Source organism: Callithrix jacchus, chromosome 5 (assembly GCF_049354715.1).
Source record: "Callithrix jacchus isolate 240 chromosome 5, calJac240_pri, whole genome shotgun sequence".
Classification (NCBI taxonomy): Eukaryota; Metazoa; Chordata; class Mammalia; order Primates; family Cebidae; genus Callithrix; species Callithrix jacchus.
This window is the reverse complement of record NC_133506.1, coordinates 38,796,772-38,867,918: the sequence shown is the minus strand read 5'-3', so window position 1 is coordinate 38,867,918 and position 71,147 is coordinate 38,796,772. Positions and strand designations below refer to the sequence as shown.

Below are 71,147 nucleotides of genomic sequence, written 5' to 3'. Positions count from 1 at the left end.
TTAAGTTGTTAGCCAATTGGGTTTTAGTTTCAATTGTGAGATCTGGCTCCAGCCAATGGAGATCAGTCACAGGAATAAGGATGACCCCAAATGCATAAGGGATAAATTTGTGTGTCTTCCCTTGTTCATTGTACTCTCCTGGCAAGATGGCTAGTGAGAGCACCCTTCCTGCAGGCAAGGAGGTAAAAACTGTGTTGCTGAAAGATCCCTTGTCTCAGTACTAATTTTTCTTTGCGGCACTGAGCATCTATTTCCAACAAATTGGCGACCCAGATGGGTTCACATACTTTTATTTGTGGAGGGTTTTGCAGCCAACCTTATACATGGACAGTATTATGCCTTGATAGATGGAAGATAGTCATATTAATAATAGTAGACTCCCTGGCACACTGTATTCTCTCAAAAGTTTTAAATGTTTGCATGCAGCAAACACAGAATGTCAAATGGTCTCTCTTCAACTGGACCAACAAAATTTTTTTTCTTCCTAACCCCCTGACCAACAAAATTTTAAAAAACATAACCCTGAGACCCTGAGGACACTGTAACCTATAAATTTTTTTTTTTTTTTGAGACAGAGTCTTGCTTTGTCGCCAGGCACCAGTCTGGAGTGCAATGGCGCAATCTCGGCTTACTGCAATCTCCGCCTCCTGGGTTCAAGCAATTCTCCTGCCTCAGCCTCCCGAGTAGCTGGGACTACAGGCGCACACCACCATGCTCAGCTAATTTTTGTATTTTTTAGTAGAGACGGGGTTTCACCATGTTGGCCAGGATGGTCTTGATCTCTTGACCTCATGATCCACCTGCCTGAGGCGTGAGCCGCCGCACCCGGCCTAGTAACCTATAAGTTGTGTGTTGAAACTAGAAACCTAGATGATGGTAACTGAGATTGATGCTAAAGTCCTGAGTTTTGGTCACATTCTTACCAAAGTGAGAACTTAACGAAAAAGGGACTATTTTAAAACAAAATTACGGCAAGTTATAATTTTGGAGTGAGCTCATGTACGAGACCCCAACAGACCAGAACAGATTAAACCAAAATGAAATCATTCATGCTAAGTGCAAAATAATCAAACTAAAACTTCAAAGAAGCAGATAGATCCTAAAACAGACCAAGAGATTGTAGAATAGAATATAGGAGATTCTAGCACAAGGAGGTCCCCTCTACTCTAACCCTTAGAAAAAAGTAGTCTGGGGCCAGGCGCAGTGGCTCACGCCTGTAATCCCAGCACTTTGGGAGGCCGAGGCGGGTGGATCACGAGGCCAAGAGATCGAGACCATCCTGGTCAACATGGTGAAACCCTGTCTCTACTAAAAATACAAAAAATTAGCTGGGCATGGTGGTGCGTGCCTGTAATCCCAGCTACTAAGAGGCTGAGGCAGGAGAATTGCCTGAACCCAGGAGGCAGAGGTCGCGCCATTGCACTCCAGCCTCGCTAACAAGAGTGAGACTTCATCTCAAAAAAAAAAGAAAGAAAAGTTTTGAGAGGTTGACCAAAAGCAGGTAATTGTTAGATTAAGTTTAGCCTAAATCTGCCTCCTTATGTTCAGCCTAAAGATTTCGCTGTACACAGTGAAATATAGTCTAACTGACTGTGTAAACAGACTGTAACCTACTCTCATACCAATCACTGAGTTTCGGTCAATCAGAGGTAGCCAACTGTTCAAACTGTGTTCAAACAAGGTAAATGCCAAGCTGTAACACCTCCAGCTGCTTCTGTATCTCAGGTCTGCTTTTTGTTTGTCACTTTCCCATTTCTGTCCATGGGTCTTCTCTGACCTTGCTGCAGCGCTGGAGGTTTTCTGAACCTATTCTGGTTTAGGGGGCTGTCCAATTGACCAATTGTTCTTTGCTCAATTACTCTGTTACATTTCGTTTGTCTAAAGTTCTCTTTTAAAATAGCTAAGCAGGCTTGGTGTGGTGGTTCTTGCCTGTTATCCTGGCACTTTGGGAAGCCAGGGGGAGTGGATCATTGGAGCCCAGAAGTTTGAGACCAGCCTGGGCAACATGATAAAACCCTGTCTCTATAAAAAATACAAAAGATAATTAGCCGGGCATAGTGGTATGTGCCTGAGGATTGCTTCAGGCCAGGAGGCTGAGGTTGCAGTGAGCCAAGATCACATGGCTGAACTCCAGCCTGGGTGACAGAATGAGAACTTATCTGGGAAAAAAAAAAAAAGTTAAGCAGACTGGGTATGAAGAAGCAAGAGCGGACTCAAGCATCAGATAAGGGATAGAACAAGATGATGATGGAAGTTTATTCTAGCCCGGAGAATCTCAGGTGCTATTGCTGATAGCCTTGTCCTGATTTGGTATGTGGCAGGAGGTTACAAACTCCCATCGTACTCATCTTTGTGTGTGTGTGTGTTTTTAATTTTTTACTCTGTACTTCAATAGATGCAAAGATCTTGGTATTTCTCATAGTGAGGGGTAAGCACCTGGCACAAAAGAGGCTCTCAAAAGAAAAGTTCATTTCTTCTCTTCTTTGAATGTTAAAGCAACTTTCATCTAACTTTTGAACTTCTACTTTGCTCAGGAAAGACTGCAATGAAACATAAATGGATAAAAGAATATACCTTTGATAGGAAAAAATGGATTTCTAACCCTTCTCTCTTGCTTTGGATCTCCTTTGCACATGGAATACTAGTAACTATGAAGATACAGTCTGCTGGCCACTTGGTTAATTATAGCCAGTCCTCAAATAATATTGTTACATTCAACATCCTTTTGTTAACATTGTTGAGAAAACAAATTCATTCCCAGCCAGGGCTACTGTCTCTGTGGAGTTTGAATGTTCTCCCCATGTCTGCATGGGTTTTCTCCAGGTACCCTGGTTTCCTCCCACATCCCAAGAATGTGGGATTCCTGAGGTGAACTGGCGTGTCTAAATGGTTCCTGTCGTGTGCGTGTGTGTGTGTGTGTGTGCACGCACACACTTTGCGATGGGACAGCATCCTGTCTGGATGGACGCCCACCTAGCATCCTGAGCTGCTAGGACAGGCCGGCCACCTGAGATCCTGAATTCTAATAAGCAGCTTGGAAAATGAATTTCAGCTTGGAAAATGAGTAAATACAAATTATTATAAAATAAAAAATCCATACAGTATCCGATAATCATACAAATGCAAGAACAATAAAGGATGTGATCCAGAAGCGCTCAGGAGCTGCCAGATTGGTTCTTGTTTGCTTTTGAACTGTATAGTGGGAGGACATGCTCCTGACAATTTTTGCTTTACAAACATTTATTCCTTGATTTAACCCATTACCACAACACCCACCTTCATTCACGGATTAACCAAAATTTGGGTCAATTATTCTCTTGTTTCTATTAATCTTTGTAAAAGGCATGTGTAGCTCATATTTATTTCATTGTCTAATATGAGAAGTGTTTTGGTCTTGTTTAGAAGTTTGGTGATGTTTTGGTAACCAGGAATATGCTGAATATGCTGTAGGAACTTAACTCTTGTTTCTGTCAATTAGCCTATGGAGCTGCAGACACTTTTTTTTTTTTTTTAAAGAAACAAAGTCTTGCTCTGTCACCCGGACTGGGATGCAGTGGTGAGATCACATCTCACTGCAGCCTCAAACTCCTGGGTTCAAACAGTTCTCCCACCTCAGCTTTCTGAGTAGCTGGAATTACAAGTGCATGCTACAGTGCTCACTGATTTTATTATTTTTAATTTTTAAGCTAACTATGTGAGAATTTCTTTTTTTTTTCTTTCTTTTTTTTTTAGCTATGTGAGACTTTCATTCTGCTGCTGGTGTGTGCAAAAACATGGAAGAGCTAAAGGGCACTTCTTTTTTCTTTTTTTGAGATAGGGTCTCCCTCTGTTGCCCAGGATTGGAGTCCAGTGACCCAATCTCAGCGCACTGCAGCCTCTGCCTCCCAGGTTCAAGCCATCCTCCTGCCTCAGCCTCCTGAGTAGCTGGGATCACAGCCTTGTGCGATCACACCTGACTAATTTTTGTATCTTTAGTACAGACTTGTGGGGTGTACGCAATATGGCTTCAACACAGGCCCAATAAAATGGTGCAGACTGCTTGTGGGATACTGCTACTATTGATTTCACAGCAGTTGCCCTGAAAATTGGAGTGTGGTTCAACTTGATAACACAGTTTATGTAGTGTTCTAATAGTTTTTAACCTAAAGTGGTTAATGAAATAAATTGGACATACGAATTGATATCCAGTATCCTCAGGTTACTGATTATTATTATTATTCTTGAGACAGAGGCTCAGTCTGTCGCCCAGGCTGGAATTTAGTTGTGCGATCTCAGTTCCTTGCAACCTCCGCCTCCCAGGATCAAGTAATTCTTGTGACTCAGCCTCCCGAATAGCTGGGATTACAGACATGCATCACCACACCTGGCTAATTTTGGTATTTTTAATAGAGTTGCGGTTTCACCATGTTGGCCAGGCTGGTCTCAGACTCCTGACTTCAGGTGATCTGTCTGCCTTGGCCTCCCAAAGTGCTGGGATTACAGGTGTGAGCTACTGAGCCCAGCCCTGGTTTTTAAAATGTTGTATACCGTGAAGCACCACATTAAAGTACTCTAATCTTATTAATTTTTTTTTTTGAGACGGAGTTTCGCTGTTGTTACCCAGACTGGAGTGCAATGGCACAATCTCAGCTCACTGCAACCTCTACCTCCTGGGTTCAAGCAATTCTCCTGCCTCAGCCTCCCGAGTAGCTGGGATTATAGGCGTGCACCACCATGCCCAGCTAACTTTTGTATTTTTAGTAGAGACGGGGTTTCACCATGTTGACCAGGATGGTCTCAATCTCTTGACCTCGTGATCCACCCGCCTCGGCCTCCCAAAGTGCTGGGATTATAGGCGTGAGTCACTGCGCCTGGCAATTTTTACTGTTTTTTAATCCTCAGCCAGGTGCAGTGGCTTAGCCTGTAATCCCAGCACTTTGGGAGGCTGAGGCAGGCGAATTGCATGAGCTTAGAAGCTTGAGACCAGCTTGGGCAACATGGCAAAACCTCACCTGTATATTAAAAAAGAAAAAAAAGGAATTCTCCAGTTCTCAAGGCTCATACTCAAAGAGTGATTTAAAAGAAAAACAAACTGACAGGTTGAGCACAGTGGCTCACGCCTGTAATCCCAGCAGTTTGGGAGGCCAAGGCAGGCAGATCACAAGGTCAAGAGATCGAGACCATCCTGGCCAACATGGTGAAACCCTGTCTCTACTAAAAATACAAAAATTAGCTGGGCATGGTGACGCATACCTATAGTCCGAGCTACATGGGAGGCGGAGACAGGAGATTTGCTTGAACCCGGAAGGCGGAGGTTGCATTGACCCAAGATTGCACCATTGCACTCCAGCCTGGCGACAGAACAAGACTCCATAAAAAACGAAACAACAACAAAAAAACTGACAAAAGGCTCTCTCCTTGACCAAACTAGGCCTCCCTCTTGTCCTTGGCCTGCCTAGCCCAGTTTTAATAAGAATCCTGCTAAGTTATCCCCACTCTTGATATCTGATCAAGTTCCTGATCCCTAACCTCTGATATATAAGTCCTTGCTCTGCCTCTAACAAGAATCCCCCTACCGATGATGTCTGCTCTTAGTAATTTTTTAGCCATGATCCTCTCACTCTTCTTGATGGCTATAAATCCCCACTTGTCTTTGCTGTTTGGTGTTGGGCAGACCTCTCTCCCCTCTTGCACTATCCTGAATAAAATCGTCTTTACTGTTTTAAAAAGTGTCAGGATATATATATATGCTAAATATATATGTGCTAAAAAAACAAAAGCAACCTAGAGCCAGGAAAACATAAATGAAGAGTTTTTTCCTTCCTTTCTCTCTACTTCCTTTCTTCCTTTTTTCCGTCCTTCAGTCTCTTTTTTTTCCAAGAGATGAGGTCTCACTATGTTGCCAGGCTGGTCTCAAACTCTAGTTCCAGCAATCCTCCTGCCTCTGCCTCCTAAATTGCTGGGACTGCAGGCATGAGCCACATGTCTGGCCTCATTCCCTTCTTTCTCATGCTCCCTTTCCTTCTATCTCCTTCCTTTCCTTCCTTATGTTAAATACAATTTTTAGGAGTTCATGATTGGACTGGGCTCTTGCATTAGACCCAGTGAAACAAACCAATATGGAGTGCAAATGCTTAAGTTCCAGGCCACCAAACCGAAACCAAGATTTTTTTTTTTTTTTTTTTTGAGATGAAGTTTTGCTCTTATCACCCAGGCTGGGGTGCAAAGACGCGATCTTGGCTTACTTCAACCTCTGCTCCCCAGGTTCAAGCGATTCTCCTGCCCCAGCTTCTTGAGTAGCTGGGGATAACAGCTGCCCACCACTACCCCCAGCTAAATTTTGTATTTTCGACAGAGACAGGGTTTCGCCATGTTGGCCAGGCTGGTCTTGAACTCCTGACCTCAGGTGATTCTCAGGCCTTGGCCTTCCAAAGTGCTGGGATTTACAGGTGTGAGCCACCACACCCAACCTGAAACCAAGATTGTTATCAAACCTTCCAATAAATCAGGAAAGAGTGAACTAATAACGAAATCTCCAAACAAGCCAGTTTTAGACCCACAGGACTACGGGCACATACTACCACACCTGCCTAATTTTTCATTTTTTTTTTTTTTTTTGTAGAAACAGGGTCTTACTATGTTGCCCAGGCTGGTCTTGAACTCCTAGGCTCAAGTGATCCTCTTGCTTTAGCCTCTCAAAGTGTGTGATTACAGGTGTGAGCCACCATACCTAGTCCAGCCATTCTCTATTGATCATCTGTGCTCTCTTAATGTTTAACCATGACTTTTATTTAAATAACTCCAGGAACTGGGCCGGGCATGGTGGCTTATGCCTGTAATTCTAGTACTTAGGAGGCCAAGGCAGGCGGATCACCTGAGGTTGGGAGTTCGAGACTAGCCTGACCAACTAACATGGAGAAACACTGTCTCTACTAAAAATACAAAAAAACTAGCCAGGTGTGGCGGTACATGTCTGTAATCCCAGCTACGCGGGAGGCTGAGGCAGGAGAACTGCTTGACCGTGGGAGTCGGAGGTTTCGGTGAGCCTGAGCCGATACTGTGCCACTGTACTCCAGCTTGGGTAACAAGAGTGAAACTCCATCTCAAAAACAAACAAACAAACAAACAAACAAACAAACAAACAAACATTCCAAGAACTGGAGATCGAGAATATCAAACCAAGGTTGCAGAGTGTCCCATCTCAGGAAAGAATGCTGAGCCTTATTGATTTATAGCCTTGTTGCCTCCAGCCAGACCACCAGGTGGCCCATTACTCAGCAACTAGATAATGCTGAGCTGCATACCCCACCCTTCAGAGCTTTGCCCGGCCCTTCCTGCATACCTACCCCAATATTTATTAATTTTTATGTTTTAATTAAAATATGGAATGCTTCACAAATTTGTGTGCCATCCTTGCACGGGGTCATGCATTGTTCTACGTGCTGCCGAAGCAAGCACTAAGTGTGATGTTTTGTATTCTCCTGAAATGACAGATTTACTTTCTGCTTCACTTACTTGCTCTCATCTGTAGGGTCACGACAGGAAACAAAAGGCACACTCCAATTTGAAGAGAATGTGATAAATCATTCATTTATTTATAATGGTGTGAAGAGGGTATAGAAAAATTACAATGGTTAGCGTAAGACTGTGCGGCTAGGACAAGGGGAGGCAGTGGCTACCAGGACCTGGAACAATAGGGCCGTGTACACCAGACCCTACGGCCTTTGGTTTGAGGAAAGAAGCCCCTCTTGACTGTCTCTGGTCTCAAAGGAGGAGGAAGTAAAAGTTGAGACATAGCAGGTGTGAGGGCAGTGGCCTGGAGGTTAAAGATTAACACCCACCCCCCACCCCAGGCCTTAAGATCTCAGGCTTCAGTTGAGGGTCACTGCCAGCCTTATATAAGTCTGCAGGATGGTAGCTGTGGGAATAAAGACCCCCAACTTCCATCTCCCTCTCTTCACATCCCACTGCTGCTCCCTAATGGCAGATCCCAGAGGGCAGGGAAGTGTGTGGACGAAGTCACTAGGCTAGTTTCCTGAGGCTCAGACAGGTGAATGGAGACTCGGGAAGGAAAAATGGAAGATCTCTCGAATATTCATTTAGGCAAAATGAAACAACCAAACTTCAGAATGCTGTTATGCGTGTGACTTTGGGCATGTGAGTTTATCTGATGTTTCATCATCTGTAAAATGCTGGATAATAGTTTCTACCACGTGTAGTTATTGTAGAGACATATGTGGAGTTGCCTAGCACCCTGTATCAGTTAGCTATCATTGTCGCTAACCCCCAAAACTGAGTAGCACGCAACACTAAGTTTTTATTTTTCCCCATTTCTGCAGATTGACTAATCTGGTCTGGGATCTGCTTCAAGCTGGTGGCCAAGGGTAACAGCAGGGATGCAGGAGAGCATGCCCAGTTGTGCAAGTGTGTCTTAAGGCTTTAGCTGTGTTGTATTAATTTTCCTGGAGCTCCGGTAACAAATTCCCACAAACTTGGTGGCCTAAAATATTTTAAAAGTAATGGCAAAAGCCACCGTTACCTTTGCACCAACCTAGTAACACAGATTTGTTGTCTTATGGTTCTGGAGATCAAAAGTCAGAAATGGGTTTCACTGGGCCAATGAAGGAAGGAAGGGAAGCAGGGGCCCAGTCAGGGAGTCAGCAGGGCTGTGCTCACTTAGGGAGAATCTGTTTCCTTGTTTTGTGGCCCTGTCCATCTTCAGAGCTGACACAGAACATTTCCAATCTGCCACTGCTTCCATTTTTACATCAGCTTTTTCTGATTTTTGACTCTCTAGCCTCCCTATTTATAAGGACCTTTGTGATCACATTGGTCCTAGCCAGATAATTGCATCTCCAGAACATTATTAATGACATTTGCAAAGTCTCCTTTACCATGGAAAGTTACATGTTCTGGAGATTAGCTCGTGGACCTTTTGTCGGGGGAGAGACGGCATCATTCAACCTACCAAATAGATCATGCCTGCTAAAATCGAATGGCCAACATCAAGAGAGGGAAGTACTCATAAATGCAAAATGGGTAAATATTAAATATTTCTGACAGTAATGTAATGTACCACACATCTGGTAAGGATTTTGTTTTTGTTTTTTTTTTGTTTTTTGAGACAGAGTCTTGCTGTCTGTTCGTCCCCCAGATTGGAATGTAGTAGCAAGATCTTGGCTCACTGCAACCTCCGCCTCCTGGGCTCAAGTGATCCTCCTGCCTCAGCTTCTGGCATAGCTGGGATTATAGGAGCCTGCCACCACATCCAGCTAATTTTTGTATTTTTAGTAGAAATGGGTTTCACCATGTTGGCCAGGCTGGTCTTGAACTCCTGACCTCAAGTGATCTGCCTGCTTCGGCCTCTCAAAGTGCTGGGATTACAGGCGTGAGCCACTGTGCCCAGAAGAAGTTTTTAATAAACATTTGCTGAATATGAGTTTGGACTATGACTCATGGTGTTATAGTTTTCAAGGGCTTCCTGAAAACACCAATGAGCACTGATTATCTTATCACAATCACAGCCACACTGTTGTTGGGGCTTGAGTTACTGCTGGGTCTGCAGGCAATGGTCAAGGTGGATGAAAACTATAATTAAGGTCTTATTTACTCAATCCATTTATAGTGCTGTTGTGTACTTTAGAATCACATTGAAAGTTAGGCTCTGACTTTTCCTTCTTCCTCTACTCATTACTCAGAGCGAGATAACATATTATCTGCTTTAAACCCTCTGAAGGTGTGGGAAAAAATGCTGCAGGGTCTTAGAGAAAGTTTCCTTTTAATCCTCTTATCCCTCTGCCAAAAATGGCCCAGAAGTCAGCTGAGGGCATATATCAAGGCAGGAGAGCCATGTGCCGCTCTGCTTTGAGCAGGTTAGTGCAAACCTGGAGTGCTGACTACCAGCGGACACCACTCTGTAAGAGCGGCACTCACAATCAGAGTGCAAGAAGACAACATATGGTTAGGAGATTCAAAACTGAGGCACTGACCGAGACAGGGATGAGAGGGTTTCAGCTTGGAGAAGAGAGGACCTTCAGATGACCAGAAGAAAACACGATTTGTGCGACTAGAGGGGGGAGAATCAGACAATGTTTTCCTAGCTCTGTTGGCTGAAAAGGCCTATGAGCAAACAAGTGGCAATGAATTTGCTCACTGCCCAGGCTGGCTGCTGCATGTCTTTTCCAACTAAACCAGGGCTCCTCAGAGAAACGACTGATTTCAGATCTGGATTGAAAATGTACAACACAAGACTGGAAATCTTACTGTACCAGAAAGTGAGGAAACTGACAAGATTAGGACTGTTTCAAAAGGACTCAAGAGGCAAATTGAGTTGAGTCCCACTGACTGAAGACAGAATTAGGTAACATTGATTAGAAGGCCAGGCGCAGTGGCTCACATCTCTAATCCTAACACTTTGGGAGGCAGAGGCAGGTGGATTGCTTGAGCTCTGTAAGTCAAACCCAGCCTGGAAAACATGGTGAAACTCCGCCTCTGCAAAAAAATACAAAAATTAGCCAGGTGTGGTGGCGCATGCCTGTAGTTTTCCAGCTACTTGGGAGGCTAAGGTGGGAGGATGGCTTGAACCCAGGAGGTTGAGGCTGCAGTGAGCTATGATCATGCCACTGTACTCCAACCTAAGTGACAGAATGAGACCCTAACTCAAAAGAGAGAAAAAAAAAAGGTAGCATTGATAAGGAGAGCAGCAATGGATTGAAATAAATGTTTAAAGACACAAGTCCATGGTTTAAAGAATCTAGGCAAAGATAATCAATAGTTGCTATTATGACAAAAAAAGACCTCCAAGCAGATGGGGTCTTGGTAAGTTACCCAGGCTGGTCTTGAACTCCTGGCCCTCAACTCCTTTAACTCCTCCCACCTTGGCTTCCTATAGGTGTGGGCCATCGCCCCCACCCCCCCAGTTTCTTTTTTTTTTTTTGAGACAGGGTTTTGCTCTGTCACCCAGGCTGGAGTGCAGAAGCGCCATTTTGCCTCACTGCAGCCTCCATCTCCAGGGCCCAGGTGATCCGTCACTTCAGCCTCCCAAGTAGTTGGTACTACAGGCACCTGCCACCATGCCTGGCTAATTTTTCTATTTCTTGTAGAAGCAGGGTCTCCCTCTGTTGCCCAGGCTGGTCGTGAACTGTTGGGTTCAAGTCATTCATGTACCTCAGCCTCCTAAAGTGCTGGGATTACAGGCATGAGCCACCGTGCCCAGCTGCCAAGAAGTTTTGAAAAACGGTAAGGGGGTGATGGGGACACTAAAAGCCCAGACTCACCCGACACAACATGTGCCTGTAAGAAATCTGCACTTGCACATCCTATTCAAAATATTTTTTAAAAATTGGAATTTGATATAACTACTAAAATAGTGGGTCTTAAACTTTAATATGCGCCAGACCACCTAAGGGGCTTTTTAAAACACCTATGGCTGTGCTCTACCCAGAGTTTTGTTTTGTTTTTAATATTTATTTGAGACGGAGCATCACTCTGTCCTCACACTGAGGCGCGATCTTGGCTCACTGCCACCTCCACCTCCTGGGTTCAAGTAATTTCTCCTACCTCAGCCTCCTGAGTAGCTTTGGTGTATCCTGCGCTGGGCGAGGTGGCTCATGAGGTGGCTGAGGCAGGTGAATAACAAGGTCAGGAGTTCAAGAGCAGCCTGGCCAACATGGTGAAACCCCGTCTCTACTAAAAATACAAAAAATTAGCTGGCTGTGGTGGCTCATGCCTGTAATTCCAGCTACTTGGGAGGCTGAGGCAGGAGAATCACTTGAACCTGGGAGGCAGAGGTGGCAGTAAGCCAAGATCATGTCAGTGCACTCCAGCCTGGGCAACAGAGTGAGACTCTAAGAAAAAAAAGAAGTTATATTTCCCATTACTTCTTGGCTTTTTGGCTAAGATCAAATGTACAAGTTATACATCCTGTTTTTATTGTATCAGAGGTTACTTTAAATAGAAAAATATTGAAACAATTTTCTTATCAAATAGCAAGAATAAAAATAACTATAATACCACCTCTGTGGTTGACATCACTACTCATCTACTTCCACTCACTCCTGCAAATCTGGAGTCTTGATGCCTTTTCCTCCTTCCAGATGTCTAATCCATTATCAAGTCCTCCTGCCACTCTTGACTTTGAGTCTCACTCCATCACACAGTGTGGAGTGCAGTGGCAAGATCTTGGCTCACTGCAACCTCCACTTCCTGGGTCTAAGCAATTCTCCTGCTTCAGCCTCCTGAGCAGATAGGATTAGAGGCATGTGCCACCATGCCTGGCTAATTTTTTTATTTTTAGTAGAGATGGGGTTTCATCATGTTGGTCAGGCTGGTTTTGAACTCCTGACCTCGTGATCTGCTCCCCTGGGCCTCCCAAGGTGCGTGCTGAGATTACAGGTGAGCAACCACGCCTGACCTCCCCCCCTTTTTTTGAGAAGTCCCGTGCTCTGTTGCCCAGGCTGGAGTGCAATGCCATGGTCTTGGCTCATTGCAACCTCCCCTTCCTGGGTTCAAGAGATTCTCCTGCCTCAGCACTCTTGGCTAATTTTTTTGGTATTTTCAGTAGAGACAAGGTTTGATCATGTTGGCCAACCTGTTCTCAACTCCTGACCTCAGGTGATCTGCTTACCTCAGCTTCCCAAAGTGCTGGGATTACAGTTGCGAGCCACCACACCCAGCCCAGAGTTTTTACTTGTTTATTTAAAAAAAATGTTGTGAGTACATAGGAGATGTATATATTCATGGAGTAAATGTTTGATACAGGCATAATAGTCACATCGAAACTGGGGTATTCATCCCAAGCATTTTTTTTTTTGCATGACAGTCTTTACTTTTAAATGATTATTGATACACCAAGTAATAACATGAAACAAGTTCTTGAATTCTGTCATCTAGTAATTTTGAGTAAGAGTAACTAAAAGCAGCCCAATTACACTAGTATTCACTATTCTAATTCTAACCATTAGCAAGAATGAATGACTTTAAGGCTGGCTGCTGCTTCACATGGGTTACAAATAACTATTTACTACTTTTTCATAGATAAAGCCCCTAACCTTCAAGAAAGTATTAGGGGGAAAAATTATTTAATCACTTCCTTTCTTCAAATAATTGTTATGTGGCGTTTTTTTAAAACTAGATCTAAGAAAGAAAAAGTCAACACGGATATACATGTTGCTTGAGCCAAAAGGCATAGGAAAAAAAGACATGTGCCCATTAAATTCCTAAGAAATGTGAGGTAAAAAGATGAAACTTTTAGGTAATCTAAGTCTGTACAAAAAAGCTAGATTTACTATTCTCCAAAAAGTGGAAGGACCTACTATATAATATGGAAATAATTTAAATGCCATTTCATAAGAAGATAACTAGAGCTGTGCTAAAGCTTCATATTCCATGAGGGTATCTAAAATGCCAATCCACAGAACAGGTGCTTCTCTCTTCTTTATCCATTTATTCATAGATTTCTGGCCGAATGTCACAGACAAAAGCCAAGAGGTTATCCAAGACTTCATCCCTGTTCTGCCAAAAGTAGGTCTGGAGGATGGTCATCTTCTCCTGGGTCTCCTTCTCCATTTCAGTGCTGCAACTGCCATGGGATCCCAGGGCCGAAGCTTCCTCGGCCTTGAACGCTTTCTCCCTCCGCAGGCGACTGTTTAATTTCAGCCTGAGCTGCTGCTTTGGTCTGCTTCAGCCTCCGGTTCTTTCTTTTGCAGGCCTCAGACACCTTCTCGGCGGCCTGCAGCAGCTGCTGAATCCCTGCGACTGACTGGCCACGGCGGCAGCGATTCTGGGACCGAGGTAAGCACCCTAAAACACCTCAAAGGCCCCTTGGGTCAGATGACCCAGCCACCCACCCCAAGCATTTTAAAAAATTTTTATTTTTTCTTTTAAATTACCCACACTACACAGATGTTTATCTTTCATGTTACTATCTAGTTATACAATCTTTATTTTAAAATGTACACTTCCAGACTATAGTCATCTGTTGTGCTATCACATACTGTGTCTTGAATTTTTTTTTTTGGACTGATTAACCATCCCCATTTACCCCTCACTGCCTACTACCCCCTTCCCAGCCTCTTGTAACCATCCTTCTATTCTCTATTTCCATGAGTTCGAGTGTTTTGATTTTTAGCTCCCACAAATAAGTGAGAACATGAAAAGTTTGTCTTTCTGTGCTTGACTCTACCCAGAGTTTTTGATTCAGAGTCTGGGGTGAAGCCTGAAGTTGTATTTCTAACATCTAATATCTGAGATGATTCTGATGCTGCTGCTTTGGGAACCACTTTTTTTCTTTTTTGAGACAGGGTCTCGTTGTCACCAGGCTAGAGTGTAGTGGCATGCTCAGCTCCCTGCATGCAGCCTTAACCTCTTGAGCTTGTGATCCTCCCACCTGAGCATCCTGAGTAGCTGGGGCCACAAGTGGGCAGCACCATGTCTAATTTTTAATCACTATGGGAGGCCAAGGTGGGAGATTGTTTGAGACCAGCCTGGGCAACATGGTGAAACCCTGTCTCTACCCAAAATTCAAAAAATTAGCTGAGCATAGTGGCAGCTACTCAGGAGCCTGATGTGGGAGGATCACTTGAGCCCCCGAGGCAGAAGTTACAGTGAGCTGAGATTGTATCATTGCAACTCCAACCTGGGTGACAGAGTGAGACTCCTTCTCAAAAAAAAGAAAGTTTCTCTAGGTCTATTAATTCACAGGAAATGCAGCATACAGGAGAGTACACTTAATGATACCATGAGATTTCAATCAGCAAAATTGAGACTGGGAAACTATAGGACAATGACTTAGCTTCTCCAATAAACAGACTGCAAAGGGACAAAAAGAGGGACTCTAGATTTAGAGTTTAGATGTCTTTTAAGGCCTGGCGAGGTGGCTCAAGCCTATAATCCCAGCACTTTGGGAGGCTGAGGTGGCCGGATCACAAAGTTGAGATTGAGACCATAGTGACCAACATGGTGAATCCCCATCACTACTTAAAATAAAAAAATTAGCTTGGCACGATGGCATGTGCCTGCAGTCCCAGCTATTCAGAAGGCTGAGGCAGGAGAATCGCTTGAATCCGGAGGCGGAGGTTGCAGTGAGCCAAGATGGCGGCACTGCACTCCAGCCTGGCGACAGAGTGAGACACCGTCTCAAAAAATATAAAACAACAACAAAAAATAGTGAATCTACAGATAAACTGTCTAGGATTTCCTTCAAAATTACTTATTTGGGGGAGGAAGTAGACAGGTATGTATTGTTAAAGCTAGATGAATGCAAGGGGCCTTCATTCTGCCATTCTTGATGGTGGTTGAAATTTTGTATGACAAAAATAACAGTAATGTATTTAATACACTGAGGTTGTTCATGAAGGACCAAAAAGGAGGGATAGTAGATACTCTGACACTTGGGCACCACATTCCACATTTGGCATCTGTTTTGCCTTTTTCTCCAGTTGGTTAGAACAGTATTAACAGTTTAGCTTTTTTTTTTTCCTTTTTCTCCAGTTGGTTGGAACAGTATATTAAGAGTTTAGCTTTTTCTGAGTTTTGCTCTATCGCTCAGGCTGGAGTACAGTGGCACTGTCTCGGCTCACTGCATCGTCCACCTCCCAGGTTCAAGTGATTCTCTTCCCTTAGTCTCCAGGGTAGCAGGGATTACAGGCCTGCACCACTACGCCCAGCTAATTTTTGTATTATTAGTAGAGACAGGTTTTTACCGTGTTGGCCTCCAACTCCTGATCTCAAGTGATCCTCCCACCTTGGCCTCCTAAAGTGCTGGGATGAACAGGCATCAACCATTGCACTGGTGCGCTTAGTTCTATTTTAGAATGTTTTCATAAATGCAGTTACTATTTAATGAGTGACTCTGCCAAAGGCTTTGATAATAGTATTTACTTTTCACAGTATTAGCAGGTCTTGTTTTATAGATGAGGGTGTAACTTATTTGCCACCCAATCCCTTTGGCCCTGAGCCAGGGGACTTATTCTCCTGCTTTCGGCAGTAATGGGGGTTCAACCCAATACCATCAAAGCTACCCCTTCAGCAGGTCTTCATCTCCAAATTGGCTCCCTCCTAAAAACAAAAAACCCACCTTCTTTAAACCTTACCTTTACAACAGTCTGCTCCCTTAATTGGGTTTGCTGGTGCACAGCTGTGGTCTTAAGCAATTTGGGAGGGTGAGGTGGAAGCATCGCTTGGGCCCATGATTGCACCACTGCACTCTAGCCTGGGTAACAGAGTGAGACTCCATCTCTTAAAAAAACAAAAAAACACAAAGAAAATACATATAGTGCCCCCCGCCCTACCCCTCACCATGCCGAAAGCACTTCCTTTATGGTAGAATGCCAACAAATACACCCAGCCTCCAAGTTAGCCCCCTCTCCCTCACAAATTACTTAAAAAATAACTTTATAGTGATCCTGCTTATTAACATGGGCCACTGGACAAAATGCATTGAGGAGTCTCATTTTTGTGATATTCCTGCCAAAAATGCTGTCATGTAGAAACATGAGACAAACCCAAGATGAGGAAAAACTTAAAAAATAAACTGCTCTTTAAAAAATAAGATGAAGAAAAAGCCTGAGGACATACCATTAAGAATCAAGAGCTGTGACAACAAAATGCAACCAAAGAATCCTGTACCAAGAGATAAAATTATAACGAACATTATGGGATAACTGATGAAATTTCAATATGAACTGTGTATCAGAAAACAGTGTTATCAATGTTAATTTCCTGAGGTTGAGAATTCTGTAGTGATAGATGTCCCTGTTCCTAGAAAACACATTTAAAAAATTTTGTATTTTGGGCCGGGCGCGGTGGCTCACGCCTGTAATCCCAGCACTTTGGGAGGCCAAGGCGGGTGGATCACGAGGTCAAGAGATTGAGACCATCCTGGTCAACATGGTGAAACCCTGTTACTTTTAAAAATAGAAAAATTAGCTGGGCATGGTGGCACACGCCTGTAGTCCCAGCTACTCGGGAGGCTGAGGCGGGCAAACTGCCTGAACCCAGGAGGCGGAGGTTGTGGTGAGCCGAGATCACGCCATCGCACTCCAGCCTGGGTAACAACAGTGAAACGCCGTCTCAAAATGAGAAAAAAAAAAATTTATGTTGTTTTGAGACAGTCTCACTCTTGTCACCCAGGCTGGAGTGCCATGGTGTGATCTCAGATAACTGCAACCTCTGCTTCCCGGGTTCAAGTGATTCCCCTGTCTCAGCCTCCCAGTAGTGGTACTACAGGCATGTATCACCACGCCAGGCTAATTATTATTTTTGGTGGAGACAGGGTTTCACCTTGTTGGCCTGGCTGGTCTTGAACTTGAGTTCAGGTGATCCTCCTGTCTTGGTCTTCCAAAGTGTTGGGATTACAGGCATGAGCACCCAATCTTACAATTGTGAACCATGATTCCTTTCTATTCAAAAGGTATAAAAAGGCTGGGTGAGGTGGTTCACCCCTGCAATCCCAGCACTTTGAGAGGCTGAGGTGGGCAGATCACCTGAGGTCACAAGTTCCAGACCAGCCTGATTAAAACTGAGAAACCTTGTCTCTACTAAAAATATAAAATTAGCCGGACATGGTGGCACATACCTGTAATCCTAGCTATTAGGGAGGCTGAGGCAAGAGAAATGCTTGAACCCAGGAGGAAGAAGTTGTGGTGAGTTGAAATCCTGCCATTGTACTCCAGCCTGGGTAATGAGCAAAACTGTCTCAAAAAAAAAAAGCTAATGACAATTGTTAAGTACTATACTGGGAGCCTTCTGCAGGACTGCTCTAAGATAAACAGGCATATAGAAACAAGCTATTTATGATCTAGGAAGACCAACTGCACAACTGTACTGACTCATCCTTTCAGTAAATGGACGCATACATGTTTGGGATACAAATATGTTATTCAAGATGTGGTCACTGACTGACTAGCATATAAATTGGTAATGACTACACTAGGTGCTCTATTGCCAGAACTGTTTTGTCATATAATGCTGAATCTTGAAAGTAATTTTTAAATTTGTGTTGATACACAAGTCAACTTATTCAGTTACCAATTCTGAAAAAAAAATTTTCATTCATTCAATGGTATACCAGACCAGTCTGCCATTTAAAGCTGATCTCTATATTAGCATATATTAAAACAAGCTACATATTATTCATGGCATGATCACTGAAAACCTAAAAGGGCGAGGTCAAGAGATCGAGACCATCCTGGTCGACATGGTGAAACCCCGTCTACTAAAAATACAAAAAATTAGCTGGGCATGGTGGCGCACGCCTGTAATCCCAGCTACTCAGGAGGCTGAGGTGGGAGAATTCCTTGAACCCAGGAGGCGGAGGCTGCAGTGTGCCGAGATTGCGCCATTGCACTCCAGCCTGGGTAACAAGGACGAAACTGTCTCCAAAAAAAAAAAAAAAAAAAAAAAAAAAAATCCTGAAAGGGCATGTTTATATTATAGGAATTTCTGAGCAGGTACAAGTACTGTTAACAGTAGCTACATTTGTAAGTAGATTCCGAGGTGGAGTCTAAGCATGTGTTTTTGTGAATAAAACTATATTATGGTACTCTCCATATTCTTATCTTCACATCCATGCATGTTTTATCCATATTGTTTCATGGGTGACACTGAAGCACAGTGATTTGCCCAAGATACACCTTTTATTTAATCTCAAACTCACGTTTCTGGAGAAGTCAAAACAGGATCCTTTCTCATACCAACATAGAAATGGCTTGCCAATGCAAACTCCAATTCAAATAATCATTTGTCAAGAATCTGGTCCTAAGTGGGCATCCGCAATAAACTCAAAACAAGCCTTTCCCTCAGTAAGTATTTTATTGAGATTTAAAGCACAAAATAGGTTAACAAACTGGGAATAAGGTGGTAACACAGGAATGGGAACGTAAAAGTCAAAGTAGGCAGGACTCAAACTGGCCATAAAGGCACTACGGCATGTTCATAAACACCAAGTAAAAGAAAGGGGAACCAAGATGTTCTCACTTCTCTTCTGCTCCACTTTAATACTCCATCTAGCCACTGGTATGGAGCATGTTGCAACTCATTCTTCTCACAAGTTAGCAAGGGAACTAAACATTTTGTCAGTCAACTCTATGCTCATAATCAAGTGAGCCAGTGTTACACAGTGATTTTGTGCATCCAGTGACTCAGGTGTACAGGCATGGCTAGGCCTTGAGTTTTAACAAATTGGTCGTGGCTATTGCTAGAAAATTACGGGTACAGGCATTTACCTATACAATCACCCCGCTTACTGGGGCAGCTAACAATGTAGTCAAATCAGTCTGTTATCGTACGTCCTATTAACAATAGAGCCCAGTTGAAGGATGTTTCATAGTTTTAGAAAGCCGAATTTCTTTAATATCCTCTCACTTCAAGGCTGTGGTTCAAAAAGCTTTTATGCTATGTCCCTGAAAACAAGAGAACTTTGGTCAAAGCCAATTTTTAAGAGTCATCATTTCTGTCCTTTGAGGAGGCAAAAACAATTAACTACAGTAACAGACACCATTTTCTTCCCTTAAATTCTGAGGTTTACACTGTAAAAACAAACCCACTTCTTTAGAAACATCTAATTAAATAAAGTATTAAAGAAATAAGATAACAGAAGCATCCAACTTTTGGGGCACTATATTCCTAAGGCTGGGCTTTAACGTTTTCAATAGGAAACCCAGGAATTTCTTAAAAACAAGGCCTTTTCCACATTACCAACTACTCATAGCTACTCTGTGAATGCCCTAAATATGACTCAAGTTTTTCAATCTTATTAGGTATGCTTCTGGATTATTTGAACCTAACATCCAACCCTAGAGTATCATGCTTTCTAGTCACACCTGTGGCACCCATGCCCCGTCACAATCCAACCCTTGGTACCCTACAGTGACAGCTCTAGAAAGGTATTAAAGCTGAGCCAATTAATCTAGATCTTTATTTCAGTCTAAGATTAATAAATGCTTTCAAATAAGGTTACTTTATGCAAAAATATCTGAAAAAAGGGATGTAAGGTTAATTCCATTCTCAAACTGCAATTTCAACTTATCACACTTATGGATGTATGAACTGACTATTAACCTAGTAACACCTACAAATTTGCAGTATTCAAATTTGGTTTCCACAGTACTCATTACACTTCACTGGTAATTAAGTACAAAAAATTTTGGGTTTATCCATTTCAAGTTCTTCAACTAACCATACAAAGCATTAAAATTTACCAGTATGATCTGACCAATTATCACATAATCCCACTAACTACAAAGGAGACTGACTACTGGGTGGAAGTTAATTGGCAACGACTTTACTGAAATTAAGTGCCTGTTAAATATAATGCTCTTCGAGGTGAAAATGCAGTATGTGCTTTTACACTTCGAATAAACTAAATTTCAGATCAAAGAGGCTACTTCCATTTTCACATGACAAACAAGGACAACTGAACCATATACTTTAAGACTAATTATGCTGACAACTTCCAGAAAGTGGATTATCTAAACAAGATCTCAAGTATTAGGAACAATTTCTTAAATTTGCCTATGAAAAATGTTCCATTACTTACAAGTATTAATTTAAGCAAAATCTTGGAACAGATTGATTATAAAATACTTTTTATTTTTAACCCAACTTGTTAAAGGGGCAGATAAAGACTTTGGCAAATTTGATTAACAGCACAAAATAATATTATCCAAACTGAATAATTTATTGCTGGTCTGAGGCTTGCCTTGTTTTACACTTAAGTAGAATTTACACTGTTTCCACAAATGGCAGATATCAACATTTAAAGGAATTTAATAGTGACCTATTCAATAAGGCAATCATCTTGGTAGCAAACTTTTATTTAAATCTTACATAACTCAAGCTTCATAAAAAGCCAACATAATTGAAAATTGGGTTCTCCCTCTAAAGCCTTAAGTATTGGAAGCCTGAAACAGTTAATTAAAAATAAGCAAACAAATGAAACAAAAAACCCTGCCAGCAGATCCTGCTGAAATACTTAACAACAAAACACCTAAATGAGCTTAATCTTTACAAAAGTTATTGTAGCTCAAAAGCTATAAAATCAAAGTTATCTTAATTCTACAAAGAAGGGAGAGGGTCTTTGACTTCATGCCACCATTTCCTTAGAACCTCATCTTTTTCATCAAATTTGGCCACAAATCAAATTTCTGTGTGCCCCTGACTTCAGGAGAATTCCTCTTGCAGAAGAGGCCAGGTACAAACATGTAAGAGTAACTGCCTAAGCAAGAAGGAAAGTGTTCTGTAATCGTGTGCAAAGAAGAGAGAGGAGTTCTGAGTTAATCTCTGGAACTCGACCTGGACCTTGATCTTGACTTTGAGCGAGATCTAGAATGGGATCTTGAAGTAGCTCTTTTTGGTGGAGGGGACACAGAACGAGCCTTTGAGGGTGGAACAGGTTGTGGCGAATTGGAACGGGACTGGCTCCTTGACATGGATTTTGACTTTATATCACCCTTTCCATTTTCTTTGGGGGATCGGGACCGAGACCTGCTTCGAGATTTCTCATACTCATCCTTAGATCTGCTTCGAGAATGTGAATGGGAGCCCCGATCAGACTTGGGCTTAGATTTGCTCTTTGATCTAGATTTCCTGCCTTTTGATCGAGAACGTGACCGACCTTTGCTCCGCGACCTGGAACTGGACAAGAGAAGACCAATTTTCTCAAAACTCTGTAGGAACATACACGTAACTCCATAAACAAGTACAGTAATATTCAGAGACTCAACACATTATTTACCGGGAGCGACTTTTTGAGATACTTCGAGATCTACTGCGGCTGCTTCTGCGACTCCTACTTCGTGACCGTCTTCTAGATCGAGACCTATTATGAAAAACACAATGAACTCTTAATCCCAGTCCACCTTAAATAAATCTGTGCTATTTGGCAAAAATAGATAAGCCAAAGAATAATGTATTTCTTTACTACAAAATTAAATCTGTCAAAACAACTAGAAAAAAACCCAATTATAGCCAAGAGAAACTAAAAGCTGGCTTTAATTCAAGTAGGCAACAACTGAAATTACCCAATTACTTCCTTTTTGTTTTATTGGCAAATATTGTTTCCTCCCCACAAGTTACCTGGATCTGCTTCCAGAGTAAGATCGCCTATGGCTTGTGCGTGGCTTGTCTTCAATAAGCCTAATATTTCTGCCATTTATTTCTGTACCATCCAGTTTGTCCAAAGCACGCTTCATGTCAGAGTAGGAGCGAAACTCAATTACACCTTCATTTGTTCGTTCCTTGTGGGCATCTGCATAGGTTACTTCACCTGCTTGTCGCATAAAATCCTAAAATGGCAAGACTAGTCATACTCAGAAATCTTGAAAGATCTATATATTACAATAAATTCCCAGAAATAAGAATGTAAAAAAAGGCTACTTTAAAGCATTCACTCGTAGCCTGAATTATAGCACACACCTTTAAATCTTGCCAACTGCACCGACTAGAAAGATTTTCTACAATAAGCCTGTATTCTGTACGAACAGGTGGTCCATATTTGTCTCTGCCAGATGTTCTCCGACTGCTGTATCCACCTCCACCACCTTTATCACATGAAGGGAACAATTAGATGCCTTGTAATGATAGAAATGCATGTCTTTGAAAGTTAGTACAAACATATCAACTTTTATTTACTGGAGTAGGACTTTGCTATTATATTGCTAAACCTTTGACACATTTGCGATTTGCCATAAATTAAATTAAGGGCAAGTCCAATAGACTAAATCCAACTAAACCTCTCCTACAATCTGTTAGAGAGTGACTGCTCCTTTATTCAATTTACCTCGCTAAGTTTTATTTTACAGAACATTGTAAAATATAAAACTTAACTGATTACATGCATTTCTACATTTTACAAAAATGTTTACTAGTTTTACACTAAGTACTTACATCACAGTGTGAGGTTTTTGGTGGTGGTTTGGCCACAAAACACGCAAGGTAACAGTCACCTAGTTCAGATTAACCAGTTTTGTCTAACCCTTGGAATCCTCACCATCACCCTGCGTCTAATGGCAAAAGGCTGCTGTCGTCATGGCTTCCGGTAAGGTCAGCCAAAGGGTCATAGGGCAAGGGTCACACAATGTATGGAAAAGCCAAGGCCAATCAGGAAAGGCAGTCATCTTAGCCTCAGTGGACACAGCCTCAGCCCCATTGGTCACTTTCAAATTGAAACATCAAGGACTTGTTAAAAAGTTTGAATTCAACATGCAACAGTTTAAACATCAAACATTTAACATAACCAAAAATCCCCCCACCTCCTCCCAATAACATGCCCCAACTAGTTCAAATACAGCATAAAGCTTATTTAGATCTACTTTGTGGTACAACACCACATTACTTTGAAATAGTACTTTCTTTGGCCCCATCAATTTCCATAGCTTTAAAATCTGTACTTTAAGATCCTCCCTTCCCCGTCCCCCGTCCCCCCCGCCCCCCTCCACCCCAGCCTGCCTCTAATCCTCTAACTAATGCACTGACAGGTAAGTAAGGGGGATACAACAAATACAGCCACCCCTTACTTCCTCTGTGGGAAGAACCCGTGACAGTGCTGACAAGGGGCCAGAAGAAGCCACCCACCTCCCAACTTGGCAAATAACAAAACCAAACACCCCAATCCCCGCGCTCCGGCGTCCCATGCCTACCCCGGGCAGACGTGAAGGCGGCGGGACTCGGGGATTCCCGAGTCAAACGACCCCCGGTCCTCGCGCCTGCCCGGGCTGGGAGGCCCCACCCCACACACCCCCGCCCCCCAGGGTCCCCAAGGGCGCGGAGCGCGCGGGGGTGGGACTCACTGCGGCTTCCGTAGCTGTAGCCGTCGCGATCGCGACGCGGGCCGCGGGCGTGTTCTACGATCACGCGCTCGCCGCAGAGTTCCTTGCCGTTCAACTCGTAAACGGCGTCGTCGGCGTCGCGGGAGTCCTCGAACTCCACGAAGCCGTACCTGGGGGCGGTGCGAGGGCCGGATACCGACGGGGGCGTCGTTAGTCAGGGCACGCACGTGCGCGCGCCCGCAACCCGCCGCGCGCCCCCGCGGCGCCGCGCCGCCGCCATCTTGAAGGCCCTGCCACGCGGCGCCGCGGCCTTCGCCGCCTCTTTCCTAGGAGAGTTCCCGCCGCCACCAGGCCTGGGACGCTAGGCGCGGGCGCTCAGGCCCGACTCACCCATTTTTGAGGTCTACTTCGAGGAGGCGCCCATAACCACTGAAAAAGCGCTGGATGTCCTTCTCCCGGACGTTGTAGCTCAGGCGTCCTATGTAGACGCGCGGCATGTCCGTGGCGGGCAGGGGCCCAAGGGCTGGTTGTTGAACGGCGGACCGCAAGCCAGTAGCCGCGGTGCGGGTGCGGGGACGGCAAAAGCTCGAACACGCGCCTCACACCGCAGCGGCGGCCGAGTCCAGCCACACAATGGTGCGCGCGCGCGCCAGACTTACGCTATATGGGCGGCCGGTGGGGCGGGGCCTGGCACGTGACGTCAGCGCGCAGCGGCACGTCTCTCCCGTGTCGGCCCTGGGCTAGATTGTGAGTAGCTAGTCCGCTGCCTGCGACGTTCTGGGGTAGTGCGGTCTTGCTCGGTTCTAGAATTTACTCCAGTCCTCTCCACCGTCTTTGAAAACACAATGTCTCTAATCCAGCTGCAGAATAGTTGTTTTCTAATTTGTACCGTTTATAAAACTTTGAGCGATCTCTTGAAACTCAGGAGGCAGGCTAAGAGAATTCCCATTTTTCATTGGTTCTCGAGCGTGTCATAATAGGTCGTCGCGGTCTCGGATTGGTCGCTTAAAACGAGGCTGCGGATTTCCTCCAGCGATTGGTTGATGGTCACTTTAGAGGTGACCGCGCTCTTGGATCCAGTCGGTTGTCGGGTTTCGCGGAATCCGAGGATCGCGCACCAAGGTCCTCCTGCTGACCGGGTGGGGGGGTCCGGTTGCGAGCGCGCAGACCTGCCGACATCAGCCTCTGCGGGTCTCACTGGCAGCCTTCATCAGCCTCCGCCTCCCCGGACGTTCCCCTCTCCCTCCGTGGGTCTTTCTTGGAGCCCTGACTCACTTATGGATTGGGGGTCTGTGGGAATCCTACTCTCACTGTAGGCGCTCAAAAGGGAGCGCGGCCGAGATCCGGCAGCCCTCCCACAGCGATGAACGATTTTTTTTTTCCCCCGTATATGGAAAGTCCTTTGTTCTTCTGTCATTTCTTCCACTGACTTGAAAGTGCCTTATTTGTGAGCTTATCAATGGAGATGCTATTTAAAGTTGGAGAACTAGATGAAAACCTCAAAGAAATAAGTTTCAGTCGAGAGCGGAAGACCCTGGCCAACTCCTGGGGTACTGTGAAATTTAAGTACAGGAAAGGAGACTGACTGGAGAGTGGCTAGGGAGGTAGGAGAAGACCACGAGAGTAGGGTGTCACTGAAGTTAAAAGAGGTATCACTGAGATAACACCAGCTCTGATATTTTTGTATTCCCGCTCTGTTTTGAGTGGTGTGACCTCAATATCCTTCAACTTCTGGTTGAAAAAGGGTGGTTTTGCCCTCCTGGAGCTAAGGTAGTCTGGAGGAAAACGTCGTTGTTTGTCACGACTTGGGGAGGTACAGGCCGTGCTTAAAGTTAGATAAATTAAAAATATGAGTCTGTAATCCTTGCACCTTGGGACGCTGAGGCAGGCGGATCGCTTGAGCCCAGGAGTTCAAGGCTGCAGTGAGCTATGATCATGCCACTGCACTCCAGCCTGGTTGACAAAGCGAGACTCCGACTCAAAGAAAGAAAAAAAGGAGCAAGGCATGGTAGCTCACTCCTGTAATCACAGCACTTTGGGAGACCCAGGTGAGAGGATTGTTTGAGCCCAAGAGTTCGATATCAACCTGGGCAACATGGCGAGATCCTGTTTCTACAAAAAAAATTGTGAAAATTAGCTGGGCGTGGTGTCACATGCCTGTACTCCCAGTTACTAGGGAGGCTGAAGTGGGAGGATCACTTGAGTGCAGGTCTAGGCTGCAGTGAGCTGTGATTGCATCACTGCAGTCCAGCCTGAGCAACACTGAGATCCTGTCTCGGAAAAAAAAAAAAAAAAAAAAGACCAGGCGTGGTGGCTCACACTTGTAATCCTAGCACTTTGGGGGGGCCTAGGCAGGTGGATCACGAGGTCAGGAGTTTGAGACCAGCCTGGCTAACATAGTGAAACCCCGTCTTTAGTAAAAATACAAAAAAAAAAAAATTAGCCGGCATGGTGGCAGGCACCTGTAATAAATCCCAGCTACACGGGAGGCTGAGGCAGGAGAATCGCTTGAACCTGGGAGGCAGAGGTTGTGGTGAGCCAAGATCATGCCGTTGCGCTCCAGCCTGGGCAACAAGAGTGAAACTCCAACTTAAAAAATCAGTGATGTAGTACTTCTGAGAGTGCAGGGATGTGTGGTGCTGAGATAGGGCCTCCTTTGTGTTCTCCAGGTTCAAGGATTAACAGGAGTTTTCAGCCAGATGTTGAAGGACAATGAAGTTGCATAGCTCAAGGACAAGAATATACCAAACTATTTAAATACTTGATATTATCTGACTGATATACGGAGGAAATGTAACGACTAGGTTTTGTTTTTGTTTTTGTTTTTGAGACACAGTCTCGCTCTGTCACCCAGTCTGGATTGCAGTGGTGTGATCTTGGCTCACTGCAACTTCTGCCTCCCAGGTTCACTGCCTTAGCCTCCTAAGTAGCTGGGATTACAGGTGCGCCCCGCCCCCCATGCCCAGCTAATTTTTCGTATTTTTAGTAGAGACAGGGTTTCATCATGTTGACCAGGCTGGTGTCAAATTCCTGACCTCAAGTGATCTGCCTGCCTCGGCCTGCCAAAGTGCTAGGATCACAGGCGTGAGCCACTTGCCCAGCCAGAAATGTAATGGTTAGAATATGAGTAACTATGAACATACAATTTTTTTCCTACTCAGTAGGTGAATCGGGCCCAGAGTATCAAGGCATATGCCCAGAGTGAGACTCTGTCTCAAAAAAAAAAAAAGGAAAAGTAAAAGAAAAAAAGCAAACCTAGTCATTACTTTTTTTTTAACGCTTGCACTAAGAACCTGGGAACAAATTAAATCTAACTCCTGTGGCTGCTGCAGTGTATTGCCACCAACTTAATGGCTTAAAGCAACACACATTGATTACCTTACAGTTTTGAAGAGCCGAAGACTGCAGTGAACTGAGCTAAAATCAAGATGTTAGCAGGGTTGTGTTCTTTTTTTTCTTTTCTTTTCCTTTCTTTCTTTCTTTTTTTTTTTTTTTTTTGAGACTGTTGCCCATGCTGGAGTGCAATGGCAGTCTCAACTCACTGCAACCTCTGCCTCCCAGGTTTAAATAATTCTCCTGTCTCAGCCTCTTGAGTAGCTGGGTCTATAGGTGTGCCACCATGCCTGGCTAATTTTTGCATTTTAGTAGAGACAGAGTTTCACTGTGCTGGCCAGGCTGGTCTTGAACCCTTGACTTCAGGTGATCTACCCACACCTCAGCCTCCCAAAATGTTGGGATTACAGATGTGAGCTCCAGCGCCCGGCCTGGGCCGCATTGTTTCAGGAGGCTCTAGGGGAGAATCTGTTCCCTTGAGTCTTCCAGGCTGCTGGCACTCTTTGGCTTATGATTCCTTCCTCCATCTTCAAAGCCATTAACTTCAGTTGTGACCTTACAGTCAATCACTCTGACCCCAGTCCCATTCTCCTTTGTCACATCTGCTTCTCTGACTGTGGCTCTTCTGCCCCCCTCTTGTAAGCACCCTTATGATCACATTGGGCCCATCCCGATTAAGCTCTACTTAATCAGATCTGTAAAGTTCCTTTTGCCATATAAGGTAACGTCGTCACAGGATTCAGGGATTAGGATTAGGACATAGACATCTTTAGGGGGAACTCTTATTCTGCCTACCACAGGGACTCTGAAATTTTGGTAAATTTAGGAATGAAAGCTGGGTACAGGGACTTGTAATTTCAGTGCTTTGGGAGAATGAGGTGGGAGGATCACTGGAGGCCAGGAGTTCACGACCAGCCTGGACAATATAGTGAGTCTCTACAAAAAATGAAAAAAGGCTGGGTGCAGTGGCTAATGCCTGTAATCCCAACACTCTGGGAGGACGAGGCAGGTGGATCACTTGAGGTCAGGCGTTTGAGACCATCCTGGTCTACATGATGAAACCCCATCTCTACTAAAAATACAAAAATTAGATGAGTGTGGTGGTGCATGCCTGTAGTCCCAGCTACTCGGGAGGCTGAGGGATGAGAATCACTTGAATCCAGGAGGTTGAGGCTGCAGTGAGCAGATATTGCACTACTGCACTCCAGCTTAGATGACAGAACAAGACTATGTGTCCAAAAAAAAAAAAAAAAAAAAAGAAAAATGTTAGTAGGCATGCTGGCATTGGCATGCACCTGTAGTCCCAGCTTTTTAGGAGGGGAAGGCAGGTAGATCACTTGAGCACAGGAGTTTCAGGCTGCAGTGAGTCATGATTGCGCATCTGTTCTCCAGCCTGGGCCACAGAGTAAAAACCTGTCTCCCATCCCTTCCAAAAAATTTAGTAATGGCAACTGGGAAGTGGCTAAAAGGTAAGGAAAAAACCAGAGTGTGGTGTCACAGAAGCTAGGAATGGAAAGGGTTTCCAGGAGGTACTGGTCAAGTGACAAACAAAATTCATAAGCCCTTGACCCAGTAACCTTAATCCTAGAAATCTATTTGACAAGGAGCCAGTTTGTAAAACCACAGGTCCAGGGATGCTTATTCAAGCAGTGGAATATTCTTCCTCAATGAAAATAAGTAAGATTATTCTCATTTCAAATATTTACTGAATGCCTGCTGCATGCCAGCTACTGTTCTCAGTGCTGGGAAAACAACAGTAATGTGATGTGTCAGCTTTGCAAACCAGGGCCCCAGCCAGATCTGGCTTGCCACCTGTTTTGTAAATAAGGTTCTGCGGGAACATAGTCTCACCCATTCATTCACACATTGTCTATGACTTCTCTCAGGCTACAACAGCAGTCTTGAGTAGTTATTATATTGAGTGGTTGCAACAGAGACTTTGCAAAGCCTTTGTCCAGCTGCAAAACCTCTTCCTCGCTGGCTCTACACAGAAGAGGTTTGCTTACCTCAATCTGTGTGACTGACCACTAACGATGCTTATGGGATGTTGTTAAGAAGGCAAGTTTTTTTTTTTTTTTAGACAGAGTTTCGCTGTTGTTACCCAGACTGGAGGGCAATGGCACTATCTTGGCTCACCGCAACCTCCGCCTTCTGGGTTCAAGCAATTCTCCTGCCTCAGCCTCCCGAGTAGCTGGGACTACAGGCGTGCACCACCACGCCCAGCTAATTTTTGTATTTTTAGTAGAGACAGGGTTTCATCTTGTTGACCAGGATGGTCTCGATCTCTTGACCTCGTGATCCACCCACCTTGGCCCCCCAAAATGCTGGGATTATAGGCATGAGCCACCGCGCCCAGCCAGAAGCAAGTTTTAATATATGCATGATCCAGTTTTTTGTAAATAACACCACCCCAAGCCCCCCCACACCCCTTGTTTTTTGAGATAGAGTCTTACTTGGTCCCCCAGGCTGGAGTGCAGTGGTGCCATCTTGGCTCACTGCAATCTCCACCTTCCTGGCTCAGGAAATTTTCTCACCTCAGCCTCCTGAGTATCTGGGACTACTGGCATGGGCCACTACGTGCAGCTAATTTTTTGTAGAGATGGGTTTCACCATGTTTCCCAGGCTGGTCTTGAACTCCTGGACTCAACTGATCTGCCCACCTTGGCCATTCAAAGCACTGGGATTACAGACATGAGCCACTTTGCCTGGCCTAAAACCCCCAACTCTTGATATAACAACATATTATGTATTGAGTGGGCTTGTGGTTGCTTCTGAACATTGGGGGGATAGGTCCTATACAGTCACGTCCCTCTAACGATCCCTGCGTTCCCTACTCTTCCTTCTTCCACCAGCTCTTGAATGTGTCAAACATGCACTGACTGCAGGGCCTTGTCTCTGGACAGCTCCCTGCATCTGGAACTGTTTTTCTATGATTTACTCCCCTCATTTCCTTTTGGTTTCTGCTCCAGTTTATTGCTATGGCTTGAACACGTTCCCTGGCAGTTTCTGTGTTGGAGACTTTATCCCCAGTGTGCAACATTGGGATGTGGGGCCTAAGAGGCGATTGAGTCATGAATGAGTGGAGCCTTCCTGAATGAATGTGGTTATTGTGGAAGGAGTGGGTTGGTTACTGAGAGAATGGATTGTTATAAAGTGAGTCTGGCCCTGGTGCCTCTCTGTCTTGTGTAAGAAATAAATGTCTTTTCTGGCTGGTCTGAGTGTAGTGGTGTTTACGACTAATTGATCATAACCAGTTACAGATTTCTTTGTTGCTTCTCGACTTCTCATATGTCACGTGACTAGCCTTAAAAAAAGAGGGAGAGAAATACATTTCTTTCATTATAAATTACCTGGTTTGTGGTATTCTGTTATATCAGCAGAAAACAGACTGGCAGTTATCAGGGGGGCCTCGTCAACCACCTATTTAAAAATAGCATCTTTCTCCTGCACTCTGTGTCTCTTCTTCCCCTGTTCCAATTTTTTTTTCATAAAACTTTTTATCTGTCTTTGCAGTCCTGTGTCTTCTGCTACTATAGGTCCAGCCTCTGTGGCCTTGTGATGTGCTGGTACTGGAGATCCATAGCTGAGATGCTAGGACCCCCTGGAAGCCTAGAAATGGCTGGAGTGTAGCGGCACAATCTCGGCTCAATACAACCTACACTTCCTGAGTTCAAGTAGTTCTCTTGCCTCAGCCTCCTGAGTAGCTGGATTTCCAGTGTCAAGAAGAGGAGGCAAGAATGACCCCTGGACCCACTGAAGCCCACGTGCCTACGTCCCACCGCCATCGCCACGATGCCCAAGAAAAAGGCTGAAGGGGATGCTAAAGGAGATAAAGCCAAGGGGAAGGACGGGCCACAGAGAAGATCCGCGAGGTTATCTGCTAAATCTGCTCCTCCAAAGCCAGAGCCCAAGCCTAAAAAGACCCCTGCAAAGAAGGGAGAGAAGGGAGTGTTGAAATTTAGGGATGTGGCCATAGAATTCTCTTGGAAGGAGTGGCAATACCTGGACACTGCACAGCAGAATTTATATAGAAATGTGATGTTAGAGAATTACAGAAACCTGGTCTTCCTGGGTATTGCTGCCTCTAACTCAGACCTGATCACCTGTTTGGAGCAAGGAAAAGAACCTTGGAATGTGAAGAGACATGAGTTTGAAGCCAAACTCCCAGGCCGAAGTGGAATGGTACGATCTCAGCTCACCACAACCTCCACCTTCTGGATTCAAGCGATTCTGCTCCCTCAGGCTCCCAGATAGCTGGGATTACAGTTGCATCTTCTTATTTTGCCCAAGATCTTTGGCTAAAGCAGGGCATAAAAAAATCATTTCCAAAAAGTGATACTGAGAAGATATAAAAAATGTGGACACTTTACAAAAGAATACATACCTGAGGCCAACAAACATATGAAACAATGCTCTTCATCACTGGTCATTAGAGAGATGCAAATCAAAACCATATCGAGATACCATCTCACGCCAGTTAGAATGGCGATCATTAAAAAATCTGGAGACAACAGATGCTGGAGAGGATGTGGAGAAATAGGAACACTTTTACACTGTTGGTGGGAGTGTAAATTAGTTCAACCATTGTGGAAGACAGTGTGGCAATTCCTCAAGGCCTTAGAAATAGAAATTCCATTTGACCCAGCAATCCCATTACTGGGTATATATCCAAAGGACTATAAATCGTTCGACTATAAGGACACATGCACGCGAATGTTCATTGCAGCACTGTTTACAATAGCAAAGACCTGGAATCAACCCAAATGCCCATCGATGATAGACTGGATTGGGAAAATGTGGCACATATACACCATGGAATATTATGCAGCAATCAGAAATGATGAGTTTGTGTTGTTTGTAGGGACATGGATGAATCTGGAGAACATCATTCTCAGCAAACTGACACAAGAACAGAAAACGAAATACCGCATATTCTCACTCATAGGTGGGTGAGGAAAAATGAGAACACATGGACACAGGGAAGGGAGTACTACACACTGGGGTCTATTGGGGGGAATAGGGGAGGGACAGCAGGGTGGGGGAGCTGGGGAGGGATAGCCTGGGGAGAAATGCCAAATGTGGGTGAAGGGGAGGAAGGCAGCAAAACACACTGCCATGTGTGTACCTATGCAACTATTTTGCATGTTCTGCACATGTACCCCAAAACCTAAAATGCAATAAAAAAAGAGGGGAAAAAATGAATAAATAAATAAACTAGAAAAAAAAACAAAAAAAACCTTTTTATCACCCGAGATATATTTATTTCTGCATCTCCCATCCCCAACTAGAATGTTAGTGTCAGCGGAGCAGGGATGCTGTCTGTCTTTTTACAACTTCATCTCCAGCCCTTAGAAAAGTCCAAAAATGGGCCGGGCATGGTGGTTCATGCCTGTAATCCCAGCACTTTGAGAGGCAAAGGTGGACGGATCACCTGAGGTCAGGAGTTTGAGACCAGCCTGGCCAACATGGTAAAACCCAGTTTTTACTAAAAATACAAAAGTTAGCTGGACGTAGTGGTGGGTACCTGTAATCCCAGCACTTTGGGAGGCCAAGGCAGACAGATTACCTGAGGCCAGGAGTTTGAGACCAGCCTGGCCAACATGGTGAAACCTCATCTCTACTAAAAATACAAAAATTAGCCTGGCGAGGTGGCGGGGTGCCTAATCCCAACTACCTGGGAGGCTGAGGCAAGAGAATCACACTTAAACAGGGGAGGCTGAGGTTGCAATGAGCCAAGACCATGCCATTGCACTCCAGCCTGGGTGACAGAGCGAGACACCATCTCCAAAAAAGCAAAACAAAACAAAACAGAAGTCCAAATACAGCAAGACACAGTAGCACACCTATAGTCCTAGCCACTTGGGAGGCTGAGGCAGAAAGGTGCTTGAGCCCAGGATTTCGAGGCTGCAGTGAGCTACTGCTCTCTAGCCTGGGTGACAGGGTAAGACCCTATTTCTAAAAAAAACAAAACCAAAGCAAAACTCCAGCACACATAGTAAGTGCTAACTGAGTGCAGCACCACTCTGGGACATTGTGCAGAGCATACGAAGCGAGGCTCTTCATTCAGCAGGTGTGAGTGTGCTGATGTGTCACCAGGATGTGCTGCTGGGGTGGACTCTTCCATCTTCTGATTCGTGCTGCCCAGACAGCCACCTTCGGAGGGGTGCAGGGATGTCCTCTCCAGATCCCACATTTCCTCCATCAAATGCATCCAAGCAGAAAATTCCAGTGTGGCTCTGGAGTCACTGGAACTCTCAGATTATTGGTGGCAGCAAATTGGCATAATCACTTTGGGAAACTGCATGGGGTGTCCATTAAAGCTGAAAGCTGGTAGTGGCTGTCACTGTGACCTGGTGGGGAGGGTTAGGAAGGGGTATGAGGGGCTCCTGGAGTTCTGGTCACATTTTGTTTCTTGAACTGGGTACTGGGGTACTCTATGAAATTTTTTTTTTTGAGACTGAGTTTTGCTCTTGTTACCCAGGCTGGAGTGCAATGGTGCGATCTCGGCTCACCGCAACCTCTGCCTCCTGGGTTCAAGCAATTCTTCCGCCTCAGCCTCCTGAGTAGCTGGGATTACAGGCACACGCCACCGTGCCCAGCTAATATCTGTATTTTTAGTAGAGACGGGGTTTCACCATGTTGACCAGGATGGTCTCGATCTCTTGACCTCGTGATCCACCCGCCTCAGCCTCCCAAAGTGCTGGGATTACAGGCGTAAGCCACCACTCCCGGCCTGTTTATGAAAATTTATTGAGCTGTACGCTGATGATTTGTGCATGTTACTGTGTGTACATTGTATTTCACTGGAAAATTAAAACAAAAAAAGATGATAAAGCTCTAAAGAAAATTTTCAATTACAAACTTGACCTAGAGCCCTCTGGGTCATGCTAGTAACTAAAGCTCTACTGAGAACTTGATTTATAGTCTTTGTCCATAAATGTTAATTTATCGAATCAATTAGTTGTTTGTGTTTTGGTTGAGGGGGCAGGGGGCTTGTTTTCCAGTGGGTTTTCTGTAGGCTGGGATGTGCTTCATGGTGCTGAAGGTGTGGCTTTGTTGCCACCTGGTGGCTATCAATATGATTACAGTGGTAGAAAACGACAGCGGCTCATTCCTATCTGAAAGATGCTCACAGCTATTAATAGGAGGTCTTGGAAGGTCCCTGATTCCAAGTCTTCTAATTGTCAAGCCTCTTATTCACCTAGAAGTTTTCTGGCCCTTACTTGGCTACACCCCTGATGGAGCTTCACTGTTTAACTGGGGGTCCAAGTCCATTGTTGGACATCTTTCACTGTAATAAATTCTTTATATAAAGTAAACAATTGCCTGCCTTGAATCGTCTACCCACTGGTCCTGGCTGTGCCCGAGGATGTGCAAATATATCCGTTTCCTACAAGTGGGTCTTTCAGATGTTGGGGGCAGCACTTAGATGCTCTGTTCATGTCATCTCTTAGGGCTAAAAGTCCATAGTTCCCCTGATATGGTTAGACTCCGTGTCTCCACCCAAATCTCATCTCAAATTGTAATCCCCACATGGAGGGAGGTACCTGGTGGGAGACAATTGGATCATGGGGGTGGTTACCCTGATGCTCTTCTCGCAATAGTGAGGGAGTTCTCACGAGATCTGATGGTTTATAAGTGGCAGTTTCCCCTTTGTTCGTTCTTTCTCTCTCTCTCCTACCTCAAGATAAGATATACCTGCTTCCCCTCACCTGCTGCCATGATTGTAAGTTTCCTGAGGCCTCCCCAGCTATGCATAACCATGAGCCAATTAAACCTCTTTATGAATTACGAGGCCTCAGTATTATCTTCATAGCAGTGTGAGAACGGACTAACATATACCCAGATATCCATCCTGTGACCTGGTTTCAAGTCTGTTCGTCCTTCTGGCTGCTCACCACTCGTGTACTCACATTCATGTGTGGCCCTCTTCAGGTGTGGCCCTCAGAGCTGACCTTGGCCTTCCTGCACTTGTCTGGATACGACTGTTGGTGCCACAGCCACGTTGTTCTCTAGGCCAGGTAAGAACTGTGGCCTCTGTTTACACGGGTGGTGACTGGAGCCTAATTCCTCATTCAATCCTACTTCTCCTGCTGCTTGGAGCCAGACTGGAATCAAGAAGGTCCTGGAAGAAGCTGGGTATGGTTGTGAGTGCTCATAGTCCCAGATACTTGGGAGGCTGGAGCAGGAGGTTCACTTGAGTCTAGGAGTTTGAATCCAACCTGGGCAATACAGCAAGACCCCATCTCTTTTTTTTTTTTTTTGAGGTAGAGTCTCACTCTGTTGCCCAGGCTGGAGTGCAGTGGTGGGATCTTGGCTCACTGCAACCTCTGCCTCCCGGGTTAAATGATTCTCGTGCCTCAGCCTCCCAAGAAGCTGGGACTACAGGTGTGCACTGCCATGCCCAACTAATTTTTGTATTTTTAGTAGAGATGGGGGTTTCACCATGTTGTTCAGGCTGGTCTCAAACTTCTGACCTGCCCACCTTGGCCTTCCAAAGTGATGGGATTACAGGTGTGAGCCACTGCACCCAGCCAAAACCCATCTCTTAAAAGAACAAAAAAAAAGCTTTTGGAATTGTTCATTGTGGCAAATGTGGAAGCAGGCCAGTCAGTAGGTTCCCAGGGCAGTGGGGAGACAGAAATGCTGATAAGAATGCCTGGCTTGGTGGCTCATGGCTGTGATCCCAGCACTTTGGGAGGCTGAGGTGGGTGGGTCATCTGAGGTCAGGAGTTTGAGACCAGCCTGACCAACATGGGGAAACCCCGTTTGAACCGAAGGCAGAGGTTGCAGTGAGCTGAGACCGTGCCATTGCACTCCAGCCTGGCAACAAGAGTGAAACTCCGTCTCAAAAAAAAAAAAAAAAAAAATTGCTGATGAGGACAATCCTGGTTGGCTAAGTGTCAGGTGTCAAGCAAGAGGCCACAGGGAAGATCAGAGACAGTTACTCACAGCACACTTCAGCTAGCAGCGTTCTCTTCGAGCCTGTCAGAATCCTGCAGGAAGCCGTGCTGAGGTCCCCTCTCAGATCTTTCCTGAAGCTGGTACACACAGGTTTCCGGCCTGGCCAAGCTGTGGCTTACAGACCTCTTACTCATCACTGGTTCCACATGCTGTCATCTGGGCAGATGTAAGTGGAAGCACGTTCCTGATTGCCTCGGGGGGGGTGGGGGCGTGTGCTTTTCACTGCAGCCCTTATCCTGGCAGCAGAAGCTGCCTACATGGTGCCCCTCTAATGTCACGGGCAGGAGAAGCTGAGCGACTCCGCCACATGGCAGAGGTACAGAATGCATCTCCTAGGAGAGTGAGGAGAAACAAGTTGTTTTCAGGCACCTGAACTAGCCTGGGCACAGTGCTCATCTCAGGGGGCATAACCAGGATGAAACAGGCCAGGGTGGGCCATCCAAAAATTGCAGTCCTAAGACAGGGGTCTCAGGCATTGGCGAGCACCGTTGAAACACAGATACATGGGTCCCATTGTCAGCGTCGGGCTCCCTGGGTGCATGCAGGGCCTGGGGACCTGCGTGTTATAATCCTCCTGAAGAGCTGAGAGGTAGACGCTCAAGGGACCACATTAGGAAAGGCAGAACTGAAGAGACAGAAAGCAGATCAGTGGCTGCCTGGGCTGGCGACTGACTGGAGGAGGGAATTGACTGCTGAGAGGCAGGAAGGAGTGAGGGAAATGTTTCACATCATGATTATTGCAATGTCTACTTAAAATAGGTACCCATTTTAAGTAGTTCAATGAGTTTACTGTATGTAAATCATGTATCAATAAAGATGATAAATAAAGCTGGCCGGGCACCATGGCTCATGCCTGTAATCCCAGCCCATCGGGAGGCTGAGGTGGGCGGATCACCTGAGGTCAGGAGTTTGAGACCAGCCTGGCCAACATGGTGAAACTCATGTCTCTACTAAAAATACAAAAGCTAGCCAGGCATGGCTCCTGTAGTCCCAGCTACTCTGGAGGCTGAGGCACGAGCATTGCTTGAACTTTGGGGGTTGAGGTTGCAGCAAGCTGAGATCATGACACTGCACTCCAACCTGGGTGAGAAGAGCAAAACTCCATCTCAAAAAAAAAAAAAAAGGAAAAAACAAAAAAGCTAAGAAGGTCATCATGTGTTTTGGGCCTCCCTTTTTGTCTCTAGAGAGCCTGGTTAAGGCTCTTTCATCCTGCCCTAAGGCCTGGCACAGTGGCTCATGCCTGTACTCCTAGCACCTTTGGAGGCTGAGGTGGGTGGATTGCTTGAGCTCAGTAGTTTGAGATCAGCCTGGCTAAACATGGTGAAATCCCCTTTTTACTAAGAATCCAAAAGGGCATGGTGGTGCACGCCCGTAATCCCAGCTACTCCAGAGGCTGAGGCAGGACAATCTCTTGAACTCAGGAGGTGAAGGCTGCAGTGAACCAAGATCATGCCACAGCACTCCAGCCTGGGCAACGGAGGGAGACTGTTCCCCCACCCCGCCCTAGGCAGATGGTAGAGCTTCCTTGACATCTGAACAAAACCGAAAACTGGGACCTCCAGGCCTGAAGGGGGCGCTGTCTCCAGCAGTGTCTCAGTGTCAGACCATTTAGAGAACTCACTTTGTGCCACAGGCACCCTATGGGGAAGAGGGTTGGGAGTAGAGCCATATGTCCCTTAAAGATGGTGTGGGAAAAGTTGCATTAGGTGATTTCAACTCTGTGTGAACATCATGGAGTCCACTATACATCCCTAGATGGGATAGCCTCACACACACCTAGGCTGGTTGGTGCAGCCTACCGCCCCTAGGCTACAAACTACAGCATACAACTGACCCCGTACCGTAGGCGATGGTAACATGGTGGGAAGTGTGTGTGTATGAATGATGGCAGACTGGCCAGCCCCGGAATTGAGGCTTAGCTCAGGAGAGTTCTTGTCTTTGTCCAGGAAAGAATTCAAGGGTGAGCCGGTGGTGTTAGCAACTTTTACTGAAGCAGCGTACAGTAGCCACAGAGAAACTGCCGCAGGAACGTGCACAGAATAGCAGCTCAGGGCCAGGGCAGTTCTGCCCTCATATTTCTATTCACTTTTTCTTTTGAGATGGTCTTGCTGTGTCACCCAGGCTGGAGTGCACGGGCACAATCTCGATTCATTACAACCTCTGCCTCCCCAGTTCAAGCTACTCTTCCTCCTCAGCTTCTGGAATGGCTGGGATTACTGGCACCTGCCACCACACCCGGCTAATTTTTGTATTTTTAATAGAGATGGGGTTTTACCATATTGGCCAGGCTGGTCTCAAACTCCTGACCTCAGGTGATCCTCCCGCCTTTCAAAGTGCTGGGATTACAGGCGTGAGCCACCGCAAATTAAGCGGTAGTTTGTGCAGAAATATCTAGAAAAATAGCAGTAAATGGGTCATTGCCATGGGGAGGGGTGATAATTTCTAGGTGTTGCCATGGCAACGGTAAACTGACAGGGCACTGGTGGGTGTGTCTTTCAGAGCATGCTTCTGTCTCTTCCCTGTTTCAGCTAGTCGTCAATCTGGCCTGGTGTCCAAGCTCTACCTCTGGAGTCCAGTCCCATCTCTGACCTTATCTAAACGTAGAAAAGTATGGTGAAAATACAGTTATAATCTTATGGGTCGATCTTTGTATAAGTGGCCCCTCCTTGACCCACTCACAGTCGTGTGGCTCATGGTCACGACTGTATCTGGAGATAACCGCTTGAGTCTGGTTCCCTCATCTGCTAGCTTTATGACCCTGGGCAAACTTCATAACCTCCTCGTGCCTCAGTTTCCTTGACCGTAAAATTGAGAAAGTAATAGTACCTTTCTCAAAGAGTTGTGCAAAAATTTTAAGGAAGTTATTTCATTATAAAGCACTTAGAACGGCAGCTAGCATACAGAAGCATGAAGTGAGCGTTCACGATTATTATTTAATAAATGCAACTTCCATCCATGCTGTTTCCCCCCTAATTTTGCCATGGAGATTATTTGTACAGAGAGTTCTTAGTTCTCCATCTTTTATGACAGGGTGATTCTGGTCCCATTCCAGCCATCTTCATGGATAGATGATTCCCTGGGATGGTGACATGGGAGGTGGGAGCTGGACTTGGAGCAGAAAGAGCTGGCAGCTTGGGGTGCAGCCTTGGTCTGGGACAGTTTCACTCTGTGGTGGAGACAGGCTCGAATCCCCTCCCCCCAGGACCGTTTCTTTTTATTTTATTTAGTTATTTGAGATAGGGTTTCGCTCTGTCACCCAGGCCGGAGTTCAGTGGCATGATCATGGGTCACTGCAGCCTTCATCTCCTGGGCTCAAGAGATCTTCCCACCTCAGCCTCCTGAGTAGCTGAGACCACAGGCATGAGCCACCACACCTGGCTAAGTTTTTGATTTATTTTTTGTAGACACAGGGTTTTGCCATTTTGCCCATCTGCTCTCGAATTCCTGGACTCAAGTGATCCACCTGGCTTGGCCTCCCAAAGTGCTGGGATTATAGATGTGAGCCACCATGCCCAACGCAGGACCTTTTCTTGAGCACTCTGGCCCTTGCTAATTCCTAGCAGACTGGGGTTCCGCTTGCTTTACCTCTGTAAGCCCCTCAGGCTACACCTCAGAAAAATGGGATGAAGCTGGCTCCCAGGGGGGTGGTCAGGATAAAGTGAGAGGGCAGGAAGAACTCTTGATGCTTGTCTTTGAGTTTTTCTGGAGGCAGCCTCTGAGACAAGATTCTCAGTGTTATTCTACAAGTGATTGATTTGGAAGGTCATCCCAGGAAGCACCACTCGGAGAAGATATGAGACAGGGAGTGGAAGGAAATTAGTGAATGTGTTAGTGGGATGAAGACAACCGGAGCAGCTGGAGCTTCATGCCTCTGCGAACTCTGGGAGATGGTGCAAAACACACCTCAGACAGAGGGGAGAGGGTGGCCTGCTTCCAGCCAAGCAGGGAGGAGGCTGTGTGCTCATATGTTAACCGCCCAGCTGTCCTTGGTTGAAGCTTGCTTCCAGGAGTGTTCACTCTGGCATTTCCTGCTTGCTTGATTGGCTGAATCTTCTTCCACAGCCAGAAATTAAGACGCCCCAGGGCTTGGAGGCAGGTGTTCCCAGCAAGTCTTTGGCTTGTGAAGGTGAGTGCTGGGAGGGCAAGAGTGCAAATTCCATCTGCTACAGGCGGTCGGCTCCTGGTAAGAACTAGTTAATGTAGTTGGGCGTGGTGGCTCATGCCTGTAATCCCAGTACTTTGGGAGGCCAAGGCGGGCAGATCACCTGAGGTCAGGAGTTTGAGACCTGCCTGGCCAATGTGGAGAAACCCCATCTCTACTAAAAATATAAAAATTAGCTGGGTGTGGTGGTACATGCTTGTAATCCCAGCTACTTGGGAGGCTGAAGTAGGAAAATCACTTGAACCTGGGAGGTGGAGGCTGTGCTGAGCTGAGATCGCACCACTGCACTCCAGCCTGGGAGACAGAGCAAGACTCCATCTCAAAAAAAAAAAACCAAAAAACAACAAAAAAAACTAGGTAACGTAGTCGGGCGTGGTGGCTCAGGCCTGCTAATCCGAGCCCTTGCGGAGGCCAAGGTGGGAGGATTGCTTGAGCCCAGGACTTTGAGACCAGCTTGGGCAACACAGCAAAACCTCATCTCTACCAAAAATTAAAAAAAAAAAAAAATTAGCTGGGCCTGGTGGTGGGCACCTGTAGTTCCAGCTATGTGGGAGGATGGCTTGAGCCCAGGAGTTCAAGGCTGCAGTTAGCTAGGATTGTGGCATTGTACAGCCTGGAAAACAGAGCAAGAACCTGTCTCTTAAAAACAAAAAAGTGGCTGGGCATGGCGGCTCACACCTGTAATCCCAGCACTTTGGGAGGCTGAGACAGGTGGATCACGAGATTGAGACCATCTTGGCCAACATGATGAAACCCTGTCTATACTCAAAATACAAAAATTAGATGGGCGTGGTGATGCACACCTGTAGTCCCAGCTACTCGGGAGGCTGAGGCAGGAGAATTGCTTGAACTCACGAAGGGCAGGTTGCAGTGAGCGGAGATCATGCTACTGCACTCCAGCCTGGCAACAGAGTGAGACTGTCTCAAAAACAAACAAAAAAGTGTAGATTTAAGCATCACTGTTTTACAAGAGTAGAGAAAAAGACCAAGTTAAAGTAGATTCTTGTGAACAGGCCACTTTTGTCATGTGGTGCATTCCGTCTAACTTTCAGCTCTTCCTTCAGAGGTGAACCTGCCCTCCCACAAAGGCTGACTAATAAAACCAACAGGGCCGGGTGTCGTGGCTTATACCCGTAATCCCAGCACTTTGGGAGGCCAAGGCGGGCGGATCACCTGAGGTAAGGACTTTGAGAATAGCCTGACCAATATGATGAAACCCTGTCTCTACTAAAAATATAAAAATTAGCCAGGTGTGGTGGCATGTGCCTGTAATCCCAGCTACTAGGGAGGCTGAGGCAGGAGAATTGCTTGAACCCAGGAGATGGATTTTGCAGTGAGCTGAGATTGCACCATTGCACTCTAGCCTGGGCAACAAGAGCAAAACTCTGTCTCAGAAACAAAATAAACAAACAATAAAACCAACAGAAGATCATGACACTGGCCTCAGATTTTGGATGACCTCACGAATGCCTCTTTACCACAGTGAAAGGTCTTCTGGTTCCTGTAGGAGAAGGGCAGCTGTGCAGGGCTGGGGATCAGACCAGGTTCAGCTCTCTCTAAGACAACGTGGTAGGTGTCAGGTGGTTGGGGAGTGGAGTCCACGGGGATAGCCCAGTGGCCCACTGCTGATGGGAGTTGTGAGCTGTTTCAGGAGTGAATGCCAATGTTTCAAAACATTGGCCACCAACATTTTTGATGTGGTTTGGAGCCGTGGGGGGCTTTGGAATGATCAGCTTTATACCAGCAATGGGACAAGACATCTCCTGTCTCGGAGCCTCGTTCCTCAGCTGTTGAATAGACATTGTAGTGGAATTCCTTACAGAGTTGAGTTGAGAAGTAAATGAGGTGGTACATTGTCAGCGCCTGGCATGGTGTAGACCAGGAGTTGGCAAACGTTTTCTATAAAGGGCCAGGCGGTCAGTATTTCAGCTTTGTGAGGCACATGGGCTCTGCTGCACCTACTCAAATTTGTAGCATTAAAGCTACTATAGACAATATATGCATCTTAGAAAAACAGATGCTGACTGGGTGTGGTGGCTCATGCCTGTGATCCCAGCACTTTGGGAGGCCGAGGCAGGCAGATCGCCTGAGGTCGGGAGTTCGAGACCAGCCTGGCCAAAATGGTGACACTCCGTCTCTACTAAAAATACAAAAAGTAGCCAGGTGTGGTCATGGCATCTGTATTCCCAGTTACCCAGGAGGCTGAGGCAGGAGAATTACTTGAACCGGGAGGCGGAGGTTGCAGTGAGCTGAGATCGTGCCACTGCTGCCTGGGCAACAGAGTGAGACTGTCTCAAAACAAAAAACAACAAACAGACACTGACCCTCTGTATAGGGAATGGGTAGAAATGGGAAGAATTGGGGAGATTTTATCTCTTCCTCCTGAAAGGAGGAAATGTTTCTCATCTATCTTTGTGTCCTTTGGGCCAGCATGGGGCCTAGGACGTATAGGTGCTCAAGAAACCTTTACTGAAGGGAGAAAAACAACCAATAGCATGAAGAAGAGAATGGTGTTTGGAATCAAACAGACCTGTGTCCAAATCAGTTTATTCTCTATGTGGTCTGGGCTAAGCCCCTCCTTTTCTCTGAGGTCTTCATCTATAAAATGAGTTTAAGAATCACAGGATAAATGGGCAAAAAGTGTGCATGTTGAAACATATTTTTAAAAAAGAAAACATGAACAAAGGCTCTTCCTTCCATGGTTTCTAACTCATGGCTCTCAACCCTTAGTTCCTCTGGTTTAAGGGGCATTTTCATCTCCTCCAGCCCCCTCTGTACAACTGGCCTTCTCTGGCCTTTCTTGGACTCCGGAAGGAAGTGGGGGAGGGCATCTCTGCAGGAGGGAGGAGTGGTTGTCTGTACTAGAGGGTGGCGGGAGAGCCAAGCTTCCTGTTCCGAATTCAGGGCCAGGCAGGCAGTAACTGCAGACAATCAGTTTTTGCCTCAAGGGCTCAGTGTTGGCTGTAAAGAATTAATGGCCAAGAAAGGTGTCTACCAATTATTTTTCCACTCAAGGTGCAGAGATTACAGAAACACAGCCAAGCCCATTTCAGATCCAGGCCTCCTAGCACTGGCTGGCAATTACACCTCTCTAGACCTCCATCCCAGGGGAGTGCTGGGAGTCAGGGGTCTCTCCTTAGAGATTATGCTCAGACTTCCAAGTGTATGCAGAACATTTTGTCTTTCCACAGAGAAGAGGGAGAAAAAGGGAGGATGCAGTTGTCCTAAAAGCAGGCCCTGAGACAAGGAATCAAGTGCGTGCAGTGGTCTTTGGGAAGTCACTGGGGGAAACATCATTAGCAGGGGAGGGAAGTAAGATGGGGAAGGGACAGAGCGAATCAGTTACATTGTGGACAACTGGAGCTTCATCTCACCTGGACTCTGGGAAATGGTGCAACATATATATCTCAAAATGATCCCATCTGAGGGGTGAGGGAGCTGGGGTACTTATACACCAACTCCCGTGGATCAGTAGTTGAAGTGTTACTGGTGGAGAATGTCCAGGTTCTTGGTGTCTTAAATAAAGAATTGGACAAAATGCAAAAACAAAGCAAGGAAAGAATGAAGCAACAAAAGCAGAGATTTATTGAAAATGAAAGTACACTCCACAGTGTGGGAGCGGACCCTGGATATGGAATCTTCTCCAGTCCAAATCCTCCCTAGAGGTTTCCCATTGGCCGCTTGGTGTTCATCTCATGTAAATGAAGTGGCGGCCCCCAGTCAGAGGCTGAAGTGAAGTTACAAAGTTACACTCCTATGCAAACGTCTGATTGGTTGCTTTTTGCAACTGATTGCAAATTGGGTACTTTCAATTTCCCATCTGTCTGGCAGAAAATGTGGGGGTTTGCAAAGGGAGTATCCTCTGGTCCTTTTGTTACTTAAGCATGGAAAATTAGGGTTTTCTTTTCAATTTAATTCTAGGAAGTCATCATGAAAGGGCCTTAGGTTCCCTGCCTCCAGACCCTATTCTCTTGCCTCAGAAGGTTGCTGGGCTTGTGGGGGGGGGTGGTGGGTGAGGGTTGTTAATTACCCAGCACTTTCAGCATCTGTCACTTGGTGGCCAAGAGAGTCCTGAGGCAGGAAATGAAGGTGATGGCAGCTGCTGTGCCCTGAAATGGTTAGACCTGGGGAACAAGCCAGGTACCCACAGAATCTGCTACAACACAGGTGAAAGGTCAACTCTGATCCAGGGGCTTCACATCTGAGATCTTTTATTTATTTATTTATTTTGAGACAGAATCTTGCTCTGTCGCCAGGCTGGAACACAGTGGCGCAGTCTTGGCTCACGGCAACCTCTGCCTCCCAGGTTCAAGCGATTCTTCTGCCTCAGCCTCCCGAGTAGCTGGTACTACAGGCGTGTGCCAAACACCTGGCTAATTTTTGTATTTTTAGTAGAGATGGGGTTTCACCATGTTGGCCAGGATGGTCTCGATCTCTTGACCTCGTGATCCACTCGCCTTGGCCTCCCAAAGTGCTGGAATTACAGGCATGAGCCATTGCCCCCAGCCTATTTATTTATTTAGAGACGGAGTCTTGCTCTGTTGCCCAGGGGCAGGCTGAAGTGCTGTGAGGCAACCTTGGCTTGCTGCAGCCCGTCTCCCAGGTTCAATCAATTCTCCTGCTTCAGCCTCCCCAGTAGCTGGGATTACAGGCACCTGCCACTATGCCCAGCTAATTTTTGTATTTTTAATTTTGTATTTTTAGTAGAGACAGGGTTTTGCCATGTCAGACAGGCTGGTCTCGAGCTCCTGCCTGCCTCGGCCTCTCAGAGTGTTGGGATTACAGGCGTGAGCCACCATGCTCAGCCCTGAGATCTCATTTAATCTGCATGTGTATTCAGGGCTGAATCTTAGTTAACCTCCTTTCCGAAGACCTTTTCCTCCAGGCTGGACCTGGGGAGGTGAGTGAAGCTCTCATCCTAAATGCAAGATGTGAGGGGGTCTCAGAAAACACAGCCATCAAATAATATTTTAATGCAATATTTAAAAGGAATAAATGAATGCCAAAAAAAAAAATCCATGGTGAGCATAAGATCAAACATTTTAATCAAGACAGGATCAGTAACAGCGCTGTGCTGAGACATACTGAAACCTGAGACAAAAGGAAAGACCGGTAACCTTGATCTTGTTCTTCATGGAGATTTTTTTGCATTCATTTTGATTTTTTTAAAAAAATTATTGCATTAAAACATTAATTAGGTAGGTTCAGTGGCTCACGCCTGTAATCCCAGCACTTTGGGAGGCTGAGGTGGGTGGATTACCTGAGGTCAGGAGTTCAAGACCAGACTGACCAACATGTTGAAACCCTGTCTTAGAAAAAACAAACAAAAAACCCCCCCAAACAAAAAAACATTAATTATCTTGATGATGTTTTGGGGGGCACAGCCTTATATTTGGTGCCTGAGGCAAGTACCTTATTTACTCACCCTAGTCCTGGCCCGGCTCCTTCCCCAATCTTCCTCGTCTTACTGTGCAGCACTCAGTCCCCTTAGCTGCTCAGGTTAGAACTCTAGGGTCCCCTTGGGTCCCTCTCTTTTCCTCCCCTCTCCCTGCTGTACCATTTCTGGACTTTCAGGTCCACCCCTAAGCATCTCTCAAATGTGTCTTCTTTTTTTAAATTCTCCATTGCTACAACCAAACGAGGTTCTGTAAGGGCTTTCTTGGCTTCCTTTGGGCAGACAGGAACAGCTTCTTGGATTCTCCTGCAAGCTCTGGTGTGTCCATTACCGTCAGTGCCTCCAGCAGACATGAGGGTGGCTGTTTGGCCCTCTGATCCACCTCTCAGTCCCCCCGACATCTGCGTGAGCTCTTGTTTCAGTATGAAATCTTATTCCCACAGTGCTTGTAGAGGCTCTGTTTTGGTGACTACCCCCTGATGGATACCCCAAGCCTGCGACCACCTCTCTGCTACCTGGGCCGCTCCTTGGGCCCCTGGAGGTGGGTTTCAGAGCTGCAACGAAGCAAAACCCCTTCTGATTTCTCCTTATTCTCTCACCTTCTAGGATTTCTGTTTTTATTTTTTATTTTTATTTTTTGAGACTGAGTCTTGCTTTGTTGCCTAGGCTGGAGTGCAGTGGCATGATCTTGGCTCACTGCAGCCTCCACTTCCCAGGTTAAAGCGATCCTCCTGCCTCAGCCTCCTGAGCAGCTGGGACTACAGGTGTGTGCCACCATGTCTGGCTAATTTTGTATGTTTTGTAGAGAGAGGGTTTCATCATGTTGGACTGGCTGGTCTCAAACTCCTGACCTTGAGTGATCCTCCCACCTTGGCCTCCCAAAGTGCTGGGATTACAGGTGTGAGCCACCACATGCGGCCCTGGATTTCCATTTTCTTTCCTCTCCACACTGGGGTAAGGGTTGAGGGAGGTGGGGCACTGAATCCCTGAGTCTCAGGCAGTGTCTTTCTCCTGGTTGCATTTTCTCTAAATCTCCCTGCCTCCTTGGTTCCACTTCCAGGCCTGGAAGAGATGACCTTCTTCTGAGCTCGTTTACTGAATCCCATCCCATGACTACTTATAATATAGGCCAGAGCTCAGACCTCACAGTTTTGCCTTTGCTATGGAAAGGGAAGTTTTTGAAATTAAGAACCTCTCCCTATTCTCCACTAGGCTAGGTTTTAAGACTATGGTTTCTGAACAGATGCAAAGCTAAACGATGGCCTCTTTATTTCAGGTGGGGTCTGCACTCCTCTTGATTTAATGCTGCTGGGTGTGGGGGAAAGAAGAGACGAAGAGCATTGTGAGTCACAGGGTTGAAAAGTAGACGGATCTATTTGACAGTTTCAAAAATATTATCCCCTTTACACAGTCAAATGGGTCCCCAAGTTCTCATACCTTAGCTCATCTCCTGGGCATTGATTATTTCCGGAGAGTTCTGGCAAATTCTGTGTAATGTTTCCTCCCCACATCGCAGCCATATTTTCTCTCCTCTCAGAGCCCATCTCCTCTTGGGCACACCAATGGCTCCTTGGCTCACTTATTTAAGTTCTGAATAGATAAAGAAGTTCCTTGAATCACTGATGGTGAAATCTAGATGTCAGGCAGGCACTTCACTAAGGAAAAGGGAGACCCGATTCCAGTCCTGGACTTGGCTGGATCTAATAAAGTTCCTGAGTGGACAATGGGAAAAACACAATGGGAAGTGTGTTGTTGGAAGAATGAAATGAGATAATACGTGTGTAGTGAAGCTTCACGTAGCAGCTGGCACAGAGAATTTACTCAGTGTCTGTTTCCGCCCCTCTTCCTCCACCTTCTGCCATTCTCTGCTTTCTGAGATTAGTCTCACTCTTGTGGAATTCTGGGCTTCCCTAAGCAGAGCTTAGTTTGTTCATCCGCTCTCAGGTGAATCCAGCTCTCGGGCACTAGTCCATTGGACTGTGGTTGAACAGTGCAGTGTGTAAGTGCTAATCAAATGACTAATTATTAGTGTGACATTGTCAGCACAGAGCGAGCTGTGTTGGTCCTCCAGTCCCATGTGCGGAGGATTTCTCCAATGCCATTTGCTCTTCATTACTGTACACATACAGGCACACACTCACGTCTTGGATCCTGGGTCCTGGCATGTGGAAATCTTAGGTCAGCAGAGGTGACAGGTTAAGTAAGGGAGGTGAGTGGGGGAGCACAGGAGAGACCAGAAGTCCTTCTAGATACCTACAGCTGCCCCTCACCCCCACCCTCTGATATGGTTTGTCTGTGTCCCTACCCAAATCTCACCTTGAATTGTAATAATCCCCATATGTCGGGGCGGGGCCAAGTGGAGATAATTGAATCATGGGGGCGGTTTCCCCCATACTGTTCTCATGGTAGTGAGTAAGTCTCATGAGATCTGATAGTTTTATAAATGCGAGTTCCCTGCACAAGATCTCTTGCCTGCTGCCATGTGAGACCTGACTTTGTTCTTCATTCGCCTTCTGCCATGATTGTGAGGCCTCCCCAGCCATATGGAACTGTGAGTCAATCAAACCTCTTTCCTTTATAAATTACACATTTTTGGGTATGTCTTTTTTTGTTGTTGCATTTTTAGTAGAGACAGGGTTTCACCATATTGGCCAGGCTTGTCTCAAACTCTTGACCTCAAGTGATCTGCCCACCTAGGCCTCCCAAAGTGCTGGGATGACAGGTATGGGCCACTGCGCCTGGCCAGGTATGTCTTTATTAGCAGTGTGAGAACAGACTAATACACCTGCCTTAGCTACTCACCTGCCCAGCCCTCATAGCCTGGGGCTTCCTTTTTGTCACACCTATTTTGAGTCAAAATGTCTCAAATGTCCCACACCTGTCTGAGTACAAACAGATGAGTGGGACATAGTCCTATAAAGCTCAGTGTGGCATGGGTTCTGCTGATCTCTTTACTCCTCGGTCCTGAATTGCCCCTTCCCTCTGTCCTTGTGCTCCAGTCACAATAATATCTCTCTCTCTCAATTTTTTTTTTTGAGATGGGATCTTACTCTGTTGCCCAGACTGGAGTGCAGCAGCTTGATCCTACCTCACTGCAGCCTTGAACTCAAGCTCAAGCATCCTCCCTCCTCAGCCTCCTGAGTAGCCGGGACTACAGGCACACACCACCATGCACAGCTAATTTTTACCTTTTTTGTAGAGATGGAAGATCTCACTCTGTTGCCCAGGCTCAAGTCCCTGGCCTCAAGCAATCCTCCTACCTTGGCTTCCCAAAGTGCCGGGATTACAGGCATGAGCCAATGCACCAGGCCACAATAACCTCTTTTTGGTGACTAGAAAACACCAAACTTGTTCCTGCTCAGAGCCTCATCACCAGCCCTGCTGGCCCCACTGTGTCCACACCTGTTCTCTCCTCTTCCTGTGGCTGGCTTCACATCCTTCGGCTCTTAGCTCACATACCCCTTCTTCAGAGAAGTCTTCCCTGATTGTCCTCTCTAAAGCGGACCCTACGGAGATGATTTATTATAGCACTTCACACCCTTCCTTCCTTCACAGCATCAGTCACAACTGTAATTATTCTAACCCCCTTCTTCATGTGCTTTTCTACCCCCCACCAGCTTGTACAGTCCACGAGGGGAAGAGCTGTTTTTCTTTTGTTCACGACTCCACCGCCACCTAGAAGAGTATGGGCACGTAGTACGTGCTTAATAAATGTTTGCAATGAGTGACCTCCACGTTCCTTTTCATGTTGTTATCCTAAATGAATTTTGCAGACAGCCCAATGGGTCATCAGATTGACTTGCTTTGATAATAATTTCTGGGACCAGATCTCCTCACTTATTTATTTAGAGACAGGGTGTCACTCTCATCCCCTTCTCACTCTTTAGAAGCAGCTGGGGTTGGATCCTTCAACATGTGATGCCTGAGTCTCCTTGAGACTAATCCTGGACTCACAATGCCACAGCCAGCCCAGCAGGCTGTTCACTCCTCTCCTCTCCTCTCCCCTCCCCATCCCTTCCTTTTCCATCCCTTCCCTTCCCACTTTCTTTTCCTTTTTTTTTTGAGACAGAATCTTGATCTGTTGCCTAGGCTGGAGTGCAATGTCGTGATTTTGGCTCACTGCAACCTCTGCCTTTCAGGTTCAAGTGATTCTCCTGCCTCAGCCTCCCAAGTAGCTGGGATTATAGGCGCATGTCACCACACCCAGCTAATTTTTGTATTTTTAGTAGAGGTGAAGTTTTATCATGTTGGCCAGACTGGTCTCAAACTCCTGACCTAAGTGATCTGCCCACCTTGGCCTCCCAAAGTGCTGGGGTTATAGGCATTAGCCACCAACTCCTGCCTGCTTCCTTTCTAATAAGCAACTCTCCCTACATCTTGCAAGGGAGAGTCAGGAAGTAAGAACTAGTGTTCACTCAGAACTGACTCCATAAAAACTGCGTGAACTTGGACAACTTAATCTCAGCGGGCATCAATTTTCTCATCTTTAAAAAGGGAATAACACTAATAAGGGATTTACTGACATTTTGGGCCAGATAATACTTTCTCAGGTGGTGTGTCCTGTGCGTTGCAGGATGTTTGGCAGCGTCTACACACTAGATGGCAGTAGCAAACCCAGTTAAGACAATTAAGAATGTCTCCAGACAACGCCAGACATTCCCAGGGGGCAAACCCACAACTTTTCCCTTCATCTTTCCCCCATTTTAAACCACTCCAATAATATCTGCCTTATAGGATTATTGGTAGTTTAAATGAGATAGGTCATGTTAAGTTCATATTATTATGCTTTGCATAGAGAAGAATTTAATCGATATTTAAGATCTATTACTATTATTACCAATGTCATTACATTGAAGGCACCAAGACTTTCAGGGAAGACTGGTAGACCCAGAAAAATTCACCCTAGTGCCCATGGTGAATGTCTTGTCTGTGTTTCCAAACACTGATTGCTAAATTTTCAGGAAATTTGCAAACCAGTTGTTAAATATAGCCACCTTGAAATTGGCAATTGTAGGAGTGTTTACACTGTGGCAATTGGCAAATGTCACATAACAGGGCTTTATTTTCTGGGAGCTACTCGGCTACCGTAGTGCTTCTTTATGAATGCACTAAATGACAAGATCTTGTGGTGAGTCAGCTAACTACTGATATTTTGAAATATTGATGACCATAAAGGAATTTTTGAGATATCGACAAATGTAATATAATATGAAAATCAGTGATTTCTACTGGAGGCAAAGAATGCCCACATTCGTATTTGAAGGAAATGCTAAATTTTGGTTAGATATAGGAAAAAATAGCCAGGTGCGGTGGCTCACGCCTGTAATCCTGGCACTTTGGGAGGCTGAAGGGGGCAGATCACAAGGCCAAGAGATTGAGACCAGCCTAGCCAACATGGTGAAACTCCATCTCTACTGAAAATACAAAAATTAGCTGGACATGGTGGTGCACACCTATGGTTCCAGCTACTTGGGGAGCTGAGGCAGGAGAATTGCTTGAACCCAGGAAGTGGAGGTTGCAGTGAGCCCATATCTTGCCACTGCACTCCAGGCTGGCAACAGAGTGAGGCTCCGTCTCAAAAAAAAAAAAAAAAAAAAAAAGGGTGAGGCGGGGGGAGAAAAAAAGATGTGTTTTATTTTTCATGAATGGATTCCCTGAATTCTAACCATGGACCTCAATTAAGAACTTCTGCTTTAGGCCTTGCACAGTGGCTCATGCCTGTGCAATCTGCACTTTGGGAGGCTGAGGTGGGAGGATCACTGGAGTTCAGAAGTTGAAGACCACCCTGGGCAACATAGTGAGACCCTGTCTCTACAAAAAAAGAAAAAGGAAGGGAGAAACAGAGAAAACGAGAGAAAGAGAAAGAGAGAAAGAAAGAAAGAAAAGAAAGAAGGAAAAGAAGGAAGGAAGGAAAGAAAGAGAGAGAGACAAGCCCTAATGCTCTAGTGGACACATTTGTTGGTATTGTGTAAATTAACCTGGGCCTTTAGCATCAGAGAGGCCTAGGTTTGAAGTCCAAATCTGCCAGTTACTTAGGTGAGCAAGCCTTAGTTTCCTCAGTTTCTAAAATGGGAATCTCAACTTCACAGGTTTTTGGAATTAAATAAAAGATGTATTTAAAGTGCTTAAAGAGGGACCTAGCACCAGTACTCTGTGTGTGTGTGTGTGTGTGTGTGTGTGTGTGTGTGTGTGCGCGCACACACGCGCGCGCATGTGTGTGTGTTTGGGGGAGGGAGGGACTTCATCATTTTTCTCCCCATCCCTAGTATCTGCAGAGATCTCTGGATTTGTGCGTCTAAGCCTTAGCCTTAGTGACAGATCACATCCCAGATGGCGCTCCTGGCTTATCTTTATTTCCAATTTCTGTCTGGATGAAATATTTGCAACGTGTACACTGGAAAGAACAGATAGAGTTATGAGTCACTTTTCACAAATTGTATAGTGGATTTCACATACTTTCATGCTTGATTTTCCACCATGTTTCAAACTGTTACAAAACGGTTTTCTCCCCCTTCCTTTGGGACACTGTGGCATAGGTCCCAGTGGAGAAGGGACATGGTATTCCTTTCACTCCTGCCCTCTCTGCCTTCCCAATGGCACAGCAAGTGAAGAAGCTTATTCTCCTATCCTCAGCCTGGAAGCTCCGTTATTCCCAGGCACAGGACCATTTTTCCAGCTTGTTAGAATCTGGGGCTAAGATAAAGGAGGGCAGACCATTAGGTAGCAATTTATATGTAAATGTGAAAGATGCCGAAGAAAGAGAGACTTGGCGCTTGTTCTTTAGTAAACATTTAAGCTGGGACCTTCTGGAAAGCAGGCCCCAGTCCCTAGAACCCTGAGTATGCACAGGAACTCTAGTCCCCCTCTGTCTCCTTGTCTTCACCCATGGGGAGACTGAGGCCCAAAGTTACAGAGTGAGTAATGTGCAGGGCTGATTACAGCTCCGTGACTGCTCCTGCACAGCACAGCTACCCTATATGCAAAGAGTAGCAGCTCAGGGCAGTTTTGCAGTTATATTTATACCTATTTTTAATCCCATGTAGGTGAATGGGTGTTTATGCAGAAATTTCTAGGGAAGGGGTAGTAATTTTGGCTCGGTGGGTCATTGCCATGGCAAGGGGTGGTAACTTTCAGGTGTTGCCATGGCAATGGTAAACTTGGCATACTGGTGGGTGTGTCTTATGGAAAACTGCTTCCGCCCCATCCCTGTTTTAGCTAGTCTTCAATTCGGTCTGGTGTTCCAGCCCTGCCCCCAGAATCAAGTCCTGCCTCTTACTGCAGGACTAGGGCTTAAAACCCATAGGTGGACCCCAAAGCCAGTGTTTGACTACTTCATGGGGTATCCCCAAGGAGAGGGCGCCCTCTGACCAGCCCGAAGCCTCACATTCTCCTTTCTCCCTACTTATTTAGTTCCACCTATTAAGGCTGACAAAGACTCTCTCCTTAGACCCAAACTATCGCTGGACTCCTCTGAGCCCTCTGCTCGCCTAGTCCTGAGCTTGACATTCTCTCTATCCTCATAGAACCCAATTTGAGCAAGAATCCTGCTAAGTCAGTTGAGCAAAAACTCCCCACCCTCAGTATCTTACCACCCTGGCCTGCCTGCAGCAAAACTTCTGCTGAGCTCCTCCCCCTGCTCCCTGGCGATAAATCTCCACTTGAACTGGTTGCAGTCGGAGTTGAGTCCAGTCTCTCCCTTGCTGCAGGACCCATTGCAGTGGTCCCTGTATTTATGGTCAGGGCCCCTCTTCAATCAAGTTTGATTTATTGTCTTTAACAAGTGTCATGAGTAATTTTTTCTTTAGTAAGACTCACCTTTGGCCGGGCACAGTGGCTCATGCCTGTAATCTCAGCGCTTTGGGAGGCCGAGGTGGGCGGATCATGAGGTTAGGAGTTTGAGACCAGCCTGGCCAACATGGTGAAACCCTGTCTGTACTTAAGATACAAAAAATTAGCCGGGCTTGACGGCGTGGGCTACTTGGGAGGCTGAGCCAGGGGAATCACTTGAACCCAGGAGGCAAAGGTTGCAGTGAACTGAGATTGCATCAGTGCACTCCAGCCTGGGTGACTGGGTAAGAAGCCACCTCAAAAAAAAAAAAAAAAAAATAGACTTACCTTCTGGCTTGGGAGCTTGAAGCTGAGGGGAAAAGTGTGCTGTAGACGCCATTGATAAATACTAAAATAAACAGTAACTGTGCCCAGTACTATGCTGTGTATGTATGGAGGACCGTCATTAGCAGAGGAGCCCTCCTGCCTTGGTCCTGAGCTCTGTATCAAGGTATCAAGAATGAAAATGGAGAGCTGGGTGCAGTGGAGTACACCTCTAGTCCCAGCTACTCAGGAGGCTGATGGGGGTGAATCGCTGAAGTGCAAGAGTTAAAGGCTGCAGTGAGCTGTGACTGAGCCATTGCACTCCAACCTGGGTGACAGAGCAAGAGGATGTCTCTTAAAAAAAAAAAAGGAGGGCACTCTGAATGTGGACCAGTGCAGAAGCTTCTCCCTAAAGAGAAAGAAAATGCCTGTAATTCCAGCACTTTGGCAGGCTGAGGCAGGCAAATCACGAGATCAGGAGTTCCAGATCAGCTTGGCCAAATTAGTGAAACCCTGTCTCTACTAAAAATACAAAATATTAGCCGGGTGTGGTGGTGGGCGCCTGTAATCCCAGCTATCCAGGAGGCTGAGGCAGGAGAAATGCTTGAACCCAGGAGGCGGAGGTTGTGGTGAGCTGAGATTGCAACACTGGACTCCAACCTGGGTGACAGTGTGAGATTCTGTCTCAAAAAAAAAAAAAAAAAGGTGGGGCGCTGTGGCTCACGCCTGTAATCCTAGCACTTTGGGAGGCCGAGGTGGATGGATCACCTGAAGTCAGGAGTTCATGACCAGCCTGGCCATGATGGTGAAACCCCATCTTTTTAAAAAAAATAATAATAATAAAAAAAGAAAAAAGAAAACAAAAGTGGGCTTTATCCCCACTCTAGGCTTTTCTTCTCTGTGGTCAGTTGCCTCGAACCAGCTCATTGCCCTAACCTCTTGAGAATGATAGAGTCAGAGGGATGAGTGGGAGATGGAAGGCCGTCACCCTAGGGGAAGCAGCCTCAGCCCTGTCACTTCTTCAGCTACCTGGCAAGTAGTTTTCTGAAAACGAAAAGGCATCCTCACCTCTGCCAAATGTTCCGGTGCCCTTAGCCCTTGAAGATGGCTCACAGCAGTGTTCTTGCTTTTTAGATATGTGACAGAGAGAGGCCAGGGGCTGGAGTTGGCAGTGCTGGGGGAGGCTGAGTATATCCTTAAACCAATACATCATGTTTCAGGGTTTGATCTTGGCTGGGTGCAGTGGGTCATGTCTGTCATCCTAGCACCTTGGTAGGCTGAGATGGGAGGATTGCTTTAGGCCAGGAGTTTGAGACCAGCCTGGGCAACACAGTGAAACCTCATCCCTGCTAAAAACAAAACAGAATATTAGCTGGGCGGGGTGGCCTGCACCAGTGGTTCAGGCTACTCAGGAGGCTGAGGAGGAAGGATTGCTTGAGCCCCAGAGGTGGAGGCTGCGGTGAGCTGTGATAGCACCAGTGTGTTCCAGTCTGTGTGACAGAGGGAGTCCCTGTCTAAAAAAAAAAAACACATAAAAAATAAATATGTTTTTTTAAAAAAGAGTTTGACTTTGATCTTAAGAGTAATGGGAAATCCTTGAAGAGATTTAAACAGGGAAGGGCTGGGGTCAGATTTGTGGTTTGGAAAGATCCCTCTGGCATGTATGGGAGATAAGTGGGGGCAGTGGACAGAAGGATGAGTGAACAGGCTGCTTCAGTCATTTACAAGAGATGTCATGGTGCCGGAATCAAGGCAGGGGTAGGGGAGAGGCAGACAAGAGGATGGATGGATAGAGACTCAGGAGACAGAACGGATAGCACTTGGTGGGTGATTGGATGTGGGTGTAGGAGAGAGTAATGATATCCAAGATTATGGCTTTAGTAAGTGGCGGGTGGGGATGCTGACATTCTCTGAGATTGGACTGCAGGAGGAGAAGCAGTAGCTTTTGGGGGAAAGATGATGAGATTAGTTTTGGCCATGCTGAGTCTGATGACCTGTGGGACATCCAATTAGAGATGTTTGGTTGGATTTCAAGACAGCCGCTTGGGAGACATTAGCATCTAGATGGTAATTAATTGAGAAATGGAAAGGTTTGAGGACAAAATCCAGAGGAAGATGATGGGAAGGATGGAAAGAGGACTGAGGAGTGACGATCACAGAGGCAGGAGTAGGGCGCAGTGTGCCATAGAAGTTGATTGAAGGGAGGATTTCAAGGAGACATCTGCCAGCAATGTGAAATGCTGGCAAGAAGTCAGATAAGATCAGGGCCTGGCAAAAGTAAAAGTTGGGGCTTGAGGCCAGGAGTTCGAGACCAACCTAGGCAACATAGTGAGACCCCATCTCTCCAAAAAAAAAAAAAAAAAAAAGAATTAGGCACAGTGGCACATGCCTGTGGTCCCAGCTACTTGGGAGGCTGAGGTGGGAGGATGACTTGAGCCCGGGAGATCGAGGCTGCAATGAGTCGTGATGGTACCACTGCATTCCTGTATGGACAACAGAGTGAGATTCTGTCTCAAAACAAACAGAAAACAAAAAACACAGGAGTTGGGGTGGGGTGAAGAGAGAATAGGAGGTGAGGATATGAAACCTGTAGACTTCTTTTCTTCCTCCCTCTCTCCCTCTCTCCCTCCCTCCCTTTCTCCCTTCCTTCCTACAAAGACAAGGGAATAGTTACCTGGAATCCCACCACCATGAGATGACCATTATTCACATTTTGGTGCCCAGCCTTCCTGTGCGTCTCTTTATGCACCACACCCCACATACTATAGAACATTTCACTTATTTTAATTTTATTCATTTATCTTTTTTTTTTTAGTTCATGTCTTTTATTAACTCAGTTACCTGTCTTCTGGTTTGAAACAGTAAGTCAGACAACATTTGCCACAATAATATCTGTCAAAGTGCCTTGCTATAAACACTCCAGCACCATATTCATCAACAGGGCACTCTTGATGAAGGCGATGAATATTTTTTTAAATTTATTGCATTTTAGGTTTTGGGTACATGTGAAGAACATGCAAGATAGTTTCATAGGTACACACGTGGCTGTGTGATTTGCTGCCTTCCTCCTCTTCACCTATATCTGACATTTCTCCCCATGCTATCTCTCCCCAACTCCCCACCCCCTGCTGTCTCTCCCCTATTCACCTCAACAGACCCCAGTATGTAGTGCTCCCCTCCCTGTGTCCATGTGTTCTCATTGTTCAATACCTGCCTATGAGTGAGAACATGTGGTGTTTGATTTTCTGTTCTTGTGTCAGTTTGCTGAGAATGATGGTCTCTAGGTTCATCCATGCGCCTATAAAGGACATGAACCCATCATTTTTGATGGCTGCATAATATTCCATGGTGTATATGTGCCACATTTTCCCTGTCCAGTCTATCATCGATGGGCATTTGGGTTGGTTCCAGGTCTTTGCTATTGTAAACTGTGCTGCAATGAACATTCGTGTGCTTGTGTCCTTATAGTAGAATGATTTATAATCCTTTGGATATATACCCAGTAATGGGATTGCTGGGTCAGATGGAATTTCTATTTCTAGGTCCTTGAGGAATTGCCACACTGTCTTCCACAATGGTTGAACTAATTTACATTCCCACCAACAGTGTAAAAGTGTTCCTATTTCTCCACATCCTCTCCAGCATCTGTTGTCTCCAAATTTTTTAATGATCACCATTCTAACTGGTGTGAGATGGTATCTCAGTGTAGTTTTGATTTGCATTTCTCTAATGACCAGTGATGATGAGCATTTTTTCATGTTTGTTGGCCTCATGTATGTCTTCTTTTGTAAAGTGTCTGTTCATATCCTTTGCCCACTTTTGAATGGGCTTGTTTTTTTCCTGTAAATCTGTTTGAGTTCTTTGTAAATTCTGGATATCAGCCCTTTGTCAGATGAGTAAACTGCAAAAATTTTTTTCCCATTCTGTTTGTTGCCGATTCACCCTAATGACTGTTTCATTTGCCGTGCAGAAGCTGTGGAGTTTGATTAGGTCCCATTTGTCTATTTTGGCTTTTGTTGCCAATGCTTTCGGTGTTTTGGTTATGAAGTCCTTGGAAGGCGACTAATTTTGCCATCCTCAACTACCTCATAATATTTCAGGACAGCCAGCTTAACCTTCTTTCTCTTGTGCTTATTCTTCTTGGGAGTGCTGTAAGACTTCTTCTTCCTTTTCTTAGCACCACCATGAAATCTCAACACAGGATGAAGAGTAGACTCCTTTTGAATGTTGTAGTCAGACAAAGTACGTCCGTCTTCTGGTTGCTTGCCAGCAAAGATCAGTCTTTGCTGATCAGGAGGAATTCCTTCCTTATCCTGGATTTTGGCCTTTACATTTTCTATCATATCTGAGGGTTCAGCCTCCAGGGTGATGGTCTTCCCTGTAAGGGTTTTCACAAAAATCTGCGTTTTGGTGGTGGCTCCATTGCAGATGGCGGATTGAAAAGCTTATTTATCTTTTAAAGAGACAGGGTCTTACTCTGTTGCCCAGGCTGGAGTGCAGTGGTGCAATCACAGCTTATTGAAGCCTCAAACTCCTGGGCTCAAGCCATCCTCCCATCTCAGCCTCCCAGGTAGCGAGGACTAGAGGCATGCACCACCACACCAAGCTAATTTTTTGGTAGAGACTAGGGTCTCACTATGTTGATCAGGCTGCCCTGGACCTCCTGGGTGTGTCTGGCCAGAAAATTTAACTTAAAGGAGATGATATACATGCTGTTTTTAAAATCACGAATATTCATTCCTCTTTATCCCCATAACAGCATTCAACCCTTTATTTTTTGCCTTTACCCATAAGCTGTGTTAACAATTTATGCTCTTCAGTTTTTTTTTTTGAGACAGAGTCTCACTCTGTTGCCCAGGCTGGAGTGCAGTGGCGCAATCTCGGTGATCTCAGCAATCCGGCGATCTCGGCTTACTGCAACCTCGGCTCACTGCAACCTCCGTCTCCGGGGTTCAAGCGATTCTCCTGTCTCAACCTCTCCAGTAGCTGGGATTAGAGGTGTGCACCACCACACCTGGCTAATTTTTGTATTTTTAGTGGAGATGGGGTTTCGCCATGTTGGCTAGGGTGGTCTTGAACCCCTGACCTCAGGTGATGTGACTGCCTCGGCCTCCCAAATACTGGGATTATAGGTGTGAGCCACCATGCCCAGCCATTTAAAAGAAAGAAATAAAGAATTTTATATATATATATATATATATAATTATATATATATAATTCTATCCAGAGAGAGAGAACGAGAGCAAGAGAATGTATGTGTGGTGTGTGTGATTGTGTTATAAAAATAGGATTATATTATTCACTGTTGCTTTTCTCCCTCAACTATTTCCTTTAAACTCTCTGGAGAGGCTCTGCCTTATTCCTTTAGTGACCACATTATAGCCCATGGTGTGGACATGCCATGCTGTACTCAGGTGAATCCTATTTGATGGATATGCACTTTGCTTTCACTTCCTGGTCACTAGGAACAGCATTGCAATAAATGTTCTTACACGTGTTATTATAGACAGATACTTTTATTTCTATGGGATCAATTCCCAGGAGTAAAATTTCTGGGTTGAAGAGTATATATGTATTTTCCCCTACAATTTTATTACAGAAATTTTCAAATATATGGAGAAGTTGAAAGAATCGTACATTTTAACACTGATATACTTATCACTTCTCTGTCTTTGCTTAATCACCGATCCATTTTCTACTCATTCATCTTTTCACTTATCAATCCATCTTATTTTCTGGCACATTTCAAAGTAAGTTGTAGACATCAGCTTATTCCATCTCTAAACACCTTGACATGTGTAATTTCAGTTCAACATTTGTTTACAGGTATCTTTCAGATATAATTTATATAAAGTGAATTGCACAAATCTTTTTTTTTTAAATTTTTTATTGCATTTTAGGTTTTGGGGTACATGTGCAGAACATGCAAGACAGTTGCATAGGTACACACATGGCAGTGTGTTTTGCTTCCTTTCTCCCCTTCACCCACATTTGGCATTTCTCCCCAGGCTATCCCTCCCCAGCTCCCCCCACCGCTGGCCCTCCCCTTTTCCCCACAATAGACCCCAGTGTTTAGTACTCCCCTTTCTGTGTCCATGTGTTCTCATTTTTCATCACCCGCCTATGAGTGAGAATATGCGGTATTTCATTTTCTGTTCTCGTGTCAGTTTGCTGAGAATGATGTTCTCCAGATTCATCTATGTCCCTACAAACGACATGAACTCATCATTTCTGATTGCTGCATAATATTCCATGGTGTATATGTGCCACATTTTCCCAATCCAGTCTATCATCAATGGGCATTTGGGTTGATTCCAGGTCTTTGCTATTGTAAACAGGAATTGCACAAATCTTACGTGTACCTTTCCACAAGCTGGGACAAAGGCAAACACTTTTGTGTCCCAAATCCCAGTTAAGTTATAGGACAGTCACGTCAACTCCAGAAAGTTCTCTTGAGCCTCTCCCCAATTGATCCCTACCCTACTGCCCAAAACAACCACTGTTCTGATTTTTTCATGATATATTAATTTTGCTATTCTAGAATTTCGTGTATATGCGTTTTTTTTTTTTTTTTTTTTTTTTTTGAGACAGAATCTTGCTCTGTTGCTCAGGCTGGAGTACAATGGCGTGATCTTGGCTCACTGCAACCTCCACCTCCCGGGTTCAAGCAATTCTCCTGCCTCAGCCTCCTGAGTAGCTGGGATTACAGGCACTCATTGCCATGCCTGGCTAATTTTTGCATTTTTAGTGGAAACAGGGTTTTGCCATGTTGGCCAGGCTGGTCTCGAATTCCTGACTGCAGGTGATCCACCTGCCTCGGCCTCCCAAAGTGCTAGGATTATAGGCGTGAGCCACCATGTCTGGCTGTATATGCTTTTTAGTAAGGCTCTTTCACTCTGTGTAATGTTTTTGAGGTTTATTCGTATTGTTGTTTGTGGCTTTTTGGTGCTCTGCCGCATTCTGTTTTATGAATACACCACAGTGTGTTTATCCATTCTTCAGATCTGTTTTTGGCTTTTGATTATTACGAATAAAGCTGCTATGAACACTTGTATGCTAGCCTTTTTGTGGGTATGTTTTCCTTTCTCTTGAGTAAATATCTTGGAGTAGAATTGCAGGTCGCAGGACAAGTGTGTGTTTAGTTTTACGACACTGACGGATTTTTTTCCTAAAGTGATTGTACCATTTTACACTCCCCTCCACAATGTGTGAGTTCTAGTTACACTACATTCTTAACAATAATTGATATTGTTAGTTTTAAAATGTAGCCATTTGGTAAATATTAGAGGTATCTCAATGTGATTTTAATTTGCTTTTCCCTGGTGACTAATGCAGGATGAAGCCTTTTTCATGTGCCTATGGGCCATTTCCACATTTTCTTGTGTCAAGTGTTTGTTAAGGTATTTTACTCATTTTTAATGGGCTGATCTTTTTTGAGATGAGGTCTCGCTCTGTCACCCAGGCTGGAGGGCAGTGGGGTGATCTCGGCTCACTGCAACGTCCACCTCCTGTGCTCAAGTGATTCTCCTGCCTCAGCCTCCTGAGTAGCTGGGATTACAGGCATCTGCCACCATGCCTGGCTAATTTTTGTATTTTTAGTAGAGACAGGATTTCACCATGTTGGCCAGGCTGGGGTTTCCAACTCCTGACCTCAGGTGATCCGCACACCTCGGTCTCCCAAAGTGCTGCGATTACAAGTGTGAGCCACTGCACCCAGCCTAAAAAAAAAGTTTAATAAAACAAAATAAAATTTAAAAAGACCAGGCCAGGCATGGCAGCTCACACCTATAATCCCAGCACTTTGGGAGGCCAAGGTGAGAGGATTGCTTGAGCCCAGGAGTTCAAGACCAGCTGGGGCAACATGGTAAAACCCTATCTCTATAAAAAATAGAAAAATTAGCCAAGCGTGGTGGTGCACACCTGTAGTCTCAACTGCCTGGGAGGCTGAGGTGTGAGGATTGCTTGAGCCCAGGAAGTTGGGGCTGCTGTGAGCCCAGATCATACCACTGCACTCCAGCCTGGGCAACAGAGTAAGACCCTGTGTCAAAAAAGCACAACAACAACAACAACAACAACAACAACAAAAAGCCACACAAAAAATACGAAATATTTTTAGCCTTCCTCCTGCCTGAGGGGCTGGAGCATCCCAGCTCTGCAGCTGCCACAGCCTGCCCTCCGGATGAAGCGGAGTGCCTGCGCCCAGAGCTGTGTCCTTGTCCACTGGCAGTGGTCACCAGCCCAGCCAGTGCTGTGCCATCCCCACCCACACTGTGTCCATCAGCGACTTGTGCAGCTACCTCATGACTATTGCACCACACCCGGGGGATGCTCTTCACCACACCCCAGGGATCTTGAATCATTTATGATCAAAAGTGTCTGTTGGATCATTGTAATTCTCCCATGGCTCAGACACAGCCCTGCCATCTGCCCAGTATCACAGGAGTCACTAGCCCTGGCACCTCAATAGGAGACTCCTAAGTAGAAGTAAACAACTTAACCAACTATCATGACAGGGAACACACAGTTGGGATGATGCTCAGTTTGAGATGGACATCTGACTTTCCTGCAAGGCTCAGAAGAAGAGCAGCAATGCTGATACCTGTGTGTACCAGATTTGGCCAATAGAATCAGTAACAAAAAGAAGAGGCATAACCAGCAGTCTGCTCCTCTTCCTCTGGGTGCCAAATGATAGGAAGATGAGCTTCATCGGACTTGATCTTCTCCCTCTCCTGTTCCCTGTTCCCCTTCCCAGTGAGTTAGATTAGATTGAAGACCCTTGCTGTATTTCTGTAGAGCTAAGCAGCCCATAGAGGAAAACAGTTAGAAACATTTTTTAAAGTGACACATAATAATTGAACATAAATATGGGTACATAGCAGTGTTGTGATACGTATAATATATAGTGATCAGATCAGGGTAATTAGCACATCTATCATCTCAAACGTTTGTCATTTCTTTGTGTTGGGAACATTCACTATCCTCCTTCTTGCTGTGTGAAACTATATAAGGTATTATTGCTAATTACAGTCATCTTACAGTGCTGTAGGGCATTAGAACTTATTCCTCCATCTAGCTGTAATTTTGTATCCTTTAACAAATTTTTCCCTAACCCACCTTCACCCATTCTTCCCAGTTTTGAGTTCTCTGTTCTACTTTTTGCTTCTATGAGATCTTTTTTTTTTTTTTTTTTTTTTTTGGGACTGAGTCTTGCTCTGTTGCCCAGGCTGGAGTACAGTGGCCAAATCTCAGCTCACTGCTATCTTCTGGGTTCAAACAGTTCTCTGCCTCAGACTCCCAAGCAGCTGGGATTACAGGCATGCACCACCATGCCTGGCTAATTTTTGTATTTTTAGTAAAGACTGGGTTTCACCATCTTGGCCAGGCTGGTCTTGAACTCCTGACCTCATGATCTACCTGTCTCAGCCTCCCAGAGTGCTGGGATTACAGGTGTGAGCCACCGTGCCCAGCCAACTTTTTTTCTTTTTAAAGCTTTCACATATGAGTGAGAATATGCGGTGTTTCACTTTCTGTTCCTGGCTTATTTCACTTAACATAAAATCCTCCAGTTCCATCCATGTTGCTGTGAATGACATGATTTCACCCTTTTTTTAGAGGGGGTGGAGGGCGGACAGGGTTACACTCTGTCACCCAGGCTGGAGTGCAGTAGCACCATCTCTGCATACTGCAACCTCTGCTTCCTAGGCCCAAGTGGTTAATTTTTGTATTTTTGGTAGAGACAGGTTTTCACCATGTTGCCCAGGCTGGTCACATACTCCTTAACTCAAGGAATCCTTCTGCCTTGGCCTCCCAAAGTGCTAAGATTACAGGTGTAAGCCATCGTGCCTGACCTATTAAGTTTCACTATTAATTTCTGTCATCACCCATTGGTCATTCAGGAGCATGTTGTTTGGTTTCCATTCATTTGTATGGTTTTAAATGTTCCTCTCATTATTGATTTCCAGTTTTATTTCATTGTGATCAGACAAAATGCTTAGTATAATTTTAGTTTAAAAATTTTTTGGAGACTGTTTTATGTCCTAATGTATGGTCAATCATGGAGAATGTTCCATGTGCTGATAAAAAGAATGTGTATTCTGCATCTGTAGGGTGAAATGTCTGTTAAGTCCATTTGGTCTATGGTGCAGTTTATTTATTTTTTGTTTATTTTCTTTTTATTTTTGAGGCAGACTCTCACTCTGTCACCTAGGCTGGACTGAAGTGGCGCAACCTCAGCTTGCTGCAACCTCCACCTCCCGGTTTCAAGCGATTCTCCCACCTCAGCCTCCCAAGTAGCTGGGACTACAGGTGTGTGTCACTATGCCCGACTAATTTTTGTATTTTTCGTAGAGACAGGGTTTCACCGTATTGGCCAGGCTGGTCTCAAACTCTTGACCTCAGTGGTCTGCCAGGCTCAGCCTCCCAAAGTGCTGAGATTACAGGTGTGAGCCACCATGCCCGGCCTGTGATGCAATTTAAATTAGATGTTTCTTTGTTAATTTTTCTGTCCATATTATCTGGTCAATGCTGACAGTGGGGCATTGAAGTCCCCAGCTATTATTGTACTGGGGTCCATTTCTCCCTTTAGATCTAATCATATTTGCCTTCTATATCTGGGTGCTCTTGGTGTTGGGTGCATATATATTTACATATATTCTACTGCTGAATTATCCCTTCATTTTTATATAATTTCCTTGTCTCCTTTTACAGCTTTTGACTTGAAGTTGTTTTGTTTGACATAAGTTGCATTAGTCCGTTTTCATGCTGCTGATAAAGACATACCCAAGACTGGGCAATTTACAAAAGAAAGAGGTTTATTGAATGTACGGTTCCACATGGCTGAGGAAGCCTCACAATCATGGTGGAAGGCAAGGAGGAGCAACTCACATCTTACATGGATGGCATCAGGCAAAGAGAGAACTTGTGCATGGAAACTCCCATTTTTAAAACGACCAGACCTCATGACACTTACTCACTATCACAAGAACAGTACAGGAAAGACCCACCTCCATGATTCAATTATCTCCCATTAGGTTCTTCCCACAACATGTGAGAATTGTGGGAGTTACAATTCAAGATGAGATTTGAGGGGACACAGCCAAACCATATCGTAAGTATAGCTACTCCTGCTTGCTTTTGGTTTTGGTTTGCTTGGAATGTCTTATTTCATCTCTTCACTTTCAGCCTATGTGTGTCTTTACAGATGAGGTGAGATTCTTATAGGTAATATGTAGTTGGTCTTTGTTTTAATCCATTCTTCAGTCTATATCTTTTAAATGGGGGGAATTTAGTTTGTTTACATTCAAAGTTATCATTGATAGGTGAAGACTAATTCCTGTCATTTTATTGATTGTTTTCTTGTTTTGTATATCATTTGTTCCTTACTTCCTCTCATTATTTTTGTATTTGAGTTGTTTTGTATAGTTTGGTTGATAAGGTTTGATGACTTTTTTCTTTCTCCTTGTGTATCAGCTCTACTAATGGGTTTTATAGTTTTACATCCTTTCATGATGATGCCTGTTGTCTTTGCACTTCCAGATGTAAGACTCCTGTGAGTATTTCTTATAAGACCTATTAGTTTTTGCTTGTGTGTGAAAGTTTTTATTTTTCCTTCATTTTTGAAGGATAACTTTGCTGGCTATAATATTCTGGCTTGGTAGTTTTTTTTCTTCACTACATTTTTTTTTTTGTAGACAGAGTCTCACTCTTCACCCAGGCTGAGTGCAGTGGTGTGGCCACAGCTCACTGTACCATCAGCTTACTCAGGCTCAGGGCATCATCCCACCTCAGCCTCCTGAGTAGCTGGGACTACAGGTGTGTACCATCATGCCTGGCTAATTTTTCTATTTTTTATAGAGATGAAGTCTTGCTATGTTGCCCAGGCTGCTCTTGAACTCATGGGCTCAAGCAATCTACCCTCTTTGGCCTCATAAAGCACTAGAATTACAGGTGTGAGCACCCATGCCTAGCCTTCTTTCCATACTTTAAATATATCATCCCATTCTCTCACAGCCTATAAGATTTCTGCTGAGAAATCTACTCTTAGTCTAATAGAGATTCCTTTATATGTGACTTAATGCTTTTCTTTTGCTGCTTTTAGAATTATTTCTTTCATTTTGACTTTTGACAATTTGAATATAATGTGCCTCAGAGAAGACCTGTTTGAGTTGAATCTATTTGGGGTTATTTGATCTTCCTGGACCTGGATGTCCATCTTTTTCCCAAGACCTGAGTTTTCAGCTATTCTTTCACTAACAGTGCTTTCTAAAATATTCCCTTCTCTTCTCCTTCTGGAATGCTCATAATGTGAATATTTCTTTGTTTAATAGTGTCACATAAGTTGTATAGGTTTTCTTCATTTTGTTTTCTTGAGACAAAGTCTTGCTCTGTTGTCCAGGCTGGAATGCAGTGGCATGACTGTGGCTCACCAGCCTTGACCTCCTGGTCTCAGGTGATCCTCCTGCCTTAGCCTCCCAAGGAGCCAATACTACCAGCATGCGCCACCATGCCAAGCCAATTAAAACATTTTTTTTTTTGCGTAGATATGGGGCCTTGCTATCCTTCCCAGGCTGGTGTCAAACTCCTGAACTCAAGTGATCCTCCTGCCTTGGCCTCCCAAAATGCTGGGTTATGGGTGTGAGTCATAGCACCCAGCCACTTTTTAATTATTCTCTTCTCTTCTCTTCTCCTTTCCTTTCTTTCTCTCCCTCCCTCCCACTCTCTTTCTTTCTTTTCTTCTTCCTTCCTTCCTTTCTTCTTTCTTCCTCTTTTTCTTTTTTCTCTGTCTTCCTTTCTCTTTCCTTCTCTCTCTTTCTTTTTTTCTCTCTCCCTCTCCCTCTTTTGCTTTCCCTCCCTCCCTCTCCTCCCTCCCTCCTTCCCTCCCCCATCCCTTCTTTCCTTCCCTCTCTTTCTCTCTCTCTTTCTTTCTTTTGTTCATTCATTTGTTCGTTCATTTCTTTCTTTCAATCTGCCCGTGTTATTTCAAATGACCCTTCTTCAAGTTCAGAAATTATTTCTTCTGTTTGGTCTAGTGTGTTGTTGAAGCTCTCAAATATATTTTTGTATTTCATTCATTAACTTCTTCAGCTGTAGAATTTCTGTTAGGTTCTTTTTTATGATATGTATCTCTTTGTTGAGTTTTTCATTCAAACCATGAATTGTGTTCTTGAGCTGCTTGAATCATATATATGTATTCTATTGTATCTCATTGAATTTCCTTAAGATTATTATTTTGAATTATTTTTCTGGCATTTTTAATATTTCCCTATTACTGGGGACTGTTACTGGAGAACTACTGTGTTCCCTTGGAGATGCCATGAGTCCTTGGTTTTTCATGTTTGATGTGTCCCTACAGTAATATCTACGCATTTGGTGGAAAAGTTACCTCTTCCAATTTTAGGGAGTAGGTTTTGTAGAAAAAGTGTTATTAATATAGATGGGTTGTAAAGGAAAATAAGTCATTATATGAAAAAGACATATGCATACGTGTTTACAGCAGCACAATTTGCAATAGCAAAGATGTGGAACCAACCTAAGTGCCCATGAAGGAAGGAGTGGATAAAGAAAATGTGATATATACACTATAAAATACCACTCAGATATGAAAAGGAACAAAATAATGCATTTTACAGCAACTTGGATGGAGCTGGGGGGCCATTAGTCAAAGTGAAATAACTCAGAAATGGAAAACCAAATACTGTGTGTTCTTACTTATAAGTGGGAGCTACGCTATGGATGCAAACACATACAGAGCGATACAATGGAGTCTGGGGACTCAGTGGGGGAGACTCGTTGGTAGGTGAAGGATAAAAGACTACATGTTGGGTATGGTGTATACAGTTTGGGTGACAAGTGCACTAAAATCTCAACATCCACCACTAAATAACTCATCCATCTAACCAAAAACCACCTGTACCCCAAAACTATTGAAATTAAAAAACATTAGGCAGGTATGGTGACATCATGTGCCTATAGTCCCAGCTACTCAGGAAGCTGAGGTGAGAGAATTGCTTGGGCCTAGGAGTTCAAAGCTGCAGGAGCTGAGATTGTGCCACTGCACTGCAGGCTGGGCAACAGAGCAAGACCCTGTCTCAAAAAAAAAAAAAAAAAAAAACTAGGTGAGGTGGCTCATATCTGTAATCCCAGCACTTTGGGAGGCTGAGGCAGGCAGATCACCTGAGGTCGGGAGTTGGAGACCAGCCTGACTAACATGGAGAAACCCCGTCTCTACAAAATTACAAAATTAGCTGGGTGTGGTGGTGGGCACCTGTAATACCAGCTACTTGGGAGGCTGAGGCAGGAGAATCGCTGGAACCTGGGCGGCAGGAGTTGTGGTGAGTCAAGGTCGTGCCATTGCACTCTAGCCTGGGCAACAAGAGTGAAACTTTGTCTCAAAAAAAAAAAAAAAAGAGTTTATATGGAAGGATCATTATGAAAGAAAGGCCTTGAAATATATGAGAAAAAAAATGATTGGGGTGGAGAAGGTTAAATATTATCTGTGTATTATAAACTCACAATACTTGCAAAGAATATACATAGGGTGTTGGTTTGGTGGAGAGTATTGGCTTTGGTTTTAGGCAGATGCAGTATTGTAGTTTCCTACAAAAACTAGATGGCTGGGTGTCAGGTTTCTGTAGTCCCAGCTACTTGGGAGGCTGAGGCAGGAGAATTGAACCTGGGAGGCAGAGGTTGCAGTGAGCCGAGATTGCGCCACTGCACTCCAGCCTGGGCAACAGAGCAAGACTCTGTCTCAAAAATAAACAAAATGAAATAAAAAGTATTGTAGTTTCCATGTAGTTTCTTCAGCTGTAATCCACTCTAGTGACATTTCGAAGTGTCTCAGTGGCTTAGGCTGAGAGAGGCTATGGTGGCAGTGGTGTGGCTTTATAGGGGGTTGGCTTGCCAGGCTGTTTTTCAGGTCAGAGGCGCATAGCGTGCACATGGTGTATTGGCAAACTTGAGGCTGGGGTTGGCGCTAGGAGGCTATTACTCCAGTTGGGAACATGTGCATGTGGTTGCATGGCCGGCCTGGGGCTGTGCCTGCCAGGAGCAGTCTGCGGGGTTGTTTCTCAGGCCCAGGACACAGGCAAACAGCTGCTCCACAGGCTTGGGGGCATGCTTGCCAGGGGCAGACTGTGGGGCTGTTTCTCAGGGCTGTGATGCAGGCACAAGGCTACTTGCCGACCAGGGACTGCCCATATAGCTGTTTCTTGGATGCCAATGTGGTCGCAGGGTTGCTTGGCTGGCCTGGGCATGTGTGCTGGGGGAAGCCCACAGCACTGTTTCTCAGGCCTGGGATGTGGGCTCATGGCTGTTTGGCTAGCCTGGGGTTCTGTCCATCAGGGCCTAGGAGTTTGCCTGAAGGGTTGTTTCTCAGTTGCAGGGTACCGGCACACAGTTGCTTAGCTGGCCTGGGGGTGTGTCTGCCAGGGGTTGCCTGTGTTATAGTGAACCCCAAGTTTCTCTTCAAAGAGTCAGTATGTCAGTATATTCAGCTAAATTATTCTTTACATCTCTATTTTAAAGTTTAACTTCCTTGTAATTCCAGTAAACAGCCTTTCCACCGGTTCTAATCAGTAGTACATATCTGTTTCCCCTCCCCGCACATCCTGACTCATCCTGGTCACCTGATCACCCCTGGTTACCTGCTCTGACCCACCTGTAACCATCCTTCCCACCAAAAAACCCATCCTACCACTGCAGCTCTGATCCCTGCTCTTTTTAAAATAGCCAATCGCGATTAGTCAAGCTTACATTATAACCCTAGCCAATAGGGGATGACACAGTAGTAGGGATGATCCCTGTTGGGCATAAGTACCCCTTCCCCCCTTGTCCAAGCATGTGGCCACCATTGTTCCATCTGTATACCGCACCCTTCTAAAGAAGTAAACTGCCTTGCTGAGAGGACTTATCTTCTAGTGCTATTTCTTTTGCAGCATGGAAATTGTGCTTATAAAACCAGCAGGGATGTTTTCAGGCCTTCACTGCGGGTGCAGAGCCATTGAGCAGGCCAGCAGCTTGTCTGCAGGGAAATGGGCTTTGCAGATTGTTTCTCAGGCGTGGGCACAGGCGCATAGCCGCTCTGCCAGCCCAGGAGTGTTTCAGCTGTTTGGAGCCTTGAGCCTCTCCCACTTGGGCATGCAGCAGTTTGGCTGGCTCAAGGGCAGGTTTGCCCTGGGAAGGACTTCCAGACTGTTCCTCTCACTGGCAGCGAGGGCTTTAGGAGTTGGTTTCCCTGCAGGACCAGAGTCCCAGCCAATCCGGGCCCCAGGGTCTATGTTCCTGTGCTGGCAACAGCAGCCCCCTGGGTGGTGTGGGTGGTGTGGGTGGCGTGGAATGCCGAAGCTTGGTGCTGGAGAGGCGTAATGGCTCCTGGCCCCGAGAGCAGGGTGCACTCTAGAAATGGTTCCGGTCTCAAGATGGGGCTGTGCTGCAGTCGCTGGGCTCAAGGGACCAATGGGAGTGGGGAGGGCGCACTGTGCTCGTGACCCAGGGCAGTGTGGCTGTGTAAACTCTGGCAGCTCTCGGCTGCGCTCAGGGCTCTCGGGGACTCTGGGATTCTCCAGTAGTGAGGACTGAAGGTGTTCATGGTTGCAATGTGGGGGTCGAGGGGGTTCTTCCGCTTACCTTTTCCCCTGCAGTGAGACGTCCTTTCAGACTCTGGGCAGGTCTCATCCGGATGGGGGAGGCGGGGCTGCAGAGGCAGGTGCCTTCATGCTGGAGGTCCAGCTCTCCTGGCCTTCCAGTCACCGCAGCTGCGTCTTCACTTCCGCGCAGACTCCAGCCCTCTCCCTCCACACTCAGTGAATCTCCTGTGTGTATTCCTCGCCTTGTCTTGTGGGAGGATGTACAGTAGGGTCTGCAGGCAGCCATCTTGCTGACACCACTCTTCCTGTTTTGTTTTTTAATTTCTTTAAATGAGTTATAGAAGTGTGTGTGTGTTTAAATATATTCTGAATACTGACAATTTGTCAGATATGTATGTTTTGTGAATTTTTTTCTCAGTATGAGAATGGCATATTCCTTTCCTTTTCTTTTCTTTTGAGACAGTTTTGCTTTTGTCACCCAGGCTGGAGTTCAATGGCCTGGTCTCAGCTCACTGCAACCTCCGCTTCCCAGGTTCAAGCTATTTTCCTGCCTCAGCCTCCTGAGTAGCTGGTATTACAGGTGGCCACTGGCACGCCCAGCTATTCTTTTTGTATTTTTGTGGAGATGGGGTTTCACCATGTTGGCCAGGCTGGTCTTGACTTCCTGACCTCAGGTGATCCACTTGCCTTGGCCTCTCAAAATGCTGGGATTACAGGTGTGAGCCACCATGCCCGGCCTATTCACTTTCTTAAAGATGTCTTTTCACGGGTGCAGTGACTCACACTTGCAATCCTAGCACTTTGGGAGGCCAAGGTGGGCGAATCACCTGAGGTTGAGAGTTTGACACCAGCCTGACCAACATGGAGAAACTCCG

The 71,147-nt window shown here is 45.4% G+C and overlaps 1 protein-coding gene, 2 long non-coding RNA genes and 2 pseudogenes across 3 annotated transcripts; 2 read left to right on the top strand and 3 right to left on the bottom strand.

Annotated features, from left to right (window-relative positions):
- Positions 1 to 12,657: 12,657 nt before the first annotated feature.
- Positions 12,658 to 16,215, bottom strand: LOC100396030 (uncharacterized). The gene is made up of 2 exons (XR_013535205.1): positions 16,071 to 16,215; positions 12,658 to 13,759 (listed from the first exon to the last, which is right to left on the bottom strand). It is a non-coding gene; the product is annotated as an uncharacterized LOC100396030 (long non-coding RNA).
- A 2,555-nt stretch (positions 16,216 to 18,770) lies between these two features.
- SRSF6 (serine and arginine rich splicing factor 6) lies at positions 18,771 to 24,379 on the bottom strand. Its single transcript, XM_003732831.6, has 6 exons — positions 24,135 to 24,379; positions 23,766 to 23,914; positions 22,393 to 22,517; positions 22,054 to 22,262; positions 21,713 to 21,796; positions 18,771 to 21,612 (listed from the first exon to the last, which is right to left on the bottom strand). The coding sequence occupies exons 1-6, from the start codon at positions 24,239 to 24,241 to the stop codon at positions 21,252 to 21,254; spliced, it is 1,035 nt and encodes a 344-aa protein (XP_003732879.1). The 5' UTR covers positions 24,242 to 24,379; the 3' UTR covers positions 18,771 to 21,251.
- Positions 24,380 to 24,461: 82 nt separating this feature from the next.
- On the top strand, positions 24,462 to 32,313 carry LOC144582476 (uncharacterized). The gene is made up of 2 exons (XR_013535204.1): positions 24,462 to 24,491; positions 30,591 to 32,313. It is a non-coding gene; the product is annotated as an uncharacterized LOC144582476 (long non-coding RNA).
- Positions 32,314 to 56,526: 24,213 nt separating this feature from the next.
- On the bottom strand, positions 56,527 to 58,400 carry LOC118153476 (ubiquitin-ribosomal protein eS31 fusion protein pseudogene; annotated as a pseudogene).
- A 674-nt stretch (positions 58,401 to 59,074) lies between these two features.
- On the top strand, positions 59,075 to 62,247 carry LOC128931973 (eukaryotic translation initiation factor 4E-binding protein 2 pseudogene; annotated as a pseudogene).
- Positions 62,248 to 71,147: the final 8,900 nt, after the last annotated feature.

Coding starts and splice junctions, on each gene's coding strand:
- SRSF6 (XM_003732831.6), bottom strand. CDS start 24,241: ATGCCGCGCGTCTACATAGGACGCCTGAGCTACAACGTCCGGGAGAAG. Junction 23,915..24,134: donor GAAGTAGACCTCAAAAATGG/GTGAGTCGGGCC, acceptor CACCGCCCCCAG/GTACGGCTTCGTGGAGTTCG. Junction 22,263..22,392: donor GCAGTTGGCAAGATTTAAAG/GTGTGTGCTATA, acceptor TTGCCATTTTAG/GATTTTATGCGACAAGCAGG.